A 71,496-nucleotide genomic window follows, 5' to 3' on the forward strand; every position below is an offset into this window, starting at 1 on the left:
AGAATAAAACTTTATAGAACATTAACATTTTCCTGCCTCTTCTTGGGTAACCCTTCCATCCTTTACTTAAAGTAATTACTTGTTGTCATGCTGATTTCATCAGATTATAGGAGAGAGAGAATAATCAACACTTCTGAGGTGGAAAGGACTTTCAAATCCCTCCCTGTCATGAAACTGATTAAGAAATGGAGGCGGAGAGTGGGGAAGGACTTGCTCAACCTGGTAGGGGCTCATTAGCAGCAGAGCTGGGGCAGAACCAACCCTCTTGCCTTCCAGGCTAATGCACAGTTCTTGGTACTGTGTTTTGCCATATTAAATGACCGAGTTGTGTGACCATGTCACTGACCTCTATCCCTTTCTTGGTGACTTCTCTTTAAGGACGAGGCTTATTTCACAGAAGAGGGCAAGTTCCCCCCACAAGGGAGCTCTTATGGGACAAACTAAGGGTATAAAGTCTAAACTAAACATATCTTTGATAAGTGTTGTGCATCTTAGAAAAGAGAGGTTCTGGAATGGTGACTACATACACGCTTCTTTGTTTTTGAGGAGAGAGTCACAGAACAGACCAAAGGGAAGGCTAAGTGGTCTCTTATCCTGGGGATCTGGACTGCCTGCTGAAGCCTGAATTTACAGTGATGTGTTTCAGACGGGGAAACTTAGGAGACGTCGTAGGCCTGATACTTGGTTATGATTGATGCCCTTCTGTCTCTCTCCTGGGACAGGTAGTAGATGCGGTTGGCCTCTGGGTAGGTGACTTTGCTGAGCGGGAGCTTGTAGATGGCGCGGTTGTTGGTCGTCAGGAGCAGGAAGGTGAGAGCTGAGAGACAGAAGGGCCAAGTGCAAGGTGGCAATCCAAACTGGAGTGAAAGAACACAGATAAGCCTTGGTCACATCAGGTGCTTGTGCTGTTTTAATCAGCCCTTATCGATCACCTACAGCCCTGGGGACAGGAGGGACTGCTTTGAAGGCATTGATAAAGATACTTCATTGATGACCAATATAAATAAAATCATGCCAGTGCTATTCATCTGCATTGCAACGGTGAATACACAGTCTTCAGAATGCAGCCACTGGGAACCCTAATAGTTGGGCTAATATGCCCTTATGTAGAAGTCATCAAAACATAATATGCCTTTTGTAGAGGCTGTGTTTTGTCAGAAGCTATGTTTCTGGCTAGGTTAGACTTCTAACTCTAGGAACTATGGTCATCCTGTGTCTTCTCCCATCAGCCCCTGTTGGAGAAGTGTCTTTGGCAGCCATTTGGTAGCTCAAGATGTTTTCTCTTTGGTCATAGCTGATTGGACTAGAGATAGGCACCCGACTCAAATACTGCTTCCTACAGGCAGGTGAAAGTGCCCTCTGCCAACAGAATCCCTCTCTTGAGAAGTTGAACTAAGAGGCACAGAGATTGTGTCTACAGGGTTCTGGAACTGAAAAAACTGGGGAACAAACCAGGGATGTGTGGCCGTTGGGGGATGTGTGCAGTAGAAGAAACCTGTCACAGAGACACAGGGAAAGTGAGCAGAGAGATGGAGAGAGGCAAAGGTGTGTCATCATTGTCCTATGGAGCTGGAGACAGAGCACAGCTGCCTTTCTTCTCAAGGGCTCTCCAATCTCCAGCTCTTTTTCTCATGATGTTGACCTGTTTTATTTCTTGAGATGCTCTAAGGCTTTTTAGTACTCTTCTCCACTCTTCATTTGAGATAGCTTGAATGGATAGTTTGCTAACAATGAGCCTGCAACTTCAGTTACGAGGCACATCAAATATGCCCCCTCTTGCCAAAACATCTTTTTTTTTTTTTTTTTTTTTTTTTTTGAGACGGAGTCTTGCTCTGTCACCCAGGCTGGAGTGCAGTGGCGCAATCTCGGCTCACTGCAAGCTCTGCCTCCCGGGTTTACGCCATTCTCCTGCCTCAGCCTCTCCGAGTAGCTGGGACTACAGGCGCCCGCCACCAGGCCCGGCTAATTTTTTTTTGTATTTTTAGTAGAGACGGGGTTTCACCGTGGTCTCGATCTCCTGACCTCGTGATCTGCCCGCCTCAGCCTCCCAAAGTGCTGGGATTACAAGCGTGAGCCACCGCGCCCGGCCTCAAAACATCATCTTCTAAGCAGTAAAAACCTCAGTTGCTACCATGGGAGTAACAATGCCAGTCACGTGTGTGTCCAGAGATGGCACTGTTGGGTGGGTCTTGGGGAACAACAAAGACAGCCTGCTACCAGAGCTGAGGCTGTAAGGAGCACCCATGAGTGATGAGTTCCATTCAGCGAGTCTTCCAAAGCCCCACGAAGACTGCACAAGTTGTTTGGGAAGCACCCTTGGAGTCCTACATTGGAAAGGATGTTGGTTTGGATTTCCTCAGACCCAGAACCGAATCTCAGCTCTGATCACCTTGTTATGGCCATTTAATCTTTCTGAGACCTCAATAGTGAAATAGGAATAATAAAGCCTACTCAGAGAGTTGGTGCCTCTAGTGTATACCAAGTACTCAATACAAATGATCCTAAATATGTGGTTATTATCATCAAACAGAGGGCAGCATTGTTGAAGACATGAGGTTGTACATACATGTGCCACTTAGAAAACAAAAGAGTACAGCTCCTATGTGCTCTTCTGAGGAGGGCTTCGATGGTCCCATAAATGTCATTCAACATTTTTATTTCCTGTTCCTCAGTGACACTGTGGGAAATGCCTTTAAGGTGAGTTAATAGCCTGTACTTTTTCATATTCCGGACAGTGGCCAATGCAATGTCTTAAACACAGTAGGCAAACGAGGTAAACTTGATTTTGTTTTGAAAGATGTCTAAATTGAATAGTCTAATCTGTAACTTCTCTGAAAACAGAGGGAAAGGCCAGTCATCACTGTAAACATCCATGATCAGGAACCACAGCTTCCTGTTTTGCATCTCTTTTAGTGCCTTGTTCAAGGATGGCACATGGCATGGATTTAGTGGATGAACGACTGGATGGGTATAGGAGGAGGCTGATAAAGCCTGAAGGGAGCCTCGGAGCCCATACTTCATGCCCTTATTCCCCCTTAGAGTTTCTGATGCTTCGCTATTCAACCCCAGTTCTAATACACCCTATCGTAGAGGCTCACTATCTTAGGGCTTCATTCATCCAGTATTGCTTGAGCACCTACTATGTGTTGAAGACTATAACAGATACTGGAGATAAAGATAATATGATAAGGTCCCTTTTCCAAGGGAGAGGACTGGCTGAGGGTAGAAGACCAATGAGTACTAGACTTATCACAAAACTGTACGACATCAAGTGTTTAGCCGAGGTGTGCACAAATACAATGAGGCCCAGAAAAGAGATTTTGTTCACTGGGGAAAACAGGATAGTATCAGGGAAGGCAAATTCTACTGCTAAGAAAAATTCCTTCCTGTGTTAAGTCCAAACCACCCATTTTCACTAAAGGTGAGGAGAGAGATTTAGGCAGGTGTTACTAGAATGCCCACCCCCTCCTTATCTGCAAGATCACCTGGACTTCTGGTTGTCCATGCAAAGTGTGCCCTTGTACGCTTATCTGAGAAGGGGAGGCACCAGCTGCAAGTGGGGCCCTGAGCCCTCTGCACTGGGGTTAGGGGCCAGCATGGGCTCCTCCTGACCTCACACATCGCCCTACACTGGAGCCCAGATGAGGAAGGGATTCCCAGACTGTGGCCCGTGACCTTAAGCCTCAGCTCTGGCTTCTCTCTTGCCTGGCTGGGGCTTGACTCCCCTTATTCTATGGAGGGGAGCTAGTTAGTTGCCCTGGGGCAAAGATTTATGCTGGCTCACAAGCTAGCTAGGCAGACACACACAAATTAAATAATAAAGATTTAAAAATAGTTATAGAGGACGATAGAAAGGAATTTGATTTACAAGATAATGCTCCTCAAATTTCCTCTAAGGAGCTCCTGGCCTACTGATGATAGGAATGAATTGGCCCACAGTTGAAATGTAAATTTTGGGGCCTGGCTCCCTCTGCCTAGCAGGTGCTGAAGTGAGTAGTGTGACTTGAAATAAGGGAGATGAGCTGGGGAAGAGTTCTTAGAGAAGAGAGGTTTTCAGCAGGTTTGGGGAAGCCAAGAGGACATCAGGAAGGATGTTGTAGGCACGTTCTGAGCCTGTGTTGACTCACCACAGATAACAGGTTAGCCAGGGCAGCACCCAGGTAGGCAGCAAACAGTGCTAGAAAAAAAAAAAAAAAAGAGACCAGTAACTATTTAATAGCACCTCAAGATTGCTCTACATATTCTTTTCCCATCAATTTTATGCCACAAATCCTATCTCTAAGATTTTTTAAAAATTTGATTTATGTTTCCATTGCTTGGCAGCTTTAAAATTGTTAAATTCCATGCAAATGCCAGTGCAGCAAAGACAGCAGATGAACTTGTTAAAAAGGGCCAGAAGTGAGCTGTTATGGTTCTCTTGGGTCCCACCACCTTGCATTCCAGTAAGGGAACATTTAACAGCATAAACCATAAATGAAAATTTTACTATACGGTGAAGGCAAGTGAATCCCAGAACTCCCTACTGGAATATTTCATCACAAGTTATTAACATAATAAGGGTTTCTAGGGAAGAGCAGCATTCTGAAAGCTTGAGGAAGACTAGACATGCCCAGTGCCTTGTCATGTAGGCTCTACGGAAGGCACGACGAGGCTGGCCACTGGGAATGAGCCCAGTGCCGGCAACAGGGGAGAAGCTATTAAAATGTACTAGTGTAATTGGCCTTTGCTTCCAAACCCTTCATTTCTCACTGAGAGCATCCCAATTGTCCTTAGGATTATATTAACAAGAGCTAATCTTTATTAGTGTGTTATTGTGTGCCCAGCTAGTAGCAATACTACCATAGCTTTCAGTATTCCTACAGTGTAAGCACTATTATTGTCTTCATTTCAAACATGAGAAAACTGAGGCTCAGAGAGGTGAAATAATATGACTGTTCGGCCTATATTTCAGTTGGAGAAGTCCCTTTTGTTTTGGAGGGGAGATTCAAGGTGGAAGAGTAGATGAGATTAAAGAATGAGTTACATGGCCGGGAGCGGTGGCTCATGTCTGTAATCCCAGCACTTTGGGAGGTCAAGATGGGAGGATCACTTGAGCCCAGGAGTGTGAGACCAGTCTGGGCAACAAAGCAAGATACCATCTCTACAGAAACCAAAAACATTAGCTGGGTGTGGTGGCACGTGCCTGTAATCTCAGCTACTTGGGAGGCTGAGGCAGGAGGATGGCTTGAGCCCAGAAGTTTGAGGCTGCAGTGAACTATGATCATGCTGCTTACTGTGCTCTAGCCTGGGTGACAGAGCAAGACCTCGTCTCAAAAAACAAACAACAAACAAACAAAAGAGAATGAGTTAAATGAGTTATATGAAGTGGAGTGTGGGGCTGTCAATGGGTTTCATGGGTCAAACCAGGCAGCTTATTCTCTGAGAGCGAATAGGAGCCCATGGCATCCTTTGTGTTTGCTGAATCCTCATTAATTAACATACATCATTTAACTAGAGATAATAGAGGTCAGCACTTACTGGACATTCCCTATGTGTCAGCATTATTCTCATCATGTTCACAAATGATCTAATTTGATCCTGACAACAGCTGTAGGAGTTGGGCACTGTTAGTATCAGGCATGGAGAGTTCAAGCAACTTGCCCAGGATTACATGGCTAACAAGTGGCGGAGCCCCGGCCATCTGGCTCCGGGAGTGGGCTCTTAACCAGCCTCTCAGATCTGAGGTTGGAAAGAGAGAGGCAAACCAAGCACTACCAAGGCCCCAGAATAGAGGGGAGCCGGACGGCCTGAGTGGGACTCTGGGCTTGGTCTGTGAAGAATGGAAGACTCCAACTCCATCCATCTTCCCTGGGACCCAGAGCCAAAGGATTCATTCTCTCTCCCTCTTCCCCCACTGATATTTGCTATTTTATCAAATTTGGTGATGTTACTAGCAGGAAAACCCTCCGAAAACCCCATGTGGGCTCCTGTGTGGCTGTAGGGCTTGCAGAGTTGGGAGAGAGGAGGAAGGGTAGAAGAAAGAAGACGAAATGAGACATGTAGCATGCCTGGGCTGGAGGGAAAACTGTCTGTCTCAGGTCATGTGTCGAGCAGGCTGTGGTGGAAGGAATCTTTGCAACAGGATGCCTGGCCACCTGGCCTGTCTTATCTATCACTGACTGTGTGACGTTGGAAAAGGGCCTAACTGTTCTGGGCTTGGATTTTTTTTACTGGTAGAAAAAGCACTGGCTTCAGGAACAGTGTGGTGTCCTGCAAACAGCACAGCCTTTTACAGTCAGGCAGACCTGACCTCAAGCAATGTATTTAGCTTCCTTTCGCCTCATTTCCCCATCTGTGAAATGGGGATATTAATATTATCCACACACTTTACAGGGCTGGAGGGAAGATTAAATGAGATGACCTGTACCAAGGTTTCACAGCTCCAGCTCCGTGGACACTTTGGATGGGGCAATTCCTTATTCTGGGGGGCTGTCCTGTGTATTGTAGGATGTTTAACAGCGTCTCTGGATTTTACCCGTTAGATGCCAGTAGCACTTCCCCCAGCCTCAGGTATGACACACAAAAATGTCATCAGACATTGCCAAATGTTCCCGTGGAAGGGGAAAATTACCCCTGGTTGAAAACCACCAGGGTAATATCTGACATAAATTGGGTATTTAAGATTTGTTTGTTAAACATGAATATCCCTTAGTGAATAAGCAGAACTTGGACTTGGTAGCCAGGGATATCCTGTAATGTCCTTTCCCAGCTGGTATCCTAGATGTCCTTGTCCTCTGAGACTCTGGACAGAAGTTACAGCTTCAGGGTCTGGACGCAGCCACCTCCCCACCGGGCCACCTGCTCTGATCCTATGTGGAGCTCGTGGGCCACTAACAGAGCCTAGAGTGGCACAGTCTTGACTCTGAATCTTTAAAAATTTCAGGACTCCTTGACTTTTCATTTCTAGCATTCAGACTTTTAATTTTTAATGGGATGAGGCCCAAACCAATTTAATAATATAAATGACAACTGATTTTAAAGATATCTGAGCATTTAGAATTTTTGCCATTGGGACATTTTTATGGAAGGAGGGAACTTAGGCACAGGTCTAGTTTCAGGTCATGTAAAAATGCTGGCCTATTAAGAAGTTAAAGTTAATTTAAATTAAAATATTCACAGTGACATTTATTTCCGATGGGGCTGTTCTGCCTGGTGAAGGAGCTATCATTCCCTCCTGCTCTCACTACCTCCTGGTTGCCTGTCAGTGGGCCCTACGCACAAGTAAGCTTGACTACATGTTCCAGGTTTTCCAGATGGCCTCAATTTCTTCTTTTCATTGAACCTATAAAAACATTTGTTTGTGAGGCTGAGTGGGCAGATCACTTGAGCCCAGGACCAGCCTGGGAAACATAGTGCAGCCCTGTCTCTACAAAAATATATATAGAGAAATTAGCTGGGCATGGTGGTGCATGCCTATAGCCCCAGCTACTCAGGAGGCTAAGGTGGGAGGATCACTTGAGCCTGGGAGGTTGAGGCTGCAGTGAGCCGTGATCATGCCACTGCACTCCAGCCTGGACAACAGAGTAAGACCCTGTCTCAAAACAACAACAATAAAACGCCCCTCAAACTCCACTTGTATGTGCTATAGACTGCTTTCCCATTTTTGGTCTATAAGTACATCAGTAGATGCTTCCAGATCTTTCTTTAACTTGTAGAAGGAGGGTGATTCTACCTCTGCCCACAGGCAAGTCCTTTTACCTCCCTTAGCCTCAGGCACCACGGCTACAAAATAGAGCTGGAGTTTTCAGCTTCTTAAAATGATAAAATGGAGTAATATTTGGAAAAGTATGTTGGTGAAAACCAATAAATGTCAGATATTATTACTGTGTAGTCTGTCTAAAAGTTCAAGGATCCACCTAAAGGGGCTTAAAATTCACTTTAGTGTATTCTCATGTTTCCTGAGATCATCAGGCCCATTGGCACTTTTGGGGGATGACGTGACTCAGTTTCCTTGAAGCCAATGAGTGCATCTTGATTTATCAGAGGCTTCTGGAACAGAGAGGTGCCATGCTGGGAAAGGGGGTGGGGAGTTTAATGAGTTCGGACTGAGGAAGACCTAGCTTCATGTCTCAGCCTTGTCTTTCACTATGCAGTTGAGCCACTTCACCTCTTTGACAAGGCTGGGACTTGGGGAGGTGAGTGAAGCACCTGGGGTGCAAAATTTCAGGTGGCCTTCACTCTCAGGGTCACGGGGATATGTCAGGGTCATCACCTGCTTGGCCCTGAGGGTAAGCACCTCCTTAAATTTTGCATCCCAGGCGTCTCCCTCATCTCACCTTAGTCTTGCTCTTTGACACAACTTTTCCTCGTTTGCAAAATACGAATAGTAATACCAACCTTGGAGAATTAGTGTTAAGGTAGAGATGAGGTATTTAAAGTGCCTACTTTGTGGTGAGTGTTAGGTGAATGGCTATCTTTTATTTGGGCAATATGACAGCTACTTTTTTTTTTTTTTTTTTTTTTGAGTAACTACAGTGTGCTGGCCTTAGGTTGGTATAGCAAAAAGTAATTTTAAGAAGAGCAAATGAAAAAGACAGCAGCTTTACCCTTCATATCTTGTTTAGAGTTTGTAGTGACTGTCATAAAATGCAAAAGAAAATATATCTACAAATTATCTTAAGGAAACAAATATATGGCCATAGCTGATCCAGAACATCTTCCCCAGCAAGAATATTTGGAAAATTTTTATTATAAATTTATTTTTAAAAATAAGTTCATATAGATAATGTTCACAGAGTCCACAGATGTACTGAAATAGAACTTCTATTTTAAATGTTCTGCTCAAAAGGAGTTTTGTTTGGTTTCCATTCATATAACATCAAGAAATAAAGGATGTTCAAGGATGAGGACATATATGAGGACATATAAATCTACCAACTTGTTACAGTCGATCTAATTTCCTGGGACTCTGAACAAATATATAACAAACAGGGGTCATTTAAAGGGTCTATGGTTAATGTTTGAATGCTTAAGGTGAATCGCTGTAGATGATGTAAATCACCCAATTCCACATGTAAGGAGTAACCTGCATAAGAGTTGCTCGGTCAGTTTGCTCCAACCCCCGCCAGGAGAGTAGCAATCACAGAAGACAGCCCAGGAACAACAACCAAACCTCCACCACCATCTTCATGTGACTGAACGTTGAGTATTCAGTGAAAATAGTGTTTAATTTATTAATTACTAAATAACCATCAAAAAAAGTTTTATGTAAAAACCCTTTTATAAAGGAAACAAATCCTCTGTGGGCTGTACCTACCGCAGGCGATGGCGAGGAGGTGCGTCTGCCAGGTGATGACGTAGAACATGCCTCCTATCGCTGTGCATGCGAGGGTGCTGTTGAAGCCACACAGGCCAAAGTAGATGGAGTCAAAGGGCGTCGCAATAGTGAGTGCTGTGAGAGAAGGCGGGCATCAGGGTTGAGTCTAGGGTCTTATGGGGCCCATCTGCTGGCCCTGAAACCTACCGCAGTCCTTAAAGCTCAGAGCCAGTTATCTTCTCAGGTAGTTATACAAAAAGGACTTCTGGCTTTATTCTGTGAAGAAACATCTAAAGGAAACAAATGGCCATAGAGTCCCATGAATACTGGCAGTTAAGCTGGCATGGGTTGAAGAGATTCTTCGAGTAAGGACAGAAGTCTGATTTAAACAGCCAAGAGAATATCCTTCCCCTGCCAAGAAAGAGAACCTCTCCTTCTTCATTGATACCTTAATTCTGCAATGGAGAACAAATCTTTCTTGTTGTCACTGCAGATGACTTAACATGTAAATATGCCTGGAAGAAACTTCCCCCAAACTTTAAATTTATACTAAGGTGTAAATGACTAACACCAAAGCCTTTCTTGAGGGCAGCTGTGGCTCAGGGGAGGATAAAGGGACTAGATCAAAAATGGAGAAACAGGGTATAACAGAAGGAGGGAAAGTTCACAGGAATCAGCAGGTGGAGTGTTGAAGATGAGAGTCACCACTTTATTTGGAGCCGGCCCCAGGCTCTAAGCCCCTCACAGCCCAGGGAAGTGAGGACACAGACCTGCTAGCATCCCCATGGTGGATCCAATTGCTGCATGCAAGCAAATGAGAGGTGAGGATATGAACAGAGCTATGAGGAAGATGCCTCCAGTCCAGGGGTTATCACAGCCGTACACTTGGCCAATTCCAATGGGGATGGCTCTCAAAAGCTGTGGGCACAACAGTATTACATGCTCATTATGGAGGCAAAAGAGACAACTTGACCTTGGCTGCAAGAGACTTGGCACTGAACCCTTCCTGCTAACATTTTGCAACAGATGTCCAATATTTTTATTTCTATTCAAATAGGTTAACTTTAACAGGAACAAAAGCTTTATTATCTTAATCTTGAGTTCTTAGAACACTGATGGATTAGGATGTTGAGTTTCCTTTATTTATAAATATGAGTGTGAGGCATTTATCCCCCAGGGAAGAGAAACTGAAAACCTTTCAAGGTAGGTAGAAAGTTTTCAACTTTACTATTGATTAGAAAAGTAATATATGTCTGATCAAAGTTGGGGTTTAAAAACCCTTTGTGAATTTTTTTTTTTTTTTTGAGATGGAGTTTCGCTCTTGTTGCCCAGGCTGGAGTGCAATGGCGTGATCTTGGCCCACTGCAACCTCCGCCTCCCAGGTTCAAGAGATTCTCCTGCCTCAGCCTCCCGAGTAGCTGGGATTACAGGCATGTGCCACCATGTCCGGCTAATGTTGTATTTTTGGTAGAGACGAGGTTTTTCCATGTTGATGAGACTGGTCTTGAACTCCTGACCTCAGGTGATCAGCCTGCGTTGATCTCCCAAAGTGCTTGGATTACAGGCGTGAGCCACCACACCTGGCCATGATTTTTTTTTTTAAAGCTAAAAAGATGATTAGAAGGTGAAATATTAGACAAAAAAATGGCCCTGTGTGTTTTCAAGTACAACATGTTTGGGGTGTGATTGTGTTAGGAAGGTCTGGAGGAGGAACTCGACTAGTATCTACAGGAGCAGCCAGGAGAAAGGTAGTATCGCCCAGCATCTGCTGTTTTGATTAGTAAACCCCCGGGGCACCCTGCTTGATTCCGTCCTCCATCTATCTCTGGGGCTGGTGGGGCATGTCTGTGAATGGAAAAGCACTTGAAAAAGTCTGGTGCCTTGTGGGCACCTGCACAAGGGTCCTAGAGTTTGGGGAGAGGATCCTGGAAATGCCGGCTTCCCCAGCCACAGGGACTGTGTTTTGGAGGGTCTGGCCAAGGCCCATGGGCAGGAAGCTGAGGAGAGGCAGTGTCCTGGGGTGAGTCTGTGTATAGGTTATGGCAAGAACGCTCTTCCCTAGAGAACTCTTGCCTCTGGTCATGATGGGGGAGGGAGATCCTGCAGCTCGGGGGCCCTCATGCCACAGTGAGTGTGTACAGGAGACAGGCTGAGTGGGTTAGGCTTTGGGCTCAGTCTTCTGTTACCCAGGGCAGAGAACAGAATGAGGGCTCTGGCCTCACCATGCAGGGCAAAGGGGACAGGCGAGAGAGAGTTGTACATACAGAAGCAGCAGTATGGGCAGTTTTGTCCTCAGCCAGCTGCACCCTTCAGGGGGCTCTCAGTGGTCACAAAAGCAGAGGAACCCATGGGGACTCAACATTGCTGGGAAGTTTAGACACTCCCTCTGAAATTCACCACTTATTTATCAGAAACTCAAGGCTCTAATTTTAAAGGTCAAAAAGACAAAACATGTGAATCATTGTCATAATCCATTCAGTTGGCCAGAAAGTTACTTCTTAAAGAACAATGCCACAAAATTGAATTTTTCTTTCCTGGAACGTTGGTGGAGTGCTGGTGGTGGTGGTGGTGGTGGGTCTCAAGTGTTTGTACAGGATTATTTATTTTTTTCCATTTCTATAAAATTTCAAAATTTCTTCCCAACTGAAACTGTGACATACAGAATGCAATATCTAAAAGCTGCGTTTTCTAACATCATTTCCCCATAGCATGCCACTTACAGCAAGTTTGTCTCCAAAAGATATTAATTGCGTAGACTAAGAATGGGAAGCTTAAGAAGCTGAACTGCCAGCACAGCACCTTTTCTTGTTTCTGGTCCAAGAAGGTCCTCACACACACAAAATGATCAAGGATCCAACTAACACAAATAGTTCTCAGCCAGGTGCAATGGTTCACGCCTGTAATCCCAGCACTTTGGGAGGCTGAGGTGGCATGATTGCTTGAGGCCCGAGGTTTGAGACTAGCCTGGGCAACATGACAAGAGCGATCTCTACAAAACAATATAAAGAATTAGCTGGGCCTGGTGGCCCATGCCTGTAGTCCCAGCTACTCAGAAGGCTGAGGTGGGAGGATCCCTTGAGCCCAGGAGTTTGAGGCTGCAGTGAGCTGTGATTGCGTCACTGCACTCCAGCCGGGGTGACAGAATGAGACTCTATCTCTGAAACAAAAACAGAAACCCCAAAATCAAATAGTTTTCTTGCTAAATGCTGGTGCTTCTCAGTGTAAATTCAGGGCTCTTTCTACTACACCACGCTGCTGCTTACTGTGGAAGGCTAAGAGAAACGAGGCATCATTATTTCAGAGAAAGTTCCTGCAACAAGCCCAAGTGACTTTGTGGTCAGATGATGTGTTGCCAATAACGAAGTCTCAGAGTGAGCGCCAGACTGTGGGGCCATTTCATGTAACGGAAAGTAGGAGGGCCTTGGAGAAAACGTGCCTGGTTAGATAAGGTGGCTGGCTAATAGGCACATTTCTCTAGGCTGACTTAATGCTGTGAGTGCAGCTTCTTATTAATCACCTTGGCTAACTTCCAGAGGTCAGGATTATATATAGAATACTTATTAAAAAAAAAAACTTTAAAAGCTCTGTTATATGTTTCTTAATGAAAGAACACCTGTGCTTTAAAACCAACAGCATGGTGTAGTAGAAAAAGCCCTGAGTTTACACTGAGAAGCACCAGTATTTAGCAAGGAAACGATTTGATTTTGGGGTTTTTTTATTTTGGAGATAGAGTCTCATGGAGTGCAGTGACACAATCACAGCGCACTGCAGCCTCAAACTCCTGGGCTCAAGTGATCCTCCCACCTCAGCCTTCTGAGTAGCTGGGGCTACAGGCATGTGCCACCAGGCCCAGCTTTGGCGAGTGAAGGGAATAAACTCTGGAGGTTGGAACAATGACTTCTTAAGCCAATAGATGGTAGCATGATGTGTACGACTTGAGTGATTCCATGTGATTGAATGAAAGAAAATGCACAATGCAAGCTGTAAGCCTCAAAAAGACTTTTTAAACATCCACAAACAGCCCAGGCCTGGAAGTCAGGAGGCTGAAGTTCTAGCCTTGACTTTGCTCCTCTCTAATTGGCTGTAAGACCTGAGGCAGGTCTCTTAACTTGGCCTCAGTTTCCTTCTCTGTGCTATCATAGGATGAGACCAAAACTAGCCCTTTTTGCTCTCAGAAGTAGAAAAGGGTGGCAGCTCATGAGATATGTATGTAGAATGTCTGGTACTGTGTAATTGTTAGCAATTATTACTTGTGGATGTTTCTGATGTGCAAAATATGCAAATGCCACTAACATCCAGTGTGGACAGACACTGCCCTTCCTCCTCCCATGATACGTACCAAGGGCACTTGGACCTCTGACCAGGTGATGTTGGGCATGGAGGATGCAGGCTGCAGCAGCGTCGTGGGGAAGAAAAGGTTGTAGTGGCCTGTGGCTGCCAGGTACAAAGTCACAGTGATATTGAAGGGCAGTGTGAAGACTGGGAGGTCCCACTTGCTGAAGATGGTACCCAGGGCACTGGAGAGGATGGGGCTGATGGCAGAAGCATGAGAGATGCTGGTCAGGAAGCTGCCTGGTCATAACACAAGACTGTGCTGCAGTGGGGGCTCCCTGTGCCTTCCTAGAGAAAAGCAGCCTGCTGTGTATTCTCTGGAGCCTGACTGGCCCTGAGCAGGTCTTTCCCTGGGCCTCTTCCTCCCTGCACAGTGACAGGGTGGGGCACCCAGACTCGACTTCAGAAGGAGATATAAGGCAGGCAGTCTCAGAACTTCCTTCAGGAGTCCTATAGCTCCATCCCCAGGCATCAGGTTGGGGAGGCAGAGGGGAGGGAATCATATTCATTCAACAAATGTTTTTTGAGTGGCCATGTGCATGGGCTTTGTGGCCAGGGAGCCCTGTGTTTTCTCAACATGGGGTAGAGCAGGCACTGAGGGCTTCCCCATGGCTGGGCCTTCAGCCTACCCTGGGAGGTGGTCTTGGTCTGCTCAGGGGTCCTAAGGATTTAGAAAAGCCGGGGTAGGGGAGGGTTGAAAAGATTTCCAGAAACTGACAGGATCCTATAGTGCAGCTCTTAACCAATGTGGGCCTCAGTTTCTCTGTGCTCTGGCAGGGTGAGACCAAAAACCCTTTAGATCTTAAAAAAAAAGAATCATAAAGGGTGGTCGCTAATGGGATACTGTGTATAGACCTAGCATGGGGCTACCATTATATAAACTTAGTCATTATTTCCAGTGGACATTTCTGATGTGCAAGCTAAATACATGCCACTTTAGTATCACGTTTAGACAGACGGTCATGGGGTTGGGATGAAAAGGTTGGTGGCCTTTGATATGAACCCACAAACCTTCAAAAGCAAACTTACCAAGACATGGACATGATGATGACGGGGAGCAACAGCCACCAGTAGTAGTCACCTTTGTCTGAGAACACAGCCATCAGCAGCCCCACCAGCACCCCATTGTAGCCGTGAAGTCCTGCCGCGATGGCCGCCCTGGCAGGAGAGGGAGGGGCAGGTGGAGCAGGGGCTTCGCCAGGGCCTTTTACTTTTTCCTATTGAGTCCGATTCTTTTTACCTGGGGCCTGACTATACACACCTTCAAATAGACCACCCTTCTGGGAGTGGGGAAGGAAGACAACCCTATGAATCCTTCATATTTCTCTAGAAATATGTTGCTATGTCAAAATAACCAGGGAACAGTCATTTTTAGTTATCAGTGTCCTTATTTTGAGGATTTCTGAGCTGGGAAGAGGAAGAATGGTCCCCATGGGGAGTGACTTCTTGGCTGCATGCTTGGACCCTGAGCCTCTGTGACTTACTTGTCCTGACTCAGGATGAGGGCTGTCAAGGTGGACATGATGGTACCCAGGCAGCCTGAGATTGCCCACCAGGGGTTCTGGACGAAGAGGCCGAGGATGATGAGGATGCCGCTGAGGGGGTTGTTCACAAACATCACTTGAGACGTGCCTCGGAGGACCCAGTCAAAGAACTGGAACACTGGGGACTTGTCTGAAATGGAACCGGGGCAGGAAGTAGGAAAGTGCTCAGTGTGGGCGGCCCTGGGTGGGCAGGCGGAGGGTGTGAGGGAATCTGGATATCCAAAGTGGGTTTGCAGGGAGCCAGCCACCTGCTGTGACCTGCCACCAAAGACAGTAAACAAGGAACCCAAGAGAACATCTGACTGCCAAGAAAACTCTTGAGACCCATCGCCAGCCAGACGTGACCTTCAGATTGTTTTTCTGGCAGGGGGGATTAGGTACCCTGAGCTGTCTCTGCCCCCTGTGGTCGTGCCATGAATTTTGAAGAACATGTTCTTGCTGCATAGAGGGCATTAAACCCATGGGCTGAGCTCTGGAAAGATTGCTAAAGAGAACCTATTGGCACGGTAGACACAGTTCTCCCATGAACCATCCGGATGGCGTTTTTCTAGAATGTTGGCTCTAGAATCCCAATGTGAAAAACACCCGTCTGCAATATTCAGATGGGATATTTGAGATAGCAGGAGTGTTATGTTCAGAAATGAGAGCTCATGAGCTCACACTCTTACATGTATTGCTATTTATAGTCCAAGATGCTCTATGTCTGTTATAACAGCAAAACTCCCAGCTTCCAGGAAAGACCACAGTAACAGAGTGCAGTCTAGTCTAAGTCTAGTCTATAGGGAACCCCCATGGCAATGGGTTTCCTGGGGATGGGTGGAGGTGAGCTTTTTAGGGTCAGGGTCAGTGTTGTTCTCATAGAATTTTACCTTTGAGTCCCTCTCCACACTCCTTCATCTCTCCTGTGATGTAGCTGAGGGCTTTGCTGAGCCTTTTCCCACCGGCAGCCATGGAACTCCGAATCCAGGATGTCTTGGAAATGTTTGTTTCCACTTTTATCTCAGAGCTCTCCTCCATGGTGTCCAGATCCTGTCCAGGACAGAGATAGGCAAGAGTCTCCCACATTCGGTGGTTCTTACACTGAGAATTCATGTTTGTGGTCACTCAGGGACCAAGTAAGATTGTCATTTGGTATTTCATTAAATTGCTATTTAACCTCCCTGTTGCTATAGATTAGACTGTCTTTTGTTTGACACATGACCTCATCTAATAGGTTAACTACCGCGAGGCACAATAAGATAACATCTTCACTCTCATTCTGTGGATTGAGGACTCTGGCAAGTGGAGGTTCTCATTTTCAAAGGTCAAGGTCAAACAGTAGAACTGAGATTAACCACAGATTTTTAGTCTTTTTTTTTTTAAACATTAATACTCTTTCCAGAAGAAATGGCTTTCTCCCTGGCATGTCTAGTCTTTAAGATACAACTGTTCATAAACATAAGTGTATGAAATTGAACATGTGAAGATTCTGTTTTTGAAAACAGGCACCAGCTTATTTCCTAAATGCTTGAATACTGGGTTTAAAGGCAGCCTGATAATAATTCAAATACAAGGAATATGAAAAGTCACAAAGTAAACTGTGAAAGAGACATTTTTGTCCCAGGTAATTACATTCCAGAAAATATGAATGCAAGAAAAGTTTGCCTAAATCAGAGAACTTTGTTTACAGCTCTCAGCTCCCTCATCTGCTGTGGGCTCTGTGACTGCAGGGCGCTGTCCCTGATTCAGGACACTCAGTACTCACAAGCAGCTCAACTGTGGGCTTCCGGTATTGATAGGGAAACGGGTCTTTGGTTTGTCTCTCCTGGTGTTCGCCTTTTCCAAACACTGGAGTTAGAAGGAAAGGGCACCATCAGTTAGGATACTTCTACTCTGGCACCTCAGAAGCTAATGTCCTGCAAGGCTCAAGAGGTGTTAAGATAATGCAGTGTTTCCTGTTCCTACTAAGGAAGCACAGAATCATGGAGCCTTGCAGCTCAGAGGCTCTTTTGTTCTTTTGCTGGTCATGGATCCATCTGGGCCCTCGCTTTGGGGAAAAAAGTATACATCTTCATATAAACAGGGCATTTTACAAGGAATTTAGGGAGCTCAGAGATTCCACCAACTTTTAATTAAGAAGCCCTCATTTAGCTCAACCTTGATATTTTTTTAGATGAGGAAACAGCAGCCTGGAGAGACAGTGACTTGTGCTTGATCCCTGAATCCAGGGTTCTTTCTCTTGTTCTGCATGAAGAACTTGAAGGTGAATTTAAAAAAAAAAAGAAACTTGGGTGTTGTTGAAGCCCTTCACTTCCTGTTCATAAAGTATTAAGCTGCCTGAGCCATGAGCCATGCATAATCTGTGTTTGAATTTGGCCATTACCCTCCTCACCTGGATGACCTCAGGCTGTTCTGTTTGTTTTTGTTTTTTAAGGTATTGTAGTAGCAATGGCTGGTGGGATTGGGACAAGAGACATCCATGTAATCTCTCGAAGCAGATTTTGGCAAGCCTTTGTAATTCTAGAAAACTCTTGCAATGTGGATCTAAACATTTTTATTATTACAGGTAATTTACTTTTAGAGAGGACCTATTTCAGTAGGGTTTTATGCATCATGAAAGATGTCCAGGCCCCTGGAAGTTTCCTTCTTGACGCTTTGGTTCCCTCCTGTGGTCAAGTGTGAGAATAGCAGGCTGGGCTCTGACGACCCTGTGTTTTCAGACTCAATTGCATGTTCCCCTGTTCTGCACTCATGAGTCGTCAGGGTGTCAAAACACTAGAAGGGATGCATCGAAGGCACTGTGTTCCCACTTCTGAAGGGACAGAGACTGCAGATACCAGTGTGGTTGGGAGGTGACACCATTCAGGAGAAACAAATTCATTTTGAAAGCTTTGAAAGGAAGAGTAGGAAGCAGAGGGTATCCCTTGAACTTGGAGGCCTGTGTGTGTGATATCCCCACTGACGCGCTGCTTCTGTCTGAAGCTCCTCTCTGCCTGCCAGTGCTGCAGGGCTCTCTACTATGCTCTCCCCGACCACAGCCCCTATCCTGAGATGATGTTAGGAGGAAGTTATTAAGCCTTTGAGGCAAACCATGGTCTCTTCCACACTCTGCTGGGGAACCCCTGTCGAAGACAAACTCCTGAGCTACAGGGGCCCTTGAGCTGTGCAATGTCCTCGGCAATCCCCTCTCCACCTCGTGTATTTTCCCATAATCACTTAAAGTCCATTTCTCTGGGCTGGCTGACTTGTGGTATGAAATGATGAGACTTGGAGGAGCTGGAGGAAGAAGGTCACTCAGGCATCTTCTGGGGAGCATGTGATGTTGCACTAACTTAGGAGTCACTTTTATTCCCGACAGTGGCCCTAGTCAGCTGTGTGACTCTGGGCAATGCTGCCCCCTCTCTGGGGATTGGGGGCAGGATTAGATTGTCCCTGTGTCCTGGATCTTCACGAGGCTGCTCCAACCTTGCAGCTGGTCGAGGAAACCTCCCCAGACTCCTCCCTGTTTGCTGCCACATGTTCTCAGCTTCCACGTCCAAGTTTCTGGCCTCCACTTGTTTAGCTTTAGCGGCCCTTGGACACCCTCTTCCTGGCCTTTGGCAGCACTTTCTCCACCATGGGTCTCTACCTGTGCCCTTGGCCTCCCCACCATTGCCATAGGTGGGAACTTTTCATCTCTAGCCTCCTAGACCAGTGGTTTTTGATTTGCTGGCAAATTAGAATTTTCTGGAGAGCTTTAGAAGCTCCTGATGCCCACCCAGGCTGCTCCACAGATGAATTAAATGAGTCACTGGGATGGGATGCAGGTGATTCCAATGTGCAGCCAGGTTGAGACCCCGGAAGCTCACTGCCTATCTCAGCTTCAGCCTCTCCGAGACCCAGGGGGCATCCAGACACATCTGGGGAACTGTGCCCTTGGTCAGAGGTCAGGTGTGAGAGGTCAAGTCTGACTCCAGCGGGTGTCCCCACCACCCTGTGAAGTAGGTATTGCCATTGTCCCTGTTTTATTAGAGACTAGGAAGGCAGGGATCCAAGCGCGAGGGGGAGGACATGCACACCTTTGCTCCTCCTCCGAATGGATGACCACTCGATGTGAAATACACTCCGGTGCTTGGAGAGCACAGCCTCCGAGCCCTCTTCCACCTTTGGGCCTGCCGTGGGTGGATGCTCCCCACCGCCTCCTAGCCACCGGCAAAACAAGACAGGTCAGTGTCCCACCTGGTCCGCACCCGAGACAGCCAAGCAGAGAGCCACGAAAAATCACACAGATGCTGGAAAGGAGAGAGCAGTGAAGCCTGAAGCTGGAGTAGTAATTGCATCAGTCTCTGCATAAAACAGTTAGCTTCTCTATTTCTCCCATTAAAACTTCTGCTTCCTCTCCCCACAGTAACCCAAGTTATAGCCTGTCAAGAGATGGATGAGCAGTTTGCCTTATTTCTTAGTGTGCAAGGAAGCACTCTAAGTCCCATTTAGCTGCAACTTGCACTGGCATGAGCAGGTGGCAGCCAGCGTCTTGGACTTCATCTGTGGCAGGGAGTCCCAAAACTGCCTGCATGTTAGAATCACCCAGGTGCTTTAAAAAAATGCCTGAGCTCTACCTCAGATCAGTTTAAAAAAATTAAAGTTTTGAATGCCCATGGTATTTAAAAGATGGCTCCAATATGCAGCTTGGGCTGAGAACTGACATCGGTTCTTGCTACTCAACGTGTGGTCCCTGTGGTCCCTGGACCAGTAGCATCAGCATCATCTGCCTGGGAGCTTGTTAGAAATGCAGAATCTCAGGCCTTAACCAAGACTGATGGAATCAGAATCCGTATTTTAACAAGATCCACTGGGTGAATTCTGTGCTTATTAAAGTTTGACCAATACGAATTTATGGGGAGCTAGGAGTCGTGAGTCTGTGATCAGCTACAAGAAGCTCTCTGCTGTATCTTATTATGTTCAATTTTCACACTATCGGGAGAGCAGAGCACTCTTATCACTTGGGATAGGGTCTCTCAATGTGTGGATCAAGAACTGACAGCATTGAATTACCTTGGTGTCTTGTTAAAGTGCATGCTCCTAGCCCTACCGCCTCACCCACCCCCAGGTCTCATAATTGGAGAATCTGGTGATCCTGGGGGGTAAGCAGTTTTATCTTGCTCTGCTTGGAGCTCCAGTACACACTAGAGTTAGATGGTACAGCAGCTGCTTGGAACAGTAGAAAACATTCATGCTATTACATCTGCATGCTTTCTGGGTTGACTCACTTGGCCCTTTCAGTAGTGTCTTGAATAGAACGGGCACTATATGTTATCACTAAAAGGTGGAAAATTGAGGCTCAGAGTGATTTATTTAGCATCCTACAAATGGTGAGTCATGTGACTCAGCTCCCAATCCTTTTCTCTGCGTTTTTGCTACTCAGAGTCTGGTTTGTGGACCAGGGAGCTTGCTGGAATTCAGAATCTCAGGCCCTACCCCAGAACTACTGAATTTGAATTGGCTTTTAACAAGATCCCCAGCTGATTCGTGTGCATGTGAAAGCTGGAAAGCACTGGGTTGGATCACACTGCTTATGTAGAAACAACTTTGGCAAAGCTCAGAACATAGCGGGGCCAACAACCAGAGAGTCTGTGGGGCATGCACGATTAAGGAAAGCAGGTCTTGCTTACACTTTTTTTTTTTTCTAAGATGGCATCTTGCTCTGTCACCCAGGCTGGAGTGTAGTGGCACAATCTCGGCTCATTGCAACCTCCGCCTCCCGGGTTCAAGCAATTCCCTGCCTCAGCCTCCTGAGTAGCTGGGATTACAGTTGCCTGCCACCACGCCCAGCTAATTTTTGTATTTTTAGTAGAGACAGGGTTTCACCATCTTGGCTAGGCTGGTCTTGAATTCCTGAACTCGTGATCCACCCGTCTGGGGTTCCCAAAGTGCTGGGAGTACAGGCGTGAGCTACAGCGCCCGGCCTTGTCTGTATTTTTATGCTCAAAGTTAACACGCCTGATCACATCCCTTCCCTCTGGCTCAGGATGGGGAAGCAGCTACTGTTTCAGCACCCTGTTCAGGAGTCAGTGTTGAGCTGTAACTCCCAAGGCTGGGAAGTGCCCCTCAACTCTGCACTTCAGAGACACCTGGAGTGTCAACTTGTCCTGGGGCGCCTGTGCAGGCAGGGCTCATGCAGGATGATGAGGGGTATCATTGCATCACCTGACCAAGCGGGGCATTCTCCCATAGTGCCGTTCCCCAGAGCATGTCTGCCAGACTGGGAAGGCACCTCTGCCAGTCCATTGCTTCTTGTTCCTCATATGCCAAGTGTCTGCTACCCCAGTCATCCCCTTGGTAATCCTAGTTTGACCTTAGAATCATAAACTCAGAACTGAATGGGAGTTTCAAGATCACAGTTCACCTTCCTCATTCAGAGAAATTAACTCACCCAAATCATACAGTTCATTAATCATGGCAAAGCTAGGAATTGCATTTGGGTGTCTCAGTTCCCAATTCACTGCTCTTTCCACCCTGATGCTGCATTATATCGAATGGCACAGACCTGTTTGGTGCAAGAAAGGAGTTTTCCTTTTAGTCTAGGGCCTGGACCTGGATATTGGAGGGCATGACAAACACCATTTACTAACCAATGTTATTCTTCATATATCCAAAGAGGTACTCCAGTTTACCAAAACAAGGCAACATCTACCTGGAAAGTTATTGGTTGTTAAGATACTCCAGATTTGTTCACTGAGGAGTCAGCCATGGTAACACAGGTGGAGAGTGCTGGGCTTGCTGATGGAAGGTCTTTGGGTGGGTGGGTAGGTGATTGCCCTGGCAGAGCTGACATGGCTACAGAAGGCCAGTGGCTCAGCCTCCACTCCCTGATTCTTCACAGTTAGCAGCCCAGATTCTGTGCTTTGTGTTCCTAGAGTTGATGGCCCAGCTGCAAAAATCAAAAACAGAAAGTACCTTTCTCACGTGGCCAAGACTGGAGTGCTGGGCTATAGACCGCCCAGGGAGGGCAGCAGCTCCTCACGATGTGGCAGCCAAGAGTTGAGAATGGAAGAGGGGAACAGATGCCACAAAGAAGATTAGAGATAAAATAGCAAACTTCTCAAGGCTGTGCAAACACTTACGGTGAAGGTGATAAAGCAATTTACCACTGGCCTCTGGGACAAATTCTTAGGACTTTCATCATGGATAAAGACACTTTCAAGAATATTATGAACATGTCTATCAAATGCTTAGAAATGAGATGTGCCATTGGTGAGGTGGGGAGAAAAGAAAACAGTAACACTGGGTGGGAACCAGAAGTCACTAATTTCTGCATGGTGTTTTGCAAGTCACATAATCCCACTGACAGTTTCCTCAATGGCAGGCATGAAATTCTCCCAGAAAGAAATATACAGACCCTGTAGGGTTGACCTTGCAAACCCAAACTGTAAATGATGACAGATATCTCAGAGGGGTACCTGCCATTTCTTTCTCATATTGTTATGGAGATGAGATAATGCTTACAAAATGTGCTGGAAAATAACTTTGCAGTGTTCACACATTTGGTATCTCCTGAGGGAGGACACATTTCTCTGATGGAACTAGGCCCCTCTGCTCCAGGCAAGATAGCTCCTTATCCTTAGGGCACACCTGGCATTTTACACCTACCTGCATTGACTCTTACCTTGCTAAGAGTTAATTATATGTTCTTGACTGTCGCCTTTATAGGATGGTGAGATCTTTGACAGCCAGGATTATGCCATTTTACCTTGGCTCCCCACTAACTATCATGAATGTGGTATACTGTAGGTACTGAGAAGTGTTTGTTGAACACATTAGTGAGGGATAATTATCCTATGCATTTTAATATTTTTTTGAGACACGGTCTTGCTTCATTGTCCAGGCTGGAGTGCAATGGTACAATCATAGCTCACTGCAACCTAAAACTCCTGAACGCAAGTGATCCTTCTGCCTTAGCATTCTGAATAGTTGGGACTACAAGCACGCCTCACCATGCATGGCTATTTTTTTTTTTTTTTTTTTTTTTTTTTTGGTAGAGCCAGTGTCTCATTATGTTGACCAGGCTGGTCTCAAACTCCTGGCTCAAGTGGTCCTCCTGCCTCGGCCTCCCAAAGTGCCAGGATTACAAGCATGAGCCACCACGTCCAGCCTGTATTTAAATTTCTGACTAGTATAATGGACAAAGTCATTAGATATTTTGGGGTACAAACAATTTTTTAAAAATAATGTATCTTAGTATAAATGTTAAATGTTTGATAGACATTGAAATATAGGTGAGAGTCCTTCACAGACTGATAAAACTTACATCTGAATTGTGTAAGGTTTTGGAAATTACAGGGCAAGGATTGATTATTTCTAGTGTTACTTGGATAAAAGAGTGGAAGTTTATAGATGGTGATATAAAGGTTGGTCATTTATGATCAACTAACAAGAAACACAGGAGCTCTGAAAGAGTAGCTGGAAGAACTCAATTAATGAAAGAGAAGAAAATAGGCCATTGAAGATGGAGATCTGGCTCCCTGTGATTTATTTTGGTCGCTAAGATATTACATAAGTCCATTCCGTCTGGTTGTGAAACCCTAAGCTCTTTTGAGGTGAGGCTGGGCATTCTATAGCTCAAGAGTAAATTTTGTTTACAATAAGCACCCAATAATTGCCTTAATCACTTTTTGTCACCCCCCCACCTCCAATATCATGGCATACATTAAAAATAGTATTTGTACAGCATGGTACAGTGAACAGATGATGTTTATGGCCAGAGGGCCTGGGCCCAGGGACTCTGCTACAGCACCTGGCTGCTTGGAGGTCAGGGGTGGCTCTCTTGGGCAGTTACGTGCATGTCCTGGAAAACCTGTGGGTGAGCCTCAGCAGCTGAGTAACTCCTTGGCATACCTGCCTGGTGTAGGAGCTGCTGCTCTCCCCTCCTCTAACAAGCCTTATTAAGTGTCCTGGTGCATGTAGCTTCACCCTGGGGGCCATTCAGGACCATTTCAGGGGCACGGTCCCTGCCCTCGAGGATTGCCATCATCCTGTGTTTTAATAGGCAGGAGGCCAATGGAGCTTTCTTCTGATTGACTCAGAGAAGGAAAGAACTGTTATGAGCCATGATGATTTATTCAGGAACACTTTCCTTGGGAGTAGTGATTCTGAAGTACTCATGCCTCTAACTCATGCCAACTGTTCAAATATCAGACGTTAAAAAAAAAAAAGGTTTCATAGAAGTGCCCACTGGTGAAATAAAGTTATAACACTTATTACAATTTCTTTGAGAGGAACAAAATAAACCTAAATCATATGTGACTTCTTTCAGAGGGGAAATAATAATCTACCCTTTTTCTGAAAATCAACCTTTACCCAAACAGGTTTATGCCTCTACACTTTCTGTGAGTTGTCTTTCTCAGGTTTTTTTTTTTTTTCTTTTTTGAGTTGGAGTTTCGCTGTGTCACCCAGGCTGGAGTGCAGTGGCATGATCTCGGCTCACTGCAACCTCCACCTTCCGGGTTCAAGCAATTCTCCTGTCTTAGCCTCCCGAGTAGCTGGGACTACAGGTGTGAGCCACTACACTGGCTAATTTTTGTATTTTTAGTAGAGACAAAGTTTCACCATATTGGTTAGGCTGGTCTCGAACTCCTGACCTCAGGTGATCTGCCCACCTCTGCCTCCCAAAGTGCTAGGATTACAGGCGTGAGCCACCACACCCGGCCCTTTCTCAGGTTTTGAACAAGATTTACTCTCTCCTGGGGGCGGATTGATGTTGTCCATCTTTCAGTTACAATGTCCAACATAAGGAGCATGAGAGGCTACCATCAAGACCTATTTGCCATCCCTCCCCAGCTTCCCGGGCCTCTTACTCCTCTAATCTGTTGTTTGTGGACACACCCACATACCACAAGGCAATTTCCTTGCTGCAATACCAGAACCACTTTCTTTGAAGTGACACATCACATATAATTTGATCTTTTTTTTTTTCTACAACCAGTTCTGTGCTTTGACTGACTATGCTTTGGCCACAGTTTGGACAATGTTTCTCCACGTGGAAGTTGAGCTTTGCACTAAGACTTCTAATTTCCCAGGCTATTCTCTGTGTGTGCGATATGGATACTTGTGGGTGGTAAGTGGGATGGTACCTTTTTCTGTGAAGTTATATTTAGTTGAAATTTTCAAAGATCATTCTCTAAACTCTCTAAGGCATTGGATGTTAGAATTGGAAAAGGCTTTGAGATGATCTTGTCCAGGTCTCCCATTTTACAGATTTGGAAACTGAGGCCACAAGAAATGGAATGACTTGCCCTAGGCCACACAGCTATTGGCAGAGCTGAGTGTAGATAAGACATAGACCTCTCTTCTCTCTTATCTTGTAGTCTAAGATTTATTTCCCTAAACCTTACTCCCCATTGGGAGTTCAGTTTCTTTCTTTTCTTTCCTTTCCTTTCTTCCTTCCTTTTCTTTCCTTTCTTTTTTTTTCCTTGACACAGAGTCTCGCTCTGTCACCCAGACTGGAGTGCAGTGACATGATCTCAGCTCACTGTAACCTCTGCCTCCCGAGTTCAAGCAATTCTCCTGTCTCAGCCTCCTGAGTAGCTGGGACTACAGGCGCATGCCACCACTCCTGGCTAATTTTTTTTTTTTTTGTATTTTTAGTACAGATGGGGTTTCACCATGTTAGCTAGGATGGTCTCAATCTCCTGACCTCAGATGATCCACCCACTTCTGCCTCCCAAAGTGCTGGGATTACAGGCATGAGCCACTGTGCCCGGCCTAGTCAAAATCTTTCAATTCAACTCTGCTTTGGAATGTAATGGCCTAAGTAGGTATTCTCGAATTTATTTCTCTTTAAACCGTGGCTCCCTTTTCTCAAGAAAAACCCCAGTCTTCCTGAGACTTCCTATCTGGACTGGGAGGTGGATGAGAGATGCATGGAATGAAGAGGAAGACCAGGTCCATGGGAACACTTGGAGATAAAATTACTTGGAAGTCTCAACTTCTTAATCCATTCACCAATTTTTTATTTTTAGAAGGTGGGGTTATGAGTCACTGTTACCTTGAAAGAAGCGAGATTCATCCTCATAGCAAATGCTTTAAACTTTCTCTTCTCCTTCCCACGCAGCTCACTTGTTGGCCAAAGGACTAGCCTAAATCTCATTTCTTTCGGTGTCTTTGGCTCATTCCATGGGGAAGACGTTAATTAGCATAAATGAGTTGATGCCTTATTGAACCTCATGATACCTGATGATAAAGCCTGATAAATTAGGTTAAAGAGAGTACAAAGGTCAGAGCACCCCATCTCTAACTGCAGGACACCTGACTGATTTTTCTCCAGAATGACTTTGCACTCTCTTCTCACTGTTCCTACCCTGGCCCACACCCTCAGAATTGCATGTCTGTATCATCAGTCTTCCTAATTTTGATCTTCCCTTTTTCAATCCATTCTTAGCTTCAGCGGCTAGACCATATTATTATGTCACTCTCTTACTCAATAACTTACATGGCTCCCTATTGCCAAGAGTATTGTGCTCAAATTCCTCTGCCTGGCTTTCCTGATGTGCTTACAACAACTTCATCATCAAGCCTCACCCTTTTCTTTCCCAATGCACACCCTGCCAAGGTGTTCTGGCCCTATCACTGGCCCTCTGTGCTCCCTCCATCCCTCTTCTTGCCTAAGTTCTATCCATCTTTCAAGGTCTGGTTTGTGTTCTACTTCCTCCATGAAGCCATCCTTGGCTTATTTGGCCATATGGATGATTCCAGCCCTTGAATTCCCGTTGTATTTGCAGAGGGTACTCTAGACTACACTTTTGAAGTTGGGGCCACAGTAGAGTTTCCTACTGTTAGTTACAATGCACATAAAAAGTATTCAATACATACATTCCAATCTAATGAAACTATTTGGAATTAGCAATTCCATGTAACCAAGTGATCCTTTGAGTTTGAGCATTGGCAGAAGGAAACTGAGGCCCAGATATAAGTGGCTTACCTGAGGCCACACAGCTGGTCAGTTAGGAAGCAAGTTTCTGACCTCCTGGTTTTGGATTCTTTACTCCTGAGATGGTAGGTGTTTTACAGACAGTTGGAGCCTTCTCAAATGATATCAATGGATTTGCAACTTTTTAAATTAAAAAAATTAAGAATTATTTTGTATCTCAAAAGGAGTTACAAAAATTACCAAAAATAATGAACACCTGTGTGTCATCCCAATCGCAATACCCCCTGAAAGGCCGTAGAAAGTTCTGAGCCATTGTATACTGGCTTCTTCTCTTTCATACACCCTTTCTCCACATGCTCTTCTATGCCTTCTTCTGCGCTATCTATGGCAGACAGCTATGCAGAAGCTATGGCAACCTATGGCACACATAGCTAATTGATCCTAGCACTCTTTCCCTATAAGTCTAGATACAGCCTCAGAATCCTTCTCAACACAATGATCCTGAAAGCCAATACCAATCAGGCACTTTAAACGTAGCCACACAGAAGGGTGTGGACGTTGTATACATTTGAGAGAAGGGGTCCAACGAGGCCAGGGTGGTGATAGTAGGTAGAGGTCTGGCACTACCTATCACATCTGGGCACATTCATGCCTCACAGCATGGCTTTCCCTCACCAAGTTCACCAAGGCCTATATCCTTTGGTGCTGGTTTTGGAGGATATCACATGCTTTACAAGGCTGTCCATTCTCTGATCAGAGAACTTCAATATCCTGGAATGTTGTTTCTTATGGCATGGCTATTTGTCTTCCAGACACATCCACTGTCAGTGGCTGCACAGAATAGGTCTACAGTAATCTGAGTATGTAAAAGGGGGACCATGAGGAGACAGGTCGTTAGGAGCTGGGATGTTAAGACATTTGTGGACACTGGAGAACCCAGTTCTATTGGTGTTTCTGAGGAAGGGGCACAGGACCTGAGGAGAGAGGCCAAGGAGCCTGGAGCAGAAGCATCTTCCCTGGAAGCCGCGGGTAATGAATCGTGGGCAGAAGGTATTCAGCTCTACCTCATTAGCCAGAGGTGACATCCCAGAGGCCCAACTCAGCACAGTGCTGCCCTGGAAACCAAACTGATGTCACAGCTGTGGGTCATAGAGTCGTGGAAAGGATGACAAATAACGAGAAGGCTCATCCAGTGGGTGTGTGTGGTGGTGAGGGATTTGAGGGCTGATGGATGAGCCTGTTTCAGCAGCAGGTGGGCAGGAAGTACTCAGGGTTATGAGTAAGGACACTTGGACTTTTGTCCAGCCTCATTTACCACCTGGACAAGTCTCTCTACAAGCCATGGTTTCCTCATCTATAAAAGCCTATCCAGCTTGAAGCTTCCAAAATCTACATTGTCTCTGGCATTCTTAGTAAGGTTCCCACCCCAGGACTGTCTTCCCCAGATGCAGTTCAACAGAAGGAAGAAACAGAACAAGACCAGCCTTTCTTTCTTCTCTTCCTTTGAAGAATTAAGTGGTCTTGTTGGGTAGGACATGTACCTGGTTCAGCTCTCTCCCCCAGGACTTCTTACCTGGGCTCCTTTTGATTTCCTGCATGCAGTGGGAGGAATCTAGACCATCGGGACTAGAAAGAAGCAGCTTCCTTCTGATTGGGTGGCGTCTCTGGTCCTCAACTCCAGGTGCTGTGACTTCTCCTAAACACCAACCCCTTCACCTCCCTGAGCCCTCCAGCTCATCCTCTGGCTGACTTGCTATAAATTCACTAGCTTGCATTCCCTGAACCTGTGCCTGGTGCACGTCTGCCAGTTGAGGAAGGGTACCATGGAGGATCGAGGAGAAGAAAGACAAATGCCCCTTCTGCAGCTCACCCACGTCCCCCAGCCTTTCTGCCAAAAGACTATTTCCTAAACTCCCTGGGGAGGACTAGCTTCAGCTACTGTGCTTCCCCCGACCTGGTTGGATCAGGTAGGTTTCCTTTACAGAGGCAGAGCTGGGGACTGTCTGGTAGCTTCCCTGTTGTCCTACAGGTTACATCCCAGTTGCACCTCTCATTAGAATTCTTGCTCCAGCATTTGCCTTTAAAGCAATTATTTAAGTGTTATCCCCTCAGGGGCCCAATTTGCCTTCCCACCTCAATAAACTCCCTTAATTCCCCATAGGAGCAGGGCACAGGCTGGGGAACAGTATCGCCATCAGCATCTGAATGGAAATTTCTGCACAGCCCAATACTAGATGCTGCCTTTCTAGTTCTATGGAAATTTTCAGACCTTTCTTCCTTCTGATTCCTCCTGACTGGGGTCTTGGGGACCTGGAGGCTCACTGCAGGACTCTCTCAGAGCAAGAAGTGTGTGACAAAACCCCACCAGCAGGAAGAACTCTGAGATATATATATTAGGGAGCTGGCCATTGCGAGTCCCTTGAGGCCATAGGGTCTGGGGGCCTGGAGTTTGGGGAGGAGGCCCAATCCAAACATGTTTTGTTTGGCTTTCTGAGTATGATGGGTCATGCATCAACCCCCAGGCTTTTGCCCGGCCCCTTCCACATACACACACTCAGTGGTGGGGTGTGAGGCAGCCTACCCAGGTTCAGAAGCAAAACCTCACACTGAGGAAATTAGCTACACCTGAGTAGACAAACTCCCCCACTGACGTCAGGCCCCCTTCCCACTGCGCCAGGTGTTTTGGAACTGTTGAAGAGGGGTCCTAATCACGAGGGCCTTCTGAGGAAGGAAAGCAAACAAAGGGGGTGGGAGGAGCCCAAGAGGCCCCCACATTCCAGGGAGAGGTGGGGAATGGTGTGGAGGGGAGGTTGGTCGTCTGCATGGAGGCCTGTCCTTGTGTTGCTAGTTCAGGGCCCATGGCTATTTGCTGGTTAACACAGAGCCTTCACATTTTTTCTTGTCCCTGCTGGCTGGCCTGTTGGCTCAGTCCTCGCTGCTGTCCCTTGTTCTCTTGCCCTGGCTTCTCCCAAGGGCTCCTGAACTTCTTGAGATGAGCTCACTCCAGCTACCTAAGCATCCACCTACTCCAGACATAACAGGGAGCCACCTGTGAGCAATATGTCATTAATTTGAAAAGACAGGAAATGACTCCTTAAGAAGGCTTTCAGGAAGTTCATACACATTCCATTAGCCAAATGGAACTGTGGTTGTTCAAGATTTAGTGAGTATCTGTCACAAACACTAGACTCAGGGTGGGGCAATAAAGTGCTGTCTTGGAAAGCAGAAGGCCAAGGTGTAATCTTGTCCCCTTGACTAGAGCTAGATAAAGGCTAGAGCTCAGATACCAAGGGCTCTTCAAGAGATCAATTTGTGCCTACAGACTCTTTATTTGAAGGCTCAATTGAAATTCACTTCAGAACAAGGTTTTCTTCACAATGCTTGTGGCTTCCTTCAATTCTGCATTTTCAACTTTACAGAGGGAGGAGGCCTGCATTGACCACCAGAAGCTAAACTTGGGGAGGTCAGATCCTCCAAGGGAAAGGGCCCAAGTCCATGTGGAATAAATGCAAGCTGGAGCTGGAAGTTCTCCAAAGGGCTGCTTACTTTGCTTCATTCTGCTCCAGCAGCCTGTGCAGCGGTAGAAGGGGGTTGGGAGATCCTTGTTATCAATTTGCAGAGGGTTAAAAAGGACTTGTCATTTTCCCCCTTGCCTTCTTCTTGGGGTATTGGAATTTCTAGTTCCGCCTGGGGTAGAAGGGCTCCCTGTGGATTCTTTCATCTTCTCTGAATGGCTAGAGACAGGAAAAACCAGGGAAGTAAAAAAAGTCTCACATAAAATGTGAATGCCTTTAAAATTACCAGATGAGACTGTGGTTTATTGAGTAGAAATCATGTCCATACTGAAACTGCCAGCCCCCACCTGGTTTTAGATTAGAGCTGTCCTCAGGCCATCACAACCTTTATGACCCAAGAAAACAAAGCTTAGGCTCATACAGGAAAGCATAAACAAATGTTCCACGATGTTTGCACACTGGTCTGATATAATCACAAACTCAGGCTGTGAAGACAGTTTCCTGACAGGTGGATCTTAGAGGGTTGACCAGAAAGAGAGTCCCTTCAGAGGGGAGAGTGATGGGAAGGAGAATGTCAACGCCAAGAAGAGCTGAATAATATTGGTCCCCAGCTTTTGTCCATGTAAGCAACCATGTTGAGCATTTTGGTAAAGTGGCCAAATGGCTGACTGGTCAAGTCTAGAAAGGTAGTAAAGGCACTTGTGGTATATTTTTGGTACACATGGTCTTCATGTTCTTACCTTTTCTACCACCTCAGTGATAACTCCTCTTTATTCCTCCATGGGAACTCGGGGCCATAGAGTCACAGAAAGTTGGGAATGGAAAAGAGAGGCTGCAGTGGTAATCTGGTCTGGTCACTCACCCAAAACAAGCATCTCCAACTGGCCTCCACACCCTGCTCCTGCACTATCAGGACAGAAATCTTAGGACCTCATAGGACATTATCTCTCAAGCAACTTCCATTGTTAAAAAGTGCCCTTCTCCACTGATTCAAAGTCCGTTTGTTTATCACTTCCACCTAGTGCACTCGCTCTGTGCTCTGGAGAAACACTGAACAAGTTGACTTATCCCACATGCATTACCTAATACTACAGACACACACGGCCCCAGCTCTTTTCATCTCTTCTCCAAGCCAAACACAGCCAGCTTCATCATCATCCCCTGTGAGATGAGGGTGCTCCAGACCCTCATCCATCCAGCTTGGCCTCATCTTGGCATGCTCTCCTTTGCCAAAGACCCTCTCGAAATGTACCACCCATCTTTCTTTGTACTCTTTCTTCCCTTTTCATCAAAACTGTTCTCAGAAATGGCTCCTTTGGCCTAAGATACAAATGATTGACCATGCTTACTGTGGTACCTTCTCAGGACTGTTTGCAGTTGAACAGATTTAAAGCCTTAAGTTGAAGGAATGGCTGGGAACGCTTGGGCCACAGGTAATGGAAAGATAGGGGATACAAGGGGAAAAGGCACTGAAATCTTCCTGGAACCCTTAAAATCATGCCTAAAACACTTTTTAAACAGAAGATCAGCCTGGCAAGGTCAGGAGCTCAAGACCAGCCCGGCCAACATGCTGAAACCCCGTCTTTACTAAAAAAAAAAAAAAAAAAAAAAAAAAAAAAAAAAAAGCTGGGCATGGTGGCGGGTGCCTGTAATGCCAGCTACTCGAGAGGCTGAGGCAGGAGAATCGCTTGAACCTGGAGGTGGAGGTTGCAGTGAGCCGAGATCGCGCCATTGCACTCCAGCCTGGGCAACAAGAATAAAACTCAGTCTCAAAAAAAAAAAAAAAAGTCTGTGGTGCTGTGACCTTCAGTGGGCTCAGGCAGTCCGCAGCCTCATCTTCACCTCAGGTGAGACTATTCACCTGGCCAGGTAAATTCCCATAAAATGAATTCCTTGAAGGCAGGAGCTGGTCTGATTCTTTCCTGGTTTGTTATCAATCCTGGGGCCTGAGGTAACACATTAATAGTTCCTCATGCAATGTCTTCTGGATGAATGAGTGAATGAGGTTAGGCCGTGAGGCAGACAGTTTCTCAGCTCATGAAAGTTGGCAAATGGCCCTGGGCAGGCTACACAGGGGCCCAGCTGTGATGGATTAAGGGGAATGGGCAGAAGCTTGGGGCCAGGAGTTGTGAGAAGCTGTGTCTGATTTCTGGAGCAAGAGGAGACAGAAAAAAAAAAATCATAAACACACATGGAGCTTCTATTTTAGCCCTCAAAGATTTTCTGAAACTAAAAATATGATTTTTAAACTAAAAAAATTCAACTTATCCGTTGAATTGAAGAAAAGAAAGGTTATTGTTGGGACCTAAATCAGTGGCCTGGAAGGTCAAATGGAAGGGATATCTCAAAGCAGAGCAAAAATACAAATGATAAAAATTGTGAAGAAGAACATAAGCAACTTGAAATAGAGATCAAGGAGGCCCATCACACGGATATAGGAGTTCCAGAAACAGAAAAAAGAAGAGATGGAGGGAAACCGATAATCAAATCTTAGAAGAAAAGTTGCTAAGCTGAAGAAAGACTTGAGTTCGCAGATTAAGAGGCAGGATTGACAAGAAAATACACACCCCTGGGCTTAGCTTCATAAAATTCCTGAACTCCGAAGACAAAAAGGACAACTAACAGTCATCTAGAAAGAAAGAACAGGTTATTCACAAAGGAAAAAGAATGAGATGGGCACCAGATCTCTCATGTGTAACACTGAAAAGCCAGAAAATGAAGGAACAACATCTAGAGACCACTAAGGGGAGAGACTGCAGGGCAGGAGCCCCTCGCCTCCAAAATGTCGCCCTCTGCCAGGGTAAGAAACTCTGTGGACATGCAAAGGGTCAAAGAATATATGTTACCATATTCTCTCATATATTATTACTTCAAGAAAATACAAAGAGTTGTAAACAAGTAATAAATGAATTGGAACAGAGATAGCAAGACAGGAGAAGAAGAACAGAGGAAAGAGTAATAAAATGTAACATGTTCAATACAAATGGAAAACTCCAAATGGATGATAGAATGGCTGGGAATGTATGATGTAGGGGCTCAGTAAGAATTCTTGTGAAAAGAAGAGGCATATTGCAAGAGGAAAGAATTAAAAATGATAAATGATCTTAGCACAATTTAGGAGTGGGAGATAGCTGGAGAAGTAAACTCATTTTAGGTACTGGGGCGCTGGGGAGGGGAATAGTGAAATTATTTCAAAGGCCTTAGTTCCTCAGGGTAGGGAAAGATCATTGGAGAAATGGGGTATCTTGTCAGGAAAAAGTATTTTTCATCTTGTTTTTATATAATAAGAGACAAATATGCCTTTTTTTTGAGACAGTCTCGCTTGCTCTCATAGGCTGGAGTCCAGTGGTGTGATCTCAGCTCACTGCAAGCTCTGCCTCCTGCGTTCACGCCATTCTCCTGCCTCAGCCTCCTGAGTAGCTGGGACTACAGGCGCCCGCCACCACGCCCAGCAAATTTTTTGTATTTTTAGTAGAGACAGGGTTTCACCATGTTAGCCAGGATGGTCTCGATCTCCTGACCTCGTGAGAGACAAATATGCTTTTGATTATGAGTGTTGGGAAAGGAGCAGTAACTGCTGCAGAATGTAAAACAACAGTGGACTTTCCAAATTAACAAAGGGAAGAAAGAAAGAGGGAGTATCATGATCAAACTTGTAAAACGAGAAAAATGAAAAAACAAAAAAGCAAAGAAAAATGAATAGTAAAAAAGGAAGTGAAAGAAAAAAACTAGTATATTATTACGTAAGATGTGAAGAGGTTAACTTATTATAGAAACACTGAGATTAGGTAAAAATATGAAACATTGCTATATGTTATTTTTAAAAAATATAGTTAAAAATAATAAAGTTAAAAATTAAGAAATGATAAAGGTTAAAACAAAGGGATAAGAAAATATCAGAAAGAAAGAAGGTACAACAACATTAATATTGGTTAAGTTGGAGTGATGGTTAAAAGCATTAACTAGGCAGGGCGCGGTGGCTCATGCCTGTAATCCCAGCACTTTGGGAGGCCGAGGTGGGCGAATCACGAGGTCAGGAGATCGAGACCATCCTGGCTAACACGGTGAAACCCCGTCTCTACTAAAAATACAAAAAATTAGCCGGGCGTGGTGGCGGGCGCCTGTAGTCCCAGCTAATCTGGAGGCTGAGGCAGGAGAATGGCATGAACCCGGGTGGTGGAGCTTGCAGTGAGCCGAGATTGCACCACTGCACTCCAGTTTGGGCGACAGAGCGAGACTCCGTCTCAAAAAAAAAAAAAGCATTAACTAGAATAAAGAGGGTAACTTATAATAATAGGCAAAATTTTTGAAGAAAAAGATTGTCATAAATTAATAGGCATCAAACAATGTGGTAACTAATTATATGAGGTAAATGTTTTAGAAATGCAAAGATAAACTAATGAAACTGTACAATATAGTTGATTTTTAACAAACCCTTTTCAGAATTAAGACCCCATATACAAAAAAATAAGAACATAGAGAAATTGAATAATACAATTAACAAATCAATTTAATATGTATTTCTTTCAAAGTAAAATTTCATTTTATATGTCCAAAATCAATCAGGTACTTGGCAACGAAGAAAAATTCACACAATTTAAAAATAAAGATTTTTACAGGCCATGTTTTCTGATCATAATTAATAAAACTAGATATACAAAGTTAAAAAATATCAAAAGATTCCTAAATGCTAGAAATTAAGAAACCCATTATTAAATAATCCTCAAGCCACCAAAGAGGACTAAAAATTAAAATTACAAACTATTTAAAAAATGATAAATGTAGACGCCTTTATTCTAAAACCTATAGTACCCAGCTAAAGCTGTACTCAGGAGAAAATTAATAGCTGTAAATGGCTTTGTTGTTAGAAAGACCTAAAATGAAGGAATTCTACATCAATTTTAAAACATTAGAAAATAACATTTAAACCTTAAGAAAACAGGAAAAATAAATCAATGGAAAACAAACGAAAACAAGTAGAAAGAACAAATAAATCCAAAATCGCTTCTTTGAAAAAGTCAATAAAATTAATGAACCCCTTGCAAACCTGATTAAAGAAAAGAGATAACAAAATTATGTAAGAGTAGAAACGAGAAGGGGATAAAACCATGCATACAGGAGAGACTGAAATTATTCTATGAGAACATTATAAGTAACTCTATGGCAACAAACATTTAAAGCTAAAGAAAATTGATTATATCTTAGCAAATGCTCAAGCTTGACTCAAGATGAAGCAGAAAACTTGACTGTCAATTATGGAAGAAATTGGAAAGATGATTTAAGATCTGCCATTTTAAAGTGCAGCAGGACAAGACTGTCGTGGCTGATAGAATTCATCAGTGTTGTATGAGAGGAGATAAAGATGGGAGAAAGTGTTGGGGAGGGCAGAGACTGGGAGAGGGAGAGTGGAAGATGGGTGCGATAGGGAAAGAGTTTGAGACACAGCCTCCTCTAAAGTCCCTTTCTCTCCAAACTGACACATCTTTAATGATTGCATATTTATGTTCAACATAGACACTTTCATTTGTACAGCCAAGAGCTGTTGCTGGTAGTTTGGTGTGATGGTAGAAAAACTTCCAGAATATGGGTCCCCAAACCCTTCTTCTTCTCTCATCATGGCCTGCCCCCATGCAACCTCATGTTGGTGCTGTGAATCTGTAAGTTTAGAGATCTTTTTACCTACCCATTCAGCAGGTGGATGAGGTGGGGAAGCCCTGGGGAAGGTGGGACAAGATCACTTCAGGAGTTCTCCAGTCTCATGAGAGGAGGTGAAGAGTTGGCAGGGGTGGGGGAGATGGGGGAGTTGGTGGGAAAAGAGAGCGATAATCTTGTCCAAATCAGCTGAAATAATTTTTTATATCCAAATAGTTTTCCTCTCCTGGGGATCCAGTAAGCATGGCTAAAAGACAGTTCCCAATCAGACCCAATGCTTTGGGTGGACAGCCTCAAAGGGCTTAATGAAGACAGGAGGGGATTTTCTAGGGCAATGAACGGGGTCTCTGGTTCTGGTTATCTGTTGTTAAAATACTTTGGGAGCCTTGCCTCCATTTTTGGTAATTGAATCTGTTCTGGAAGCCTGGCAGAGAACTGAAGCCCTTATCCTAATATTATAGAGGTTTTCATGCATCATGGGATGGGACCACCTGACCTTCACACTCCCTTCCAACCTTGGGATTCTCTCAACCTCCTTGTCCTTCCTGCCTGGAAAACTCCAGCACTGAAGGATCATCAGTTTTTCCTTGTCCAAGAGTGGTGTGCTTTCTGGCAGATGAGAGAACAACAGAGTGAGAGGCTGGAGAAGAGTGAGCCTTAGAAATAGTTCCCAGACAATGTGGAAGGCAGGTCTTGGTTTAAAACTGCACCCCTTAGTGCACATCACTGGGTGTCCTAGTTCTCCAGTAGCCCCAGAGCAGGTCCTCCTGATTCCAGTCATGCTACTCTCACTTTTCTGGGTGTCCTCCATTTCCTGAGGGTCTTTATGCCATCATCCAGCATGTAAAACCCCTTTGCTATGTCGCAATGGACTTGGTGGTGTCTGTTTGGGCCTGTGCACTGCCCACCAGTTTGTAAGCATTAGTATGTAGACTGTCTCTATCAGGGATCTGCAAAATACAGCTTGTGGACCAAATCTAGCTCACTGCCTGTTTAATCAAGTTTTATTGATACATAGCCATACTCATTCATTTACACGTTGTCTGTGGCTACATTTATGCTATAATGACAGGGTTAAGACTTTGCCAAAGAGAATATATGGCTTCCCAGCAGAAAATATTTGCTATCTGGCTCTTTACAGAAAAAGTTTGCTGACCCCAATCTATATATATATGTATATGTATATATAGATATATATGTATATTTGTATATATATATATGTATATTTAAAGACCAAATGAAAGCTATTGACTATAGTTGGGAAACAAAATTACGAAATTCATAGATAATTGTTTGTTTGTCTTTCTATAGTCAGGCCTACTTATTTGTTTTAAATATCATACACTTCATAAAGCCTCCAACGCTCACAAGCAAATAGAAGAATGAAATAAATTTCCCAAGCTTTTTACACATGGAACTCAGGTACTTTCCTTAACTGAAATCTCTCTCTGCTTAGAGATGCTGGTTTGATTTGTCCCAGCAATCCCATTACTAGGTATATACTGAAAGGATTATAAATCATTCTATTGTAAAGACACAAGCACACGTTATGTTTATCTCAGCACTGTATACAATAGCAAAGTCTTGATAGACTGGATGAAGAAAATGTGGAACATATACACCATGGAATACTATGCAGCCATAAAAAAGAATGAGTTCATATCCTTTGCAGGGACATGGATGAAGCTGAAAGCCATCATTCTCAGCAAACTAACACAGGAACAGAAAATCAAACACCACATGTTCTCACTTATAAGTGGGAGTTGAACAGTGAGAACACATGGACACAGGGAGGGGAACATCACACACTGGGCCCTGTTGGGGGATGGGAGGCAAGAGGAGGGAGAGCACTAGGATAAATACCTAATGCATGTGGGGCTTAAAACCTAGATGACAGGTTGATAGGTGCAGCAAACCACCACGGCACATATATACCTATATAACAAAACTGCATGTTCTGCACGTGTATCCCAGAACTTAAAAAAATTAAATTTTAAAGAGATGCTGGTTTGACCTAAACCAGGAAATGCTTATCCTCCATAATAAAGTCATATATAGGATTCTAATTTATTAATTCCTCCCTGCTATGGAATATCGCCTTGCCCCTTACAAAGACCACTGAATGGTTAAGACTCTTTATTTAGATAATTCCCTGCCCCAGTCGTCCCTGTTTTGACTTTAAAATCCCATCAGTGTGAAATTCCTCTCTTTGTGGTCATTAGTCTCTAGCTCAGCCATGAGAGAGCCTTCCCTTCCTAGCCTGTGTCCCCTGACTTACCCCCCTACTCTGTGTCTGCCTAGGAACCACTCAACAAGTTTGATTTTATAGCATCTATTATTTAGTTTAACAGGCCAAGAAGATCATCTGTTAATTACCTTTCCAAAAGACTACTGTTTTTGTTTTAAGTCAACAACATTTAAGACACACACCTTATTGCTAACTCCAGAAATTTTACTGTAATACCAACTTCCCTTAATGTCGCACAATAGATAGTTATGGAGATTCTGGCAGAGAATGAAAATCAGCTTCAGGGAAAGAAAGTTACAGGTGTGCTTGGTTCTACACAGGTGCAAGGAGAGGCAAAGAAGGTGAGTGCTGCAACTGATTGAACCAGAGCGGAGAACACAGGGAGAGGACATCAGGTCAGGCAAAGAGCATTTCTTCCCCAAACATGGCTAGTCACCACTGAGGGCCTTCTCTTCTTCACTGCTTTTCACTGTCAGGTAGTAGATGCGGTTGGCCTCGGGGTAGGTGACTTTGCTGAGTGGGAGTCTGAAAATGGCCGGGTTGTTTGTCGTCAGGAGCAGGAAGATGATGGTGGCAAGGCAGAAGGCCCAGGTGCCTGGTGGCACGCCCACCTGGAAACAAAAGCATCGGGGACTGAGGAAGTTTCCTAGTTTCCTGTGTTGGGCTGGGGACCCTGGGGGAGAAGGATGTGACAGGCGTTGAGGATGGAGATCCTCCCTCCAGTGAAGGCATTGATATTCCTGGAATCGCAATGTCACAGTAGTTGGTCAAAGAATTTGGGGCTGGATGCAGTGGCTCACGCCTGTAATCCCAGCACTTTGGGAGGCCAAGGTGGGAGGATCACTTGAGCCCAGACCAGCCTTGGCAACAAAGTGAGACCCCGTCTCTACAAAAAATACAAAAGACAGCTGGGCATGGTGGTGCATGACTGTAGTCCCAGCTACTTAGGAGGCTGAACTGGGAGGATGGCTTGAGTCCTGGGAGGTTGGAGCTGTAGTGAGCCAAGATTGCACTACTGCACTCCAGCCTGGGCAACAGTGCAAGACCCTGTCTTGCAAAGAAAACAAAAACAAAACAGATAATTTGAGGTACAATCAGAATCTTTCAATGATGGAGCTGAAAATTGGCCTGAGGATGTTCCCCCACGTCCAGTCACACAGCTCCATCGGTCCGTCCGTGTTTTCCACTGCTAGTTACATTGCAATCTTTCAACACACACGCACCTCCCTCTCCTAGAGGTACATGTATGCAATTGTCTATCCTCCTCCGGACAACCTTAGATAAACCTTGACAGAGATGTTGTGTGAGCACCAGCTACCATTATCCCCTCAATGTTTCTTTCTGAGCCCCCACAACCCCATATGTCCAGAAGCTCTGGGAAGAGCACTTTGGGGTAGTGTTCAGGAGAATCCACACTTACTTACCACTGACATGATGTTGGAGCTGGCTGCTTCCATGTATGCGCAGAACAGGGCTGTGGAGGAACAAGGATCACCAGAGTGAGCTTCCCAGGGCCTTCCCCCTAAGCCACTGCCATTGCAGACCGGGGAGCCCAGACCAAGAACAGGAGCCCCACCCTCTCTCCTGCAGCCTCAGATTCTGCACCATGCCCTGACATCTGGCATGATTGCCTGGCATTTGTTATCTCTGTAGATAGGTGAGGCCTGTCTCCCACCAGACTGTTCATTCTTTGGGCAGAGATTAAAACTTATATTTCCTTTTGTCCCCTCCCTGCTTCCACAGTGGCCTTGCATGGAGTCAGGGGTCAATAAACATCATATGCTAGTCTACGCTGATGGTGGCGAAGAGCTAGTACAGGCTGGATGATTGTCTGTTGTAGGGGAAGAGTGGTCAGACTATACGAGCTCCTGCCAAGGTCCCTCCTATTCAAGACTCTGAGCAGCTGTGATGCTGCTTGATGTTCACCAGGTCTCACCAGGGTTGAACCTTACTAGACCCCTGAACCAGTCCCCAGGAGCCAGGCAGCTGGGTTCCCCCATGGGAGCTGGGTCCTGAGGACAGTCAGGAAAACTCGTCCATGTAGCTGGTGCCTCTGGACAAACTCCTTCTGCCCTGCAGCTTTGCTCTTTCCCCTTCTCTCTCCAGAACACCTCTTCCCTCTCTCTTTGTCAACTCAGATCCTACAGGAAGTGTTGAGATAAACCCTAGCCTCCCCCTGTAGGCTTCCCAGATGATTCCAGCCACTGGAATCTGCCACTTCTCTGAAGGCCAAAGGCAGTTACAGTCTGAACTTCAAAATAACAGGCACTTTTGACTTGACAAATATTTACTGGGCCCACTGTCTCCATGCCCAGCCTCATGCTGGCTGCTGAGGGGATACAACGGATATGGAAGTCATTCTCAGTCTCCATGCATAAGTGGGAAAAAACAAAAGAGAAGCTGTTCCAGATGCTAGTCTTCTGTTTCCTTGACTCTAGTTTTATTTATTAATGTCCTGTCCTGCTTCCAGAGAACAATGCCAGGAGAGGAGAGCTGGTGGCAAGCTGGGGCTGGGATTGACTCTCCCTTTTGCCATTAATAGCTATCTTCTAGGGCAAGTTAATTAGCCCCTCTGAGCCTCATTTCCTCATCTGTAAAATGGGCCAGGCAGGCTATGCCTGGTGGTATTCTTGGGGGGATTAAGTGAGTTCATATATGTATATAACAGGGTATGGTGCTGGGATACAGGTGTGTGAGAAGGACTATGGCTGATTTCCCTTCTGGCAGCATATTCTCTGTTTATGGAAATTGAGCTTCCATAATGTTGTTACGATTTTTAGTGCTCCTGGTACATCACCTCACTGGATCATTCCAACAACCTTTGTGGACGCTGCAGCCTTAGTAATTATTTGTGCAATTACTTCTCTTCTCCTAGGCTGTGGCTTCATGAGGATGTGGTCACCATGGTATCTTCTATGCCTAGACTAGGTCCTGGCACTTGATGGTGCTGTATAAACAGTTGTTGAATGAAGAGTTATAGAGAGCAGGAATGCTGTCATTAGCACACAAGGAAATGCGTATGTGATTTCCTTGTAAACTTTACAACACTGTGTAAGTATAACACCATTCAGTGGTTGTGATCCCATTTGACAGAAAAGGGACCTGAAATCCCCAGCTGTTAAGGGCAGCACTGACATTAGGACGCAAGCCATTGGCCTTCTGTCACTGCTGAACAGTATTGATTAGTGGTCCCCATGGGTTTCACATAAACAATGGGGGAAGGAATAGCCAGAGTAACCTGGTCGTCAGCTTTTCTGAACACCTACCACAGATGAGGGCCAGCAGGTGAGTCTGCCAGGTGAGGGCGTAGAACATGCCTCCGATGGCGATGCAGGAGAGGACGCAGTTGTAGCTCCAGAGGCCTGTGTAGATGGTCTCAAAGGGCGTGGCCACTGACAGGGCTATGGGACAAGGTGTGGTATTTCTGTCTGATTCTGGGCCACAGAACAAAGACCACCCTGGGGCTGGTGCCAGGTCTCAGGGTGGCCTCCATGCTGTTGTTCACCCCACATCTCCAAACCTGCCCATCAAAAGAGCCTCTAAAAATGGCATCTGGTCTTAGGAGACCTTCAGTGAGAAGAGAACAGTGGTTTCCAAACCAGTTACCAAAGCCACAGGCTTCACTTGGAGGTCTGACTGCTTCCTCCTGGGTGAGAAGAGGCAAGGAGGTGGGATTCTAGGCCCCTTCTTATTCCTTTGACTACAGCAACTGCAGTCTTAGCAAGAAAGTTTCCAAAAAGGTTTGAAGATTTAAACAAATATTTTTAAAAAGTTGTTTCAAGTGCTCTGGAAAAATATCCCTATATACTTATGGATAGATGTAGATAGAGGAATGATACAACAGAAGGAATAAGATGTGAACAGTGGGTACATCTGGGGAAATAATTTACAGATGCCTCATATTTTTATTTTTACCATTTTTTGATGAGTTTAAAACTATTTCCAAATAAAAAAATACTTTTTAAAGTTTTGCTTCCAAAAAATCTTTGAAAAATATTGGAAGAAGTCTAAAACAGGTTCCTACTCCCAATGCTCCTACCCCAATCTCTGACTCTGTTGTCAGAAAGAGCAAATACCTATCTAAATGTGTATACATACATATACACAGGTAGCAATATTAAAGCACGTTTGTTAAATGGCAATCCAATGTTTGAGAACAATTTTCTTTGTATCTTACCAAAAATTTCAAAGTGCTGGGCCATTTATTTTATCACAGTTGGTCTTGGTTACTGCTCCTGCCCCCACCCCTGTGTCCCTCCAGCATCCTCAGCTCCAGGGGCTCAGTTTGCAGGCCAACTTGGTTCTTACCCCCCTGCATCTCCCCACGTTTTTTTTTTTTTTTTTTTTTTTTTTTTTTTTTAAGACGGAGTCTCACTCTATCTCCCAGGCTGGAGTGAAGTGGTACGATCTTGGCTCATTGCAACCTCCGCCTCCTGGATTCAAGCGATTCTCCTGCCTCAGCTCCCCAAGTAGCTGGGATTATGGGTGCCCACCACCATGCCCAGCTAATTTTTGTACTTTTTTTTCTTTTTTAGTAGAGATGGGTTTTCACCCTGAGTTCAGGTCATCTGTCTGCCTCGGCCTCCCAAAGTGCTGGGATTATAGGCATAAGCCACTGTGCCTGACTCCCTGAAAGTATTTAAAACTCCAGGGAAGAGAATGTCTGGAAAATTTGCTGTATGTAGGGGAGAGGTGACCTTGAGTGAATTATTCTGAGGACCTGAAGAGAGAGAGCTCTGTCCTACCTGCTAGCAGCCCTATGATTGAGCCAATGGCTGCATGCAAGCAGATGAGTGGCGAGGAGATGAACAGAGCCACCAGGAACACGCCGCCTGTCCAGGGATTGTGACAGCCGTACACCTGGCCGACCCCAACAGGGATGGCTTGTAACAGCTGCAAAGTTAACAGAATACAGGTCACTGGAGCATGGGACAATAACGCAGAAACCAGACTCAGGGCCAGATTTGAGCCATTCCTCGGGGAGTGATGGAGTGGAACGGGAGGATGACTGCACCCTCCAGCATGTGAGAGAACATGGGAGGCATGAGCTGGAACAAACAGTTCCTCACTCTACCACCCAGCAGGCATCTGAGCATCCCTCATGCAAAGCCAGGGCCCCCAACATGGGCTGGGCACAGATGCTTCTGAGGAACATACGGCTTCTGCTTTGAGGGGACCAGAATGCACCTCCTCCCTAGAATGCTGCTGGGAGTTTCAGGGCCTCGGGGATTTCCTCTAGACCTTCTGAAATCCATACAAATATTCGAGGGATATTAAAAATATACTAGGCCATTTTGATGTATGATTTGACTAAAAGTCACCCAGCCTGTTGTTGGTCAAGTGCAGGCTAGAGGCTCTGAGCTTGACCCCTAGCTCAGGTCTGAGGTCTTTTTCACCCTTGCTGTCTCTTTGTCAAGCCACTGCTGACACATCCTCTTTGGTGGCCCCTGCCCATTCACTGCTACCCTGGGGGTTGTGAGCCCTTGGAAAGGAGCAGTAGGCATGTCCCCTGCTCTCGAAGACTGCATAGCGTTGTGGAAAGGTAGTATGTGGCACATCTGGAGAATGGCCTGAAGCCCAGACATCCCTGAGCCTGAGAGTAACTTGGTGGTGCTGGAATTGGGGAGGATTTGTTTGGCAGTGCTGACAGATGGCTTTTCTCTGGCCAGGCTGAATTGTCGATATTTTTGGAGTCCTTTGAGGGCAGAAAAAGAAAGGAGAGAGAATGGCAGGGCAGGCAGAGCACTGGCCTGGGAATAGAGGGCTCCAGCTTCCATCAGGGCTCTGCACAGTTCATTGTGTGACTGTGAGCATGTCACATCCTCATCTGTAAGAGGAGGCTGGCTTGGCAGATGATCTTCCAGCTTTAAGACTCTGTAGTTCTTTTCACCATTGCCAGGTCACATGACCTCTGTGAGGACAGGGCCCTTTATGCCCAGGTACACCATAGGTGCTTAACAAATAGGAATTGATTAGGTCAGTGGTTCCCAAACTTTGCTGTACAGTGGAATCCCCTGGGAATCTTTAAACAAATACTGATGCCCAGCTCTTCCCTAGACATGCTGATTTAATTGATATGGGGCATGGCAGGGCCTCAGGTGAGTCTAGTATGCAATGGGAGATTAGTTATAGATGATCTACTGTAGATGTTGCTGTAGATGTTGGGAATAATTTAGTTTCTCCCTTTGGACCAAATTTTATACTTTTTGACAATTTGATTTAATTCTGGAATAAGCATGATTTCTTCAGGGAGTAGTATTTGAAGAGCCTAGAGGGCTCTTAAGCTTTGCTCACTCTTGTCTCTGAATGAATTGCCTTTTAATAACCAAATGCTGTTTGGACCAGAGTTTATAATCTTGTGAAAGGAATGGGAAGGGAGGGGTGCTCAATCATATTTATTTATAGAAACCCAGAAAACACTTTGTACCAGACCAGGGAACTCAGCTTAAATGTTGGGAACAGGCTGGAAGTCTATTTAATAAATATCCCATGATTGCCAACATCTGAGGAATGTGGGATGCTGAGGGGAGTTCACGTCCACCTTTCCATTTGGGAACACAGATTTTAAGCCCAAGCGGTCAAGAATGAGAGGAATGAGGGAATGAGTGGCCTTGGAATGGAGCCTGAGTTTAGAATGAAGCTTCCTCTGCTGGGATCCATAGTTCACCCTGGTGAGCTGTGCCCCAGGGTGGCTTTCCCTCCCAGCACACTGCTCCCAGGCCGCAGCTGACACCCTGGTATGAAGGGCAGTCAGGTGTGCCATGGAAATTTACTAAGCACCAGGCCTTCTTCACACTCCTCATAATTCTTATGTAGCAACAACAAGCTGATTAAACAAAAAGGAAGGCCTTTCTCTGTTGTTTCAAAGAGAAAGAGGGAAGTGGCCTGGGAGCAGCATGCTGGGCACCTCTCTAGTCTGGACAATAAAAATGTCTCCAGACATTGCCTAATGTCTCCAAGGGGCAAAATTATCCCTGCCTGAGAACCACTAAGAGAGAGAGTATATAAAAATTAATCCTCTGTCTTCTATGCTAATGCCTTTAAAATCCCAATTTTAAATGTTTATTTTAGTATCTTGCCCCTTTATCTGACTATACATTTTATCTAATATCTTTCACTCAACCACTACAATTCTGTACTGTCAATGCTTATCTGTTCACTTGCGTGTTATCTGTTTCCCCGTATAGAAGAGCAGGATGTCATTGTCTTGTATTATCAGTATCTGAAAAAGTGTCCAGGCCATGTTACATGCTCAATAAGTACTTGTTGAAAGGATCTATGGATGTGGCAGCAACCCTTTCTGATACCCTGCTGAGGTCCATCATCTGGTAGAGATGTTTCTAGAGAAGTTGAGAGCATGGATAATCCACAAATTGGTTGGCGAGAAGGCCTGCAGTGGAATATGGGGGTCTCAACTCATCATCGTTGGGTAACTTACCAGGGGCATTTCCATCTCGGTCCAGGTGATATTGGGCACTGAAGACACAGGCTCTACCAGTGTTGTGGGGAAGAAGAGGTTGTAGTGGCCTGTGGCTGCAAGGTACAAGGTGACTGCAATGTTGAAGGGCAGCGTGAAGACCGGGAGGTCCCACTTGCTGAAGATGGAATTCAAGGCACTAGAAAGAACTGGGCTGAAGATGGAAGAGACAGAGGGTTAATCCCTGTGACATCCTGAGGTCTACATTGTCTCAGCAGCTCTGGCCGCTGTATCATCCACTGCCGCCTCTCCTAGGCACAGCATTCCTGGCCCCCTTGAGACTCCAGTGTTCCAATGATCTGGGATAGGGAATAGAATAAGGTACTCAATTTCAGCTCTTACCTTTTTTTTTTTGCCAATTTATTGTCATCTGCTTCATAAATGTATACCTCTGAGAAACAAATTTTAAAAATATCATAACTTATTTTGAGTAAAACACTTTATAAAATAATAGAAATATTTCCTTGTTTTTTAAACCTAGAAAACTCAACAAAATGTAATGTATTGCCTTTGAATCACCAAGGTGTACAATGACTATTGTTCAGGGCTGTGATAACATTTTAGAAGACTGACCTTCTAGGAGGAGGCTGCAATGGCATATGGGTAATTTGCAGGTCTAGTTTCAGCAAAAATACTTAGAGCTACTCCGGAAACTGCCAGGGGAAAATAGAACCTTCAGTTGTTTGTACCCTCTGTCTTCTTCACCTTTTCCTTGGAAGGAGAATGGATGTTGGAGACAGATGAAGCTTAGTGCAAATCCTAACTCACTCATGTGCATACAGGCTGAAGGAACAATGTTAGGTAATTAATCTCCCTTAGCTTCAGTTTCCTCTGGAAGGCACCAGCCACCCTAGACACCGAATACCCCACATCACCCACACTCAGTGACCTGCTGGGCAAAACCTGAAGTTGCATGTATGTTTAAATGGTCTGCTTTTAATGAATGACCATGAATTTAAAAAAGGCATTTAAGACTTCCTGAAAACCCTCCTACACATCCCTCACCAATTAACTCTCCAACTTGCTGAGACAAGTATTTCACATTTTCACCTTTCTCCTCAAATCTTTACTGTCTGCTTCCCTTTAGCCTCAGCCAACCACCTGGCTTTACTTCATTAAGAAAATAGAAGTGACAGGATGAGAAAGGCTTGTTTTCCCAGCCATAAAATCCACACCCTGTCTGCTTTCTTCCCACATAATCTGCCTTTCTGTCTTTTTCACATAATGGAAGCATCCCTGCTCGTTCATCAGGCCAATTCTTTTCCCTGTTCTTTGGATCTATTCTGCCTCAGGGACTTCATTCTTGTAATTTTCTCCTTTCTCTCCTGCAGCTTCAATCTCTTCTTTTTCTTTGGATCATTCTCATCAGGATATAACATGCTCTAGTATCTTCTACCTTTAAACATCTTCCCCCTTTAACCTGATGGCCACTCCAGCTGTGGCTCCATTTCTCTGCTCCCCTTCAGGGCAGTATCCCTCAAAATGGTTGGCTTTCTGTGCTATCCCCAATCTTTCTCCTCCTAGTCTTTCCTAAACCCACTTCAATCAGGTGTGTGCCCTCATTACACCATGGAAATGGCTCTTGTCCATTTCACCAATGGCATCTATCTTGCTAAGTCCATGGTCATTCCCTATTGCTTTGATTTGACAGTTGGACCTGCCCACCATCTTGAAATACTTTGTCTGGGCTACCATGACACTGGATTTTCTTAGTTTTCTTCTTGCCTGTTCCTTCTTAGTCTCTTTTGATGGTTTTTCCCCTCTCTTGCTAGACTTCTAAATGTTGGAAGGGCCCATGACTCTGCCTTGAATCTTTTCTCTCTCTTTAAAAAAATATTCTCTGTTGGGTGATAGTCTTTAGTACCATAGATGAAAGCTTTTGTGTGCTTCAGCCTCCCAAATCTTGATCATATCACTGTGTTCCAGATTTGTACATCCAGCTGCCCTTACAACATCTCTACTTGGAAGTCTATAGTATAATGTGTCCAAACAGAATTCTTGATTTGTATCCTGTCTCCTGCCACCAACCAGTTCTTGTCTTGGTCTTTTGTATCAACCCAGGTACTTAGGCAAATTAAGGGAGTGTATTCAATTTTCTTTTTTTTTCCTCTCCTTGGTATTCCACAACCTCCCAACAAGTTATGTTGCCTCTATCTTCCTTAAAATATACCCCAGTCCCACTCACTTCTTACCATGTTCATGGATATCACTCTAATCTAAACACTGTCATCTCTGTGGGGTTTTGTAGCAGACAATTGTGGATTATTGTAGCAGATGCTTCCAGCATCCACTCTTACTCCAGTTAAAATCCATCTCCATCCTGCAAACAGAGTGATTTGTTTAGATTTAAACCATATCCCATCACATCTCTGCCTAAAACTCTCTAACTGCTTTCTATCACAGCTGATACAGAAATCAAAAGGCTTACTGGGTCTACAGGGTGTACCTGGTCTGACTCTCATCGAGTCCTTGCCCTCCCCTCCTGCCACTACTCCATCCTTCACTGGGCTTCTGCCACACCAGTCTTGTCTCTCTTCCTAGAATACATCACACTTCCCCAGTTGGGGGCTGCTTCTGCCTGCAACATCCTTCACCCACATCTTCAGATGACAGATGCCTTCTTATCATTTAGGCGACAGCTCAAACGTCCCCTCTGTAAAGTTGTCTTCTCTGATCACACATGTCTGGAATCATTTGCTGTCCCATTTAGCCTCTCTTGCTTTCCTCAAAGCACTTATCACATCTTGAAATGATCCCTTTTATTAACTAGCTTATGAGTTTGTCTTAGCCAAGAAGAATGTTAGCTCCAAGGGAATAGAGACTTTTCCTTGTTTACAAATATTCCCAACATCTAGGATTGACCTTTCACTCAACAAATAGTTTCAGGCACTCAGCAGATATTTGTTTATTGAATGAATCTGGAAAATGGCACTACGAATACCTACCCTATGACTTGAATTTCAGGGTCCCCATACATGGATTGATGAATGCACTGGAGTAGTAGCACAGAGACCGGGGGAGTGCTCAGTGTTTTTTGTCCTTTAAATTGGGAAGTGGGATGGGGGGCGCTGAAGTCTAATTGCCAACCAGTGCAATGTGGCTGAGGAGCTGTGTTGAGGGGCTTAATCTATGTAGTTTTTAAACCAAATGTATTGCAAATGAGGGCAAGTTCTCCTTTTCACAGGCAGGAACGTGGGGGGCATTAAGAAAATCCCCATAGAAATGACTGTCTTGGCTTTTTGTCCCAATGGATTAAGAAAGAAACCCTAAGAAGAAAGCTAAATTGCCCAGAATGCTTAATGTAGTAATTTATTTGCAAGCACTACTAAAAAGTAATAAAACAGTACTTAAGCTAAATTAAACTAACTGGTTTTAGTAACTGCAGACTTTGAAACCAAAGAAAGACATCTACTTCTTAGAGATGTTAAAAATAAATCATCCTGTCTGATTTATTGCTGACAACTTCCCTGTTTGAGGGAAGTTGAGAACAGGGTGGTATACACATGTGAAGTCAGGGTCTGGGGGACAAACGTTCACCATGACAGTGAGCACACTGCAGAGACCCCAAGATGCTTGACAGACCTGATGTAAATTTACATGAACTAAATTTACATGTAAATTTACATGAACTAAATTTACATGTAAATTTACATGAACTAAATTTACATGTAAATTTACATTACCTGTGTGTGAATGGCCCAGCACACCCTTCACTAGGTGAATATTTGTTCCTAACTTCCTTTCATGGTGACCTTCTTATTTCATCTAGAATATGAGGTGATTGCCCAGCAAGATCTCAACCGATACTTCCAGTTCAAAGATTCTATGCTTTACATATAAATATTCTGTTCCAAGAAAGCTCTCTGCTTCTATCACAAGCAGGTTTTCAGCTTTTAGGTCTTGGTTAGGCCACATAATAGACGATTCCCATGCAACCTGGGGTTTAATAGTGCAGACTGGATTTGGAATGCCAGCATCAAAAACTTCCACAAAGTACAACTTGGGGCAAGTGACTTAATCTCTGCATGCCTTGGTCTTCCCTTCTGTAAACTGATGGCAAATGTAGCCGTACTTAGCACTGCATAAGCCCTGCTTAGCTCTGTGTTGAGCACGTAGGAATAACTTAGGAAATGCTGACTTTTATTACTAAGAATGTCGTTCAGGAAGATTACCATTGCAATAAAAAAAATGTTGTCATTCGTTGATTTAAAGAATCCTCCTGGCTGGGCACGGTGGCTCACACCTGTAATCCCAGCACTTTGGGAGGCCGAGGCGGGTGGATCACGAGGTCAGGAGATGGAGACCATCCTGGCTAACATGGTGAAACCCTGTCTCTACTAAAAATACAAAAAATTAGCCGGGCATGGCGGTGGGTGCCTGTAGTCCCAGCTACTTGGGAGGCTGAGGCAAGAGAACGGTGTGAACCCGGGAGGTGGAGCTTGCAGTGAGCCAAGATTGCGCCACTGCACTCCAGCCTGGATGACAGAGTGAGACTCTGTGTCAAACAAACAAACAAAAGAATCCTCCTTATTCCATATCTCCAAATGACCCCCTTGTGTTACAAGAGAACTCATGGGCTTTCATGGTGTCAGACAAGCTAACCTGGCTATGAAGGGGCTGGGTCCCACATGTGTATGTCCTGTCTCTGGCCAGTGTAAGACACAAGTGTCTTGGGGGCCCCATGGAGCTGTGAGCAGAAAAAATGAAGTGCCTCACCAGGCCATGGCTGTGAAGGTCACAGGAAACAGAAGCCACCAGTAGTAGTCTAACTTATCCGAGAACACGGCCATCAGCAGTCCCACCAGCATCCCGTTGTACCCATGGAGTCCTGAGGCAATGGCAGACCTGGCGGTGAAACAGACTGATTTTGCATTTGAAGTTGGTGATGTTACTGGGCCCCTCCCTCCTGGTGCTCTGAGGATATGCTTAATTTAGATGATTCCTTTAATAATAATGCTTAGAGTTGGCCGGGTGCGGTGGTTCACGCTTGTAATCCCAGCACTTTGGGAGGCCGAGGCGGGCGGATCACGAGGTCAGGAAATCGAGACCACGGTGAAACCCCGTCTCTACTAAAAATACAAAAAATTAGCCGGGCGTGGTGGCGGGTGCCTGTAGTCCCAGCTACTTGGAGAGGCTGAGGCAGGAGAATGGCGTGAACCCAGGGGGCGGAGCTTGCAGTGAGCTGAGATTGCGCCACTGCACTCCAGCATGGGCGACAGAGCGAGACTCCATCTCAAAAAAAAAATAATAATAATAATAATAATGCTTAGAAAAAAGTCAGTTTGCTCAATGAATATTGGGCAGTCACATAGCTGCCAGCACCTTTCCTCATAACACACACACACACACACCCTTGTCTTGCTGATCAACAATTAAAATTATGCACTTTTTTTTTTTTTTTTTTTTTTTTTTTTTTTTTTTTGAGACAGAGTCTGCTCTGTCGCCCAGGCTGGAGTGCAGTGGCGCAATCTCAGCTCACTGCAAGCTCCGCCTCCTGGGTTCACGCCATTCTCCTGCCTCAGCCTCTCCAAGTAGCTGGGACTACAGGCGCCTGCCACCACGCCTGGCTAATTTTTTGTATTTTTAGTAGAGACGGGGTTTCACCGTGGTCTCGATCTCCTGACCTCGTGATCCGCCCGCCTCAGCCTCCCAAAGTGCTGGGATTACAAGCATGAGCCACCGCGCCTGGCCTAAAATTATGCACTTTGTCTGTGGTTAAGCTCTTCTTTGCTTATCAGGGGAGACTTAGACTGCTAAATATAGAGGGAAATATAATAGAAACCTGAGGTGTGACACAAGGAAGTTATGTGTGGGAGTGAGGGAGAGAGAAGAGAGGGAAGGAGAAAGAGTGTTATGATTACATTGTGTAAAATTCTCTGTAGTTGGCCAGGCTCAGTGGCTCATGCCTGTAATCCCTGCACTTTGGGAGTCCAAGGTGGGAGGATGACTTGCACCCAGGAGTTCAACCAGCCTGGGCAACATGGTGAAACCCCATCTCTGCTAAAATACAAAAATTAGCCAGGCGTGATAGTGCATGCCTGTAGTCCCAGCTACTTGGGAGGCTAAGGTGGGAGGATCACTTGAGCCCAGGAAGTTGAGGCTGCAATGAGCCAAGATCTCACCATTGCACTCCAGTCCGGTCTGGGTGACAAAGCAAGACCCTGTCTCAAAAAAAAAATTCTCTGTAGCTGGAATCTGGGTACTTTCTCTCTCTGCATGTCTGCACCAGAGTGAATACGCTGGTTTAGCTTTGGGTTCCCAGGTGCCCCTTGGTGAGGAGCAGCCCAGAAGTGTGGTAGTATCCAAGCATGAGTCTAGCCCCTCCTTCTTTTTCAGAGGAGAAACTGGTGTGTGCACCTACAATTCTCCTCCTGATCCTAATAAACACTGTCCTTGACCTTTCTAATTGCTCTGCCGGGTGAGTGGCATGGGCTATGGGTGAGAGAGGGGCGTAGGCAGCTTGCGCTGCAAGGCCCCTGCCAAGGAATGACCTGTGTGTGCTTGTGGTGAGTCCCTCTGCACCTGCCTTAGTTCTATGAGGGCTGAAGTGTGTCTGTGTGTCCGTTGCTGTGGCCCAGTAACCCAGCAATGTCAAGAGTATCTGTGCATGGAGGGTGCTCAGCTAGTATTTGTTGAATGAACATGTGGGCATGCTAAACCTTACCATGTGTTGGCTGTTCTTGCATGGCAGAAGCTTCTGGAAGCTTAGGGCTCCTTGAGATTCAAGAAGGGAATTCTGGCTAGAGGGGAGCTCCAACCCAGCAGGGGCTGTGGCTTAGGTCTGGAAGAGGGAAGACCTTTCACCTCTGTAGTGACCAGGAGGTCTAGTGACCTAGATAAGAGGAGAACAGGAGGATGGGAAAGGGGCAGGAGAGAGCGTATCTAGACAGCTTCCTGCAAGAAAGCTGCAGCACAAGGCACATGTGTGGACACTTGTACTGGACACAGGACAAGCTGTATGGTCAGCTGCTCTTGAGGCCAGGAAGTTATGGGGGCAGCTGGAGACAGGCAGCAGGTGGGATAGAGGGAAGTGGCAGAGAAGACCACTGGGGAGCACTTCAGGAGCAGAAATCCATGTTTTGGGAAAATCATTATTTTTAGTGTGTTTGCATTTTCTCTACATTTTCCCGTTTGTGTTTGGTGATATAATTTGGAGCTTTTTTTGTTTTAATACCAATAGCTGTCCCACCCTGTGGAGAGTGTCCCTCCAGAACTCTTGTTTTTACTAAAACTTTGGTGCAGTTTCTGGATTTCCCTCCCTGACTATAAAATATTACAAAATTGGGTTCAACTCCAATGCCAAAAAGGTCTCCATTAAGACCACATTCCATCAGGACACTGCAGCATTGGTGGTGTTGACCTTCAGTTACCATCTGTAAAGTATAGTCTTAGGCTAGTGGGGAATTGGGGGTGGGGACAGCAGGGGTGATTAAAGGGTAGTGGGGGTGGTGGAGGTCATGCTTAGAATATGCAGCTGTGTCAGTGGTTCATTGTGGACAGCAGTGAGCTCGTGGCTCCTTAGAAGACATGTGTATGGATGTTGTGTTCAGTGGCCAGAGCTTTGAGCCTATGGCATAGAACAAGGCACTGACCTGTCAGCAACAAAGCCTAGATCTTTTCTAGGCACTGTGGGAGTATATGGCACATTGGAAACCAACTTCTTCTCCTGAACGTGCTTAGAATACAGCCAGAGAAAGAAGAATCAAAGAAATTACAGAACAATTCAATCTAGTACTGGGATGTGTTCTGTGGTTGTTCAGAGAGAAAGAAAAGTTCAGAGAGCATAGAGGGAATCAGGAGTGGCTCCCTGGGGGAGGAAGGATTCCAGGGAATGGTAGAATTAGATAGACAGAGGTACAGCTGGTGTCAGGGATCACAGAAGCAAAAGTACCAAACTAGGGACAAGTGTGATGTTGATTGAGCACTAGGTAGTGTAAGACCCATCAAATGACACTTGGGGAGCCAAGCTGAGGGGCTGGGTTTTTATCTGATGCATATTTGTCTTAAATTCTTAATCAGGGTGTTTGTGAGGATTAGGCATGCCTGGTATGTGTTCCCCCCTTGTAAAACTGAAGTCTGTGAAGTGACTCTGAATGGCTTGGCACGTTTACCAGTAGATTAATGGTGGGGAGGATAATCAAAGAATCAGAGTGTCGGTGCAGGGAGGGTCTTGGGCTCATCTCAGCTAGACAGTAGATTATACAGATGAGGATAATGGGGCTGGAGGGGGAAGTGCTTGCCTGAGTCACACAGCTAAGAAGGAAGTGGGCTGGACAGAGTTCACCCCAGGTAAATTTCAGCACACAGTGATGAAGCAGTGAGGCATGGGCTGATCTGCCAGGGGCTCAGTTCTGTGCCAGCTGTACATGGGAACAAGGAATAGGAGGCCTACTAACCGAAGCAGACACAAGATCCCGGCTGGAGCCCATGTTTAATCTCACCCACCAGATCTGCACTCAGAAGAATTCAGCCTCTCATCCATCTGACTTTGAATGGCCTCCTAGCATGCTAGAATCTGAATGGTCCTCCAAGGCCACCCTAGAGGTGCATGAGCAACTTCTCAACAGGGCCAGGCTGACTCACGCATTTCCCTCGGTGGAATGAGGAATGTCAGCTGGGCCTGACGCTGGTTACAACGCTTCCAGCTGTGATTACTTTGGGTTCACCAATGGGCCTCTGACCATGTTGTCCTCACAGGTGCCATGATGGGGACAGCATGACCTTGAGCCCAGAAGATGCAGGTCATGCCTCCAAGCCTAAGTCCTGCCACCCACTGGCTGTGGCACCTTTGGTAGGTAGCTCTCTCCTTCCAGTCTCCTTTCCCTCACTTGCAAGATGTGGACTCTGTTGCCTTCACTGTGCCTTGTGAAGTGGTGGTAAGAGTTACAGTTAACAAGATATGACAGTGCTTCTCATTTTTTTTTTTTTGAGAGAAACCCACTGTAAGAAATGCATTTTATATTATGACTCAGCTTTCACTTTCTTTCTCTCTCTCCCACGCACACATTCTTAACATAAATGAAACAAAAATTCCACTAAATAATATTTACCATTACCACATATAGATTACTCTCATCAGTTTTATTTTATGCTATTAACTTTAAAAAATACTGCTGACAATTAATTCATGATCTGGAAATGGGTTGGTGATCCCCAAACTGAAAAACACTAAGATAGGGGATAATCCAGTGTTTCCCAAACTTCTCTGACCATCAGAAGCATCTAGGAGGACCTTGTTAAAAGTACCTACTCCCAGATCCACTGAGTTTTCACAGCTATGAGAGGAAGGGGGAGGAGTGGGCTGAAACGATTTCTTTTTTTTTTTTGAGACAGAGTCTTGCTCTGTCGCCAGGCTGGAGTGTAGAGGCACGATCTCGGCTAACTGCAACCTCCGCCTCCCGGGTTCAAGCAATTCTCCTGCCTCAGCCTCCCAAGTAGCTGGGACTACAGGCAAGCGCCACCATCCCCAGCTAATTTTTGTACTTTTAGTAGAGACGGGGTTTCACCATATTGGCCAGAATGGTCTCGATCTCTTGACTTCGTGATCCACTCGCCTCGGCCTCCTGAAGTACTGAGATTACAGGCGTGAACCACCATGCCCGGCCTGAAACTATTTCTTAACAACCACCTTAAGTGATTCTGACCATCAGGAAAGTTTGGGAACCACTGGAAAAATATACGGCAAAGTCTGAGGAAGTGGTCAAGTTCTACAAAATGCAAGTTGTTATTATTTTATTTTTTATTTTTATTTTTATTTATTTTTTTTTTTTTGAGAAAGTCTTGCTCTGTCACCCTGGCTGGAGTGCGGTGGCACGATCTTGGCTCACTGCAATCTCCACCTCCCAGGTTTAAGAGATCCTCAGCCTTCCGAGTAGCTGGGATTACAGGCATGCACCACCATGCACAGCTAATTTTTGTATTTGTAGTAGAGACGGGGTTTCACCATGTTGGCCAGACTGGCCTCAAACTCCTGGCCTCAAGTGATCTGCCTGTCTTAAGCCTCCCAAAGTGCTAAGATTATAGGCGTGAGCCACCGTGCCTGGCCCTTGTTATTGTTACTTGACTGTGTACCAGCCAGTGCGAGGCCAACTTCTCCTTCCACATCTGTATCTATGCCTCTTGCCGGCCCTGTTTGCTCCCCTTCCTCAGTTCCCCTTCCCACACTGTCCTCCTCTCTCTTCTTGCCTTCTCTCCGATCCCCCATATCCAATCTTTATAGCTCAGAGGTAGCCTCTCTAATCTTCCCAACCCTTGGTAATGTCTGTCTTCTCTGAACTCAATTATATACTGTCCTGTATTATTCTGAGACATTCATTGCCTATTAATCTTGTCTCCTTCAACTAGATGGTAGGCTCTGTGAGGGAAGAATAGCTTAGCTGTCCCTCTGCACCTCCCTCTGAGGCAGTGTTTGCAGAGGTCTCCCCAGTCAAATGAATGTTGACACTGCCACACGCCGTGAGCAGGAGTACTGTAATTCTGCAAGGACCGTCAGTGACCTGCGTAAAGTTGATACTCAGGAGACTTTGGCTGGCTGGGAGGGTAAGATTGGCTGATTACTCAAGTAAACACCTCTCTACTTTCTGTTCCACACATCTTGCTAAAATCCCTATAGAGAGGTACCCACCTGTCTTGGCCCAAGGCGAGAGCTGTTAAGGTCGAGACCACTGTCCCCAGGGCCCCAGTGATTGTCCACCAGGGATTCTGGATCAGTAGCCCTATGAAGATGATGAGGCCGCTGAGAGGATTGTTGACGAACATCACCTGAGCGGTCCCTCTCAGGACCCAGTCTGTGAACTGGAGGGCAAGGTGCTTGTCTGAAAGAGACAGAGAGCAAGTCATCAGCAGGTCCAGCTTGGGCTGCTCTGCTGAACTGCTGGTTGGCATGGCAACCAAGGCAAACAGGAATGTGCAAGCCAGGACCCTTCCCATTCAGCCAGGCCAGGGGTGGGGGTGGAGGGGTGGGGGTAGAGGGGAGGCTGGTGCCCAGCCCAAATCTCTCAGTGGCCCAGCAATCATGCTGCAGTGGGTGGTAGTGTTTGCCATATAGACAGAGGCACCGTGCTGAGACCAATTTAACGCTGTTCCAGCCATTGGCTTGGTTGGAAAAGAAGCCCCGGGAGCATTCCAAGGGAAATTTATTGGTCCAAAAGAAACGGTGGGGAAGGTGGGGGGGTGGGGGCAGGAAATTCTTTCTTCTGTAGTGCTGGATGACTCAGTTAAGGGCTGGTATCTGAGCAGCAAAGAAAGTAGCCTGAAGAAAAGACGCTGGGGGAGAAATTGTTGTAGCCCAGCTGTGAAAATCAGTACTGAGTCAGGGCCTGGAGGAAGCCAGGTGTAGGAGAGGGGCATACATTCTGCCTCGTTTGCTGGTTTTGTTTTCCACGACAACTTGTGCAGGTGTCGGGGCTAGTGGGAGCGGAAGGGTGTGGCGTTCCTTTCAGTGTTTAGTTTGAGAAGAAGTTAAAAGGAAAGACTCCTGAAGCTTTGGGAAGGATGATACCAATATTTTCTTGGCACATAGTAGGCACATAATAAATGGCTGTGCAACGAGTGAATCGAGTGAAGGAATGATCATTCAGCTAGCTTGGGAAATGGCTTATATGTTGCTAATATGGTTATCCTACATCTATTTCACATAGGAACGAGCAATTTGCAAAGAACTAAGATCAATGCATTTAATTCTGAAACCGTGAGAATTCCAGGCCAGTAGGGTATATCATATCCCCTTGGAGTTAGCTTAGGGCTGAAGTTCCCCCAGGTGTGGACTCCAGCCCTGGGTGAGGTCCAGTCCTGGGTGGATCCACCCAGGGTGAGGGTGAATGAGTGAGGGAGCAGCTTTGGACCAAACCGGAGAGAGGGTTGTCTCTCTGGCCTGGCCTGGTCTGGCTGTCTCTCTCCAGGGTATTTTCCTACCTTTCAGCCAGATCCTGTACTCCTTCATGTCACCCGTGAGGTAGCCCACTGCTTTGGAGAGGCTGATGCACCTTTGGCCTGCTGAGTCCCGATGGGCCACCCTGTCGTCTTTCCTTTTACTCCTTTCATTGAGCTTTTCAATCTTCACAATGTGACTGTCTTCATTGGAAGACCGGAGATCCTTTTAGGAGAAACCAACCAGACATCAAATGATACAGCTTTCTGAGAGCAGGGACATTTGGGGATAGAGGAGGGTGGCAGGTTTTTTGATAAAAATAAAGGATCATGAGACAAAGGGTGAAACACATGCCCATTGTCTGCGGCTGCGTAGAGTGCCCCGTACAAGCCGGCTCTTCCCAGGACCATGCACCTTCTTCATAGCAGGATTTCTTCACCTTCGTGCCATGGATCTCTTTTGGCAGTTTAATGAAGCCCATGAGCTTCTTTTCAGAATAATGTTTGTAAATGCAAAGATCAGATAAATTGGATGGCAAACCAAGCCAATTATACTGAAATGCAGTTATAATCATACTAAAAATTAAGATATACATGTATGCACAGCAGATCCAATACCTTCTGTAATTTCAAAGTAGTGATGAGTAAAGATATGGGACCTCCTCATCGCAAGTCAGGACAGCTCTGGAAGGCCATCCCAGCAGTCTTGAGTCCCTCTCTGCTGCAGCAGTGGCCAGCCAGTCTACCTCTGTGCTACCACCAAGGATGCTAATGGCCTGCGTTTCACCAAAGGCCTTCCTTTTGGAGACAGCAGGGTAGTTCAAGGGAGCAGGTTTAAGGGGAAAGATTTTGGAGACTGATTGGAAGACTGGTGAGTGAGTGCCTGTATTCTGTACTTGTCCTTAAAATCATGTCTCACAAAGAGCCACATTATCTAAGGCCAGGTAGGACCCACCATGGGTGTCACCATGTACTGACAGTGGCACTTCCTCAGTGTGCTAAGTTCACTGGGAAGGCGGGAAAGCAGCATCTTTTACCCTGCCTTTTCCCATCCCCTCCCTCCCAGGAAACATCCTAGGAGGGACACTCCTCACCTTTTCTTCAGGCATTTCCAGGAGGGGCAGAGCTGGGTGAGTATCCGGGGATGTTGAGGGCCAGCTCGGGCTGGTAAACTCTGCCTCGTAGAGTTTGTATCTGCTGGAAAGTGGCTCCGGCAGGAGAGGACTGCTGTGGGGGTCAGACATTCCTTCAGGGCACAGCCACTCTTCTATCGATGGACTAGACGGAAGGAAAGGGAAAGAGCTAATGAGTCAGGACGGGGCCCAAAGGGACTTGGCTGAGGCTGGACTCAGACCTCAGGTCTGTCTGGGGGGTTGGACAGTGACACACCTGGGATCTACAGCTTGTGCTGTAGAGTTGAGGCCATTTCTCTACCTCATTACCTTTCAAAATCCTCCCATTCTTCCGAGTCCAGAAGAATGCCCATTTGGTCAATGAAGATATCCCTGACCACTGAGTCAGAATGGAAGTCTCTCTTTTTCTCTCGATCACTGAGTGTTTTTTCTCTGCCTTTCATATTGCCTGCTGTGCCATCCTATTGTGGTAGTTAGTGGTACATGTATTTTCCCCTTGATATGTACACATAGATCCAGTACTGATTGGAGGTGGGGGGTGTCTAAGAGAAACTCTTTCTGAATTTCCATGGAGGCTACATTGCTTACAATTGATCTCCAGTCTTCCTTCTCTTCCCTCTACCATTTCCAGCCCCTTCCCTCTTTCCCTTCCCCAGGAACAGTAGGAAGCACTGGTCTATTCTTCTGCGAGCTATGTGCATCCCAGCTGAAGGAGCTTCCCTTCCACATGGGGCTCCTGTCCCTGTACTACCAGGGTCAGGGCTTATGCCATGACTTGTGTTTGGAACATCCTTTGCCTGAGATCCTCAGTTTCCTGGTTTTGTCTGGCTTCCCCTTTGTAGTGCTGTACTCTCTCCTTCCCGTCCAGCCATTTGTGCCATTCTTCCTTAGCCTCCTCCAGCTTAGTTATATCTTTTTATTTATTTATTTGAGAGGTGGTTTTGGACCTGCATGCAGTCTCCCCTCAGTATGACCTAGAGCTTTCCCCATTGCTCCGTGTTCCATGCTGCATCCCTTCAGTGTAGGACAGTCTCTCTCAGGACAGGGATCACAGATCCCTAACATGGGTACTGCCATTCCGTATAGTCATCATTCTAGACACCGCTCAAGGATTGCAGGGTTCCCTTCTAAAGGGGATAGAGTCCCCTTTCTAATTTTGCATTAGTTCCATTTCGCTAGGCTATTACCTCTCCTGCTCCTAATGAGAGGAATTCCTACTCTCCACAATTTCTTCTGAGCACCACTCACCTTGCTTGGGCAGAAACCCTTCTTCTTTGAGGCTTATCCCAAATGGCCATACCATCCTCTCCAACTGCCCACTGCTGTGTTACTGACTCTCTGGTCAGTCTATCATTCAGGGAAGACTTGAAGTGCTCCTACTAATCATCTTCATCCCCCTCCAGTAACTTTAAGCAGCTTCAATGTCCAGGCAGATAACTCATCATCCTATTCTCTGGCTTCTCAGATCCTTGTCCTTCTCATCTCCAGTGGACCTTTTCGTCTCCACTTTTCAGCAGCCGATTTCCACAGTCCCAGCATGGGCTTAATATCACAAACACTGGAAATCTCAAAAGTCAGATCTCTCCTCTGGCCACTTCCTCTTGTACGTTTGGCTCACCTGCTCAGGTGACCCCTCTGACAGCCCTTCAGCTCCCACAACCACCTGTCTTCCCTTCCCTCCTTGACCAACTTAACTTCATGGCCCCTTATGTTACTTCCTCCAACTCTCTTGCTCCTATCTCCCTCCCTCATGCTTGTATGGTGAAATTCCAGCCAGGATAAACCCAAATGCCTAACTTTTCCATGCTTTCACCAAACAACTGAACATGGCTAGAGAACAAGGGTAATAACCGAGTAGATTGCTTTCACTGTAAGTTGGATTGCTGTCCTCAGGTGAACACTGGGTACTTCCCTTTTCTCTCTTTAGTCCAGCTCAGTCTGCTTTCTGCTACGGCTGCCTTTGCTGTGGTCTCTAAGGCCTCCATGGCAAGTCCACTTTCAGTCCCCATTCCACCAGGCTGCTCAGTGGTGTTCTGAGAGTTGATCACCCTCTTTGACACACTCTTTGGCCTTTATACCTTATCCCCTCTCTGGTTGCTCCTTCACACTGTCTTTCGGCGGCTCTTCGTGTAACAGGAGCATTTTGCAGACCCCTGTTCTGGGCCCTCTTCTCAGCCCTGGTGCTCCTACCCAGGTGACGTCAGCCCTCAGCATGGCTTCGTATTCCATCTCCATGCCAATGACCCTCAAATCTCACATTTCCAGCCCAGTTTTGAGCACTGGATTATTAGATTTAGTTGTCTACTTTACACTCACATATAGACGTTCCAAGTACCTTAATTTGCCAAAACAACTCATAATGTTTCCTTCCCAAATCCTATCCTCCCTCACAGGTGACCACCCAAGGAAAAGTTGTCTTCCCTTTCCAAGCCGTTCCTTCAGAAAACTCAGGAGTCACATTTAATGCTCCCTTCTCCTTACTCTTTAAATTCAATAATTCTGTCTCTAAAAAATATGCCTTCACGTTCATGGTCACCAGTTAGCCACCATCACCTCTTACCACATCTTCAAAGACTTTCATTTGGATATCCCTACTTTTTCCCAGCTTTCTCCTCCAAGCCATGCCCTGCAGGGAAGACTTGCCATATTAATCTCATGTTGGATCCTGCTTAAAGACCATCGATGGTTTCAGATGGAAAACCACCTCTTTGACAAGGTGTGCAAGGCTCTGAGCTGCCACTGTGCTTTAGTGAGTCCCTCGCTTTCTGGCTCCATGACTCTGGGCCCCATGCTGGCCTCCTTTTAGTGCTTGTAAGGTGTTGAACACTTTCCACCTCAGGGCCTCTGCAAGTGCTGGTTCATCGGCGTGAAGACCTTTCCTTCACTCTTCCTGGTCAACCCCTACACTTCTGCCAGGCTTTGTCTCAATGATCACTTGCTAAATAAACCCTCACAGATCCACCCACCATGTTCTCCTGTCACATACTCTCATGGGACCAGGTATTTTTCCTTATAGCAGATTTGTATATTTATTTGTATGGTTTCTATCTCCCCACCAGAACTTAGGTTTCATGAGGACGGTGGCCTCCTCTGTTCTGTCTATTGCTTCATCCCCAGCTCCTGGCACAGTGCGTGGCATGTAGTAAGGGTTCAATAAATAAATGTGGAAGGAAGAGAGGGAGGGGGGAGGCAGAGATTGTGAGCAAGGCTACAGGTGACTGCTAGATAGGGAACACTTCTCTGCATAACTTTACAAATCCCTGTGGATCTCAGGGATCTCTGGTGGTTTCAGAACAGCGTGGGGCCACCCACCAGCCATGCATTTTCTGCAGGCAGAACCCCCTGTCATGTCTAGCACCATTCTCATTCCCAGGAGGAGCTCATTAGACCACTGTGAATTTTTGTGTAGGTCTGCAAATGTCATTCAGATGTAACTAACCCTGATGCTGCCATCACTCCGGAATGGAGGCCTTTCCTTGTATTCTGACCCTGTAGGTAGGGTTTCAGTAAGGGGTGGGCACACTGCCATAGAGGGGGCATGCTGGAAACGTTTAGGAGACAGTGAAATCCGACAAGCCCCAGAACCTGCTCCTCTCCAATGCGCTCTCTCCCTCTGGTGGCCAAGAGGTGATACAGCATCCCTGGCCCTTGGTAAAAATTTCCCGCCAAGCCAACCATATGAAAAGTAAGCAGGGGCAATCAGATATCCAGACACAGAATCTGCATGACACTATACAACTGGATGAACTAGAAATGTTCCGGAAAGGCCTTGTGTTAAATTCAGTGGCTGTGAAATCTATTACAAGTCTAGCTGAAAAGTGGTAATGATAAAGGTTTTTCCTAAACGTATTTCATGGAATTTAAGATGTTATCAGCTGTAAGATTGATCACTATTTTATGTATCATAAAGAAAGAAGAAAATTCTTCCATTCATAATTGCAAGATGCATCCTGATTTTAGAAATGTTAAAATATGAAAATAATATACATCCTATAATCAAGGAAATATAGTGTGCTTTTAAGTGGTGGGGCTGAAGTATACAGGTAGGAGTTGAGAATGGGTATACTCAGAAGTTATTTCCTAACCATAAGAATTTAAAGATTTTTATATTTCTTTTGATGAAAAAAGTGTGTCTACTTTATAATCCCTTTAAGAACAGGGGCCATTACCTTGTGAATTTCTGCATTTACACCACCCAGCAGAAAGCCTTACACCTAAAAATCCCTTTATTATTATTATTGCACAAGGGAAGTTCTTTCTAGGGTACTCTCCGAAAAGGTACTCCACCTTTGAGTCCCTTCTGTATGCAGACAATATGTCCATTTTCAGATAAATCATGTCCTTGAAAAGCAAAATAGGAATTGTTTCTCATGTGTATGTTGCTCTCCGCATTTTCCAGAGCAAGCTCACCTCACTGTGACATTTGCAGGACCCAGAAAATGAGCAGTTTGCTGCAGAGTCAAGGTTAGACCCAGTTCCCCACTGTGCTCTCCGTTACTCTGACTGCCTGGCTGGGCCATGCACAGCCGAGTGGCTGGCCCTTGAGCGCCTGGGTCCAGGGCCTCAGCCCAGTGTTGTGTTTCTCAAGTCTACGTATCCTCTGCAGGAACAGGGCCTTGCACCTCCTCTAGGGAATACAGCATTCCTTTGCCACGGGAATGTTTATCCTGTTACAATGGGGAATTTTGGCTTTGGGGTAGGGGCGAGACATGCAGCACCAATGGCCCTGTGGAGAGCAGGTCTCCGCATCCAGAAGGAGCATAGGCTGTAAGGTGGGGCTGCTCCTGCCTCCCTGCTCTGCCACTCGGGGCTGTGTGGGCCTCCATGTCTCCGAAGGGCAATGTAGGATTCTCAGGACAGTGAAATTGCTGACTTGGTTCCTGGCACATAGTAGGCGCTTAGTGATCTTACTTTCCCCTCTTCTCGTGCTCCCAAATTGAAGGGAGAGAGGGTGAGAGCAGCCAGATGAAGTACAAGCTGGCTGGTCTGAAATGTAACAGTTTTCAAAAGTTTCCATAAGGCGTCGCCACTTGTTAGAACTGGATGTGAAATCCCTGCCCGAGCCACGTCCCGGCTGAGGGCCTCAGCCCGTTCCCAGCTCAGCTCAGCGCCAGTCCATTAAACCTGCTTCCAAGAACACATAATGATCTGCTTGGCGCGCTCAGACTCTCCTTGGCTGCCCACACCTCCTCTTCTCCTTCAGAAATATGGACAGAGAGGGCTGTTTGGATCAGTCCCATGTCTCTCCAAAAACCAGGCCTCAAATGTCAGGCAAGGGGCTCCCAAAACAGACCGGCTCCTCCATCCTTTTTGTAAGAACCCTCCTTGTCGAATATCTACCATATGCCTGTGGGCTACCCTGGAGGGATCAGAGCTGGAAGGCCCAGGCCTTGCCTGCAAAGGGCTCACATTCGAGTGGCCAGGAGGAGCAGTGAGCAGGCACTGTTTCCTGAGCAGGAGGCACAAGGGCAGAGGGCAAGAGGGCGGTGCAGAGAGCACAGAGCAGCTGCCCTGCCCTCCCAGCCCTGGGGAGACTGGGCTCAGCTTCCATGTCAGGACTTGGCTAAGCAGATGAGAAAGAGAGCACACTCCAGAGAAATGCCTGAGAAAATACGTGGTTTGGGCAAGCAAGCCCCAGCGTGGACTCTGCTGCAGCATGGGAGAGATGTCAGCAGGCAATCAAAGACAAAACTAGGGTGTGAGAACCAGGCTGTGAGGAGTCCTTAGTGTCTAAGTTTGGACCCAAATTCTTCCAGTGGTTAGAAAAAGTGTGGCTCCTGCTCTATTGTACTAATTTTGAAATTCTTCTCCTGATTATTTTCTCCTAAGGATCATCTGTCTCCAGTAGAATTGCAGAAACATGCCCATGCCCAGTGAAGAGGGGCTGTGCCTATTTCGTTATGCTCCTGCTGCCCTGGGATGTAAGGGGCCCATGCTCAAAGGGGTTTCTTGAGTTGTTGGTGTGAATTAGTGCAGAGTCAAAGCTCTCTCCCTATCCCTGGTCTCCTGGGTTTAAGTATACCAGTCCCCTGATCATCTGGGGATGAATCTCAAATGGCCCCATTTACTTCTTTTTTTTTTTCTGAGACAGAGTTTCGCTGTCACCCAGCCTGGAGTGCAATGGTGCAATCTCGGCTCACTGCAACCTCTTCCTCCTGGGTTCAAGCAATTCTCCTGTCTCAGCCTCCCGAGTAGCTGGGATTACAGGCACCCGCCACCACGCCTGACTAATTTTTGTATTTTTTGTAGAGATGCGGTTTCACTATGTTGGCCAGGCTGGTCCTGAACTCCTGACCTCAGGTAATCCACCAGCCTGGGCCTCCCAAAGTGCTGGGATTACAGGAGTGAGCCATTGTGCCTGGCCTTACTTCATCTTCTCACCAACTCAGTTATTGAGGCCACAGCAGCTCTGGAGAAGTAAAAGTGATTAGCAGGTTCTCCAGAACATTAGTTGGATTGATATATTTTGCCTAAGACCTTGCAATTGATGCAAAGAGAGTTTCCATAAATTTCTACAACCTTAGAACCAAGAGGGATGTCCCCTCTCAAATGATGAAGGAATCCATTCTCTAACACCGCTGTATACCTAGCTTCTCCTGGCTGGGGTCCCTTTCCCATGAGGCAGGTCGTTCTTGTGGAGAACGGCCCTGCTCACTAGAAACCCTGTATCTGTGGAGCTGACATCAAGTCCCTGGGACATTTCCTCTTTGCTGTTTCCAGTTCTGTCCATTATACCTGCACAGGATACAGGGACTCCTTTTCCCACCTAAGAGCACTTTAGAGGTTGATCCTAAGCCTTCATTTTTCTAGGGCAGTCTGCTTGATTGTCCTTCAGTCTGGCTCACCAAACACAGCCCCCAGACTCTCTGCCATCTTGCTACCAGGATCTCAGTGACAGCATCATTCTGAAAGGACCTCGCTGAGTGAGTCAGGCTGGGTCCCTGGGAGCACTGGCTTCACTCATCCCTGAGTTGGTAGACTGTGAAGGTGAAAAATCAGGTGTGTGGGGCTAGATGGATGTTTGGTCAGGCTGCCAGAATGGGGACAGATGAGGCCCCTGGACTGGTAGATCACATATCAGGGAGATCAGGAGGGAAGGAATCCAGGAGACACCTGGGCACTAAGAAGAGAGGGCAGGTAAACAGTCCAGTAGCTGGGCTGAGAGGTGCCTTGCTCAGGGCTGGGTTGTATAAGAGCCTGGCTGAGTGCCGGCTTTTATTAGGGGTGGCTCAGAGTTTTCTTGGCAGCTCCAACTTGGTAAGTCTGATCTGGGCTGAGAGGAGACTGACTCACTGGGGCCAGCGGGTCAGACTGGGTGGGGCAGGAGTCAGAGGCAGCACCACCTCCTCTGGGTCCTCTGAGGACTGGCTGGGGTTAGAAATGGCTGGTGGCCAGTGGGCCAGGGGCTTTATCTTTCTGGTTTCTGCTGCAGGGCCAGGGCTGGGGTTCTGCAGCTGAGAATCTAACCAGAGCCTGGCAGGGGAATTCTGGCCTCCAGCAGAAAAGCTCTGAGGAGCCTGCAGTGGCTGTGAGATGAGGTGGGGGAGAGAGCAGACCACTTGACCTCTTTTGATGCTCCTCCTTAGCTTGTGTTTGGAAGAACCTCATAGGAGATCACCACACCCTTCTTATGTGACACTTTTTTCTTTTTTTTAGACGGAGTCTCCACTGTTGCCCAGGCTACAGTGCAGTGGCGCAATCTCGGCTCCCTGCAACCTCCACCTCCCAGGTTCAAGCAATTCTCCTGCCTCAGCCTCCTGAGTAGCTGGGACTACAGGCACACACCACCATGCCAAGCTAATTTTTTGTATTTTAGTAGAGATGGGGTTTCACCATGTTGCCCAGACTGGTCTCAAACTCCTGAGCTCAGGCAATCCGCCCACCTTGGCCTTCCAAAGTGCTAGGATTACAGGTATGAGCCACTGTGCCCGGCCCTTATGTGACACTTCTAAAGTGAGGTGACCCTTCAATGTTCCACATATTGAGCCCTCTCATCCCATGAATAAATGGCAATTTATTTATTGCCTCTTGCATTCCATCAAATTGCAATTATTCAGCCATCGAGTTCTCCTTCAGAGCTCTCAGTCTGGATCAGCCCATTATCTCCCTTTGAGCCAGGCCCTCCCCAGTGCAGGTCAACTTCTAGCTGATTTCCCTCACTTCAGTCTCCCCAGTTTTTCTCCACTTTGCCACTGGTGATGGGTAAATTATCTTAAAACATGACTTGGTCGTGCCACTGCTCAAAAACCTTCTGAGGTGCTCCATGTCTGAGTCCTTTGCTCCTGGAACTGGGCATGAAACTCTGAGCCAGGGTAGTCAATGCCCAGGGCACTGAGAAGCACAGTTTTCTGGAATGCTGATTGGGCTTGATATGAACTAATATAGAATAATAGTTGTATATTTAAGCAAACATGGCTTATAAAAGAGTCAAATGCAACTCTTTATATTATTAAAATAAAATATAAAGGGAAGAAATGTAGAGTCTGCAGGTGCCTGCTTCAGGCTGTGCCCTCCTACTACCTAGGGGTGATGTGTCAATTCTCCCCATCACTTGAGGCTACTTAGGGGGAGAAGTTAAGAAGCTCTGAAGATAGCAACTGTTCTCAGTCTCCCACGGTTCTACCCAGGGGTGCTCCACCTGTGCCCAAGACAATTTTCAGCTTCTCTGCAGCACGTGCCACTGTTCTGGGCAGGCGGCCTCCTCAGGTCCCACAGCTACCTCCAGTTCAGTTCCACATGCATGAATTGATCTCCTTTACTCACGTACATCCTGCTCACACACCCGCCCCTAACATGGCCATGGTGCCTTCCTGGCCTCTTATGAGCATGGTGACCTCTGCTGTGGCTTGTGTGGTGGACTATTTCACAATGCAGTAGTCTCTCTCTCTCCCTCTCTCTCTCTTTCATACACACACACACACAACCCCCTACACAGACACACATGCACACATACTTATATACATGAGCTGCCCCGAGGTGGCTCTAGGTAGTTAATTTTAGTGTTATTAGATAGTGGTGGCACAGTGGAGACAGAATACCTGTATCCAAATCCCGGCTCCCCCACTGTAATAGTCCATTCTCATACTGCTATAAAGAACTACCTGAGACTGGGTGATTTATTAAAAAAAAAAAGAAGAAATTTAATTGACTCACACTTCCACATTGCTGCAGAGGCCTCAAGAAACTTACGGTCATGGCGGAAGGCGAAGGGGAAGCAAACTCGGACCTTCTCAAATGGTGGCAGAAGAGAGAGATGGTGTGGAGCAGGAACTTGCCAAACACTTATAAAACCATCAGGTCTTGTGAGAACTCACTCACTATCACGAGAACAGCATGGGGGGAAACCGCTCCCATGATCCAGTCACCTTGCCCTGGGTCCTGCCCTCAACATGTGGGGATTACCGGGATTACAATTTGAGATGATATTCAGGTGCAGACACAGAGCCAAACCATATCATTCTGCCCCTGGCCCCTCCCAGATATTATGTTCTTTATACATTTCAAAACAAAATTGTGCCTTAGCAACAGTCCCCCAAAGTCTTAACTTATTCCAGCATTAACTTGAAAGTCAAAGTCCAAAGTTTCATCCGAGGCAAGGCAAGTCCCTTCCACCTATGAGCCAGTAAAATCAAAAGCAAATGGCCGGGTGCGGTGGCCCACGCCTATAATCCCAGCACTTTGAGAGGCTGAGTCGGGTGGATCACTTGACGTCAGAAGTTTGAGACCAGCCTGGCCAATGTGGTGAAACCCTGTCTCTACTAAAAATACAAAAATTAGCAGGGTGTGGTGGCACACACTTGTAGTCCCAGCTACTGGGAGGCTGAGACAGAAGAATCTCTTGAACCTGGGAGGTGGAGGTTGCAGTGAGCCAAGATAGTGCCAATGTACTCCAGCCTGGGTGACAGAGCAAACTCTGTCTCAAAAAAAAAAAAAAAAAAAAAGGCAAGTTAGTTACTTCCAAGATACAGTGGGGGTGCAGGAGGCATTGGATAAATGCGCCCATTTCAGATGGGAGAAATTAGCCAAAACAAAGGGCTACAGGCCCCATGCAAGTACAAAATCCAATGGTGCAGTCATTAAATCTTAAATCTCAAAAATAATCTCCTTTGACTCTATGACTCACATCCAGGTCATGCTGATGCAGGAGGTGGGCTCCCACAGACTCAGGCAGCTGTGCTTCTGTGGCTTTGCAGGGTACAGCTCTCCTCCTGCTGCTTTCGCAGGCTGGTGTTGAGTGTCTGTGGCTCTTCCAGGTGCAGGGTGCAAGCTGTCAGTGGATTTACCATTCTGGGGTCTGGAGTATGGTGGTCCTCTTCTCACAGCTCCACTAGGCAGTGCTCCAGTGGGGACTCTGTGCCAGGGCTCCAACCTCACGTTTCCCTTCTGCACTGCCCTAGCAGAGGTTCTCTATGAGGTCTCTAACCCTGCAGCAAACTTTTGCCTGGACATCCTGGCATTTCATACATCCTCTGAAATCTAAGTGGAGGTTCCCAAACCTCAATTCTTGACTTCTGTGCACCTGCAGGCTCAACACCACATGGAAGCCGCCATGGGTTGGGGCTTGCACCCTCTGAAGCAATGGCCTAAACTGTACACTGGCCCCTTTTAGCCATGGCTAGGATGCAGGGTACCAAGTCCCGAGGCTGCACAGGGCAGCAGTGGGGCCCTGGGCCAGCCCATTTTTTTCTTCCTAGGCCTCTGGGCCCAGGATGGTAGGGGCTGCTGCAAAGGTCTCTGACATGCCTTGGAGTAATCTTCCCCATTGTCTTGGCGATTAACATTTGGCTTCTGGTTAGACAAATTTCTGCAGCCAGCTTGAATTTCTCCCCAGAAAATGAGTTTTTCTTTCCATCACATCGTCAGGCTGCAAATTTTCCCAACTTTTATGCTCTACTTCTCTTTTAAACGTAAGTTCCAATTTCAAACAATCTCTCTGTTAATGCATAAAATTGAATCCTCTTAGGAGCACCAAGGTCACCTCTTGAATGCTTTGCTGCTTAGAAATTTCTTCTGCCAGATATCCTAAATCATCTCTTTCAAGTTCAAAGTTCCACAGATCTCTAGGGAGGTGGCAAAATGCCACCAGTCTCTTTGCTAAAGCATAGCAAGAGTGACCTTTACTCCAGTTCCCAACAAGTTGCTCATCTCCATTTGAGACCACCTCTGCCTGGACTTCATTGTCCATATCACTATCAGCATTTTGGTCAAAATCATTCAACAAGTCTTTAGGAAGTTCCAAACTTTCCTACATCTTTCTATCTTCTTCTGAGCTCTCCAAACTCTTCCAACCTCTGCCTGTTACCCAGTTCCCAACTTGCTTCCACATTTTCAAGTATCTTTATAGCAGTGTCCCACTATCTTGGTACCAATTTACTGTATTAGTCTGTTTTCATACTCTTATAAAAAAACTGCCGGCCGGGCATGGTGGCTCACACCTGTAATTCCAGCACTTTGGGAGGCTGAGGCGAGTGGATCACGAGGTCAGGAGATCAAGACCACGGTGAAACCCCATAGCTACTCAGGAGGCTGAGGCAGGAGAATGGTGTAGACCTGGGAGGCAGAGCTTGCAGTGAGCTGAGATTGCGCCACTGCACTCCAGCCTGGGTGACAGAGTGAGACTCTGTCTCACCAAAAAAAAAAAAAAAAAACTGCCAAAGACTGGGTAATTTATAAAGGAAAGAGGTTTAATTGACTCACATTTCCACAATGCCAGGGAGACCTGAGGAAACTGACAGTCATGGCAGAAGGAGAAGGGGAAGCAAACTTGGACCTTGTCACATAGCAGCAGGAGAGAGAGAGTGTGTGAGGAGGAACTTGCCAAACACTTATAAAACTATCAGACCTTGTGAAAACTCATTCACTATCATGAGAACAGCATAGGGAAACTGCCCCCATGATCCAGTCACCTCCCACTGGGTCCGACTTTGACACATGGGGAATATGAGGATTAAAATTCCAAATGATATTTGGGTGGGGACACAGAGCCAAACCATACTACCCACCTACTTAGCTGTGCATCCTTGGGGAAGCCCCGTAACCTCTCTGTGTCTTGGTTTTCTCATCCCATCTGTGAGGTGAGGACAATAATAGTGCCTACCTCATAAGATTGTTTCAGAAGAAATAATGCATGCAAGTTGCTTAGTGCAGTCCCTAGCACATATTAAGTAGCTAATAAACATTAGCGATTTTAATTGTTCATGCTTGTGCTGTGAGTGATGTATTCATGTGGGTGTGGCTGAGCATCTTCAGGGCCATTGTCCAAGAACCCCAATCAAAAGTGGATTCAGGCAGTAGAGAGATGGGTAAGAAGTTTAAATGCTATTCTGCATGGTCTAAGAAGTTAAATTTGCCACGTTGGAATGTCATGGGCACATAATATTCTGACCAGCTGATTTGCTTATCTTGCCAGCCCACAGAGTCTGAGCCATCCTTGCTCTTTCCCACTGAGCTCTGGGCAGTTCTCTCTATTGACCTTGGGCTGGAAGATCTCTGAGTAAACACCTTTAAATGGAAGCTGGGAGCAGCCGCAACTGCTTGAGAGCTCTTCA

At 46.0% G+C, this 71,496-nt stretch overlaps 1 protein-coding gene across 1 annotated transcript; it reads right to left on the reverse strand.

Annotated features, from left to right (window-relative positions):
• Positions 1-394: 394 nt before the first annotated feature.
• SLC14A2 (solute carrier family 14 member 2) lies at positions 395-59,077 on the reverse strand. The gene is made up of 19 exons (XM_030810499.1): positions 58,910-59,077; positions 57,861-58,041; positions 56,572-56,761; positions 50,664-50,792; positions 45,909-46,101; positions 43,216-43,363; positions 41,737-41,871; positions 39,895-39,944; positions 38,907-39,081; positions 19,209-19,331; positions 16,916-16,998; positions 16,041-16,200; positions 15,112-15,301; positions 14,657-14,785; positions 13,635-13,827; positions 10,066-10,213; positions 9,296-9,430; positions 4,128-4,177; positions 395-857 (listed from the first exon to the last, which is right to left on the reverse strand). Exons 1-19 carry the CDS (start codon positions 59,057-59,059, stop codon positions 657-659), a joined length of 2,763 nt encoding a protein of 920 aa, XP_030666359.1. The 5' UTR covers positions 59,060-59,077; the 3' UTR covers positions 395-656.
• Between the last annotated feature and the right edge of the window lie 12,419 nt (positions 59,078-71,496).

Source organism: Nomascus leucogenys, chromosome 4, assembly GCF_006542625.1.
Source record: "Nomascus leucogenys isolate Asia chromosome 4, Asia_NLE_v1, whole genome shotgun sequence".
NCBI classification, from domain to species: domain Eukaryota; kingdom Metazoa; phylum Chordata; class Mammalia; order Primates; family Hylobatidae; genus Nomascus; species Nomascus leucogenys.

Excerpts from the sequence above, each read along its gene's own strand:
- SLC14A2 (XM_030810499.1), bottom strand. The coding sequence starts at position 59,059 with ATGTCTGACCCCCACAGCAGTCCTCTCCTGCCGGAGCCACTTTCCAGC. Across the intron at positions 58,042-58,909 it reads TGGAAATGCCTGAAGAAAAG|GATCTCCGGTCTTCCAATGA; the intron begins GTGAGGAGTGTC and ends TTCTCCTAAAAG. Across the intron at positions 14,786-15,111 it reads CTCATCCTGAGTCAGGACAA|GGCGGCCATCGCGGCAGGAC; the intron begins GTAAGTCACAGA and ends CTCTCCTGCCAG.